This window comes from Silene latifolia, unplaced genomic scaffold (genome assembly GCF_048544455.1).
Source record: "Silene latifolia isolate original U9 population unplaced genomic scaffold, ASM4854445v1 scaffold_119, whole genome shotgun sequence".
Lineage (NCBI taxonomy): Eukaryota > Viridiplantae > Streptophyta > Magnoliopsida > Caryophyllales > Caryophyllaceae > Silene > Silene latifolia.
The window spans coordinates 68102-139543 of record NW_027413127.1 but is presented as its reverse complement, the minus strand read 5'-3'; the positions used below and the strand labels follow the sequence as shown (position 1 = coordinate 139543).

The 71442-nt window shown below is 40.8% G+C and overlaps 3 protein-coding genes and 7 non-coding genes across 13 annotated transcripts; 8 read left to right on the top strand and 2 right to left on the bottom strand.

Annotated features, from left to right (window-relative positions):
* Positions 1-38068: 38068 nt before the first annotated feature.
* LOC141637567 (large ribosomal subunit protein uL4c-like) lies at positions 38069-42198 on the top strand. The gene is made up of 2 exons (XM_074447069.1): positions 38069-39038; positions 41898-42198. The coding sequence occupies exons 1-2, from the start codon at positions 38171-38173 to the stop codon at positions 41921-41923; spliced, it is 894 nt and encodes a 297-aa protein (XP_074303170.1). The 5' UTR covers positions 38069-38170; the 3' UTR covers positions 41924-42198.
* Positions 42199-42795: 597 nt separating this feature from the next.
* TRNAL-UAG (transfer RNA leucine (anticodon UAG)) lies at positions 42796-42875 on the top strand. Its single transcript has one exon. It is a non-coding gene; the product is annotated as a tRNA-Leu (tRNA).
* Positions 42876-42950: 75 nt separating this feature from the next.
* TRNAP-UGG (transfer RNA proline (anticodon UGG)) lies at positions 42951-43022 on the top strand. Its single transcript has one exon. It is a non-coding gene; the product is annotated as a tRNA-Pro (tRNA).
* A 941-nt stretch (positions 43023-43963) lies between these two features.
* TRNAP-UGG (transfer RNA proline (anticodon UGG)) lies at positions 43964-44035 on the top strand. Its single transcript has one exon. It is a non-coding gene; the product is annotated as a tRNA-Pro (tRNA).
* A 202-nt stretch (positions 44036-44237) lies between these two features.
* Positions 44238-44309, top strand: TRNAP-UGG (transfer RNA proline (anticodon UGG)). Its single transcript has one exon. It is a non-coding gene; the product is annotated as a tRNA-Pro (tRNA).
* Positions 44310-44743: 434 nt separating this feature from the next.
* On the top strand, positions 44744-44823 carry TRNAL-UAG (transfer RNA leucine (anticodon UAG)). Its single transcript has one exon. It is a non-coding gene; the product is annotated as a tRNA-Leu (tRNA).
* A 73-nt stretch (positions 44824-44896) lies between these two features.
* TRNAP-UGG (transfer RNA proline (anticodon UGG)) lies at positions 44897-44968 on the top strand. Its single transcript has one exon. It is a non-coding gene; the product is annotated as a tRNA-Pro (tRNA).
* A 77-nt stretch (positions 44969-45045) lies between these two features.
* TRNAP-AGG (transfer RNA proline (anticodon AGG)) lies at positions 45046-45117 on the top strand. The gene has a single exon. It is a non-coding gene; the product is annotated as a tRNA-Pro (tRNA).
* A 488-nt stretch (positions 45118-45605) lies between these two features.
* LOC141637565 (phosphomethylpyrimidine synthase, chloroplastic-like) lies at positions 45606-52780 on the bottom strand. Of its 3 annotated transcripts, XR_012541810.1 has the most exons (7): positions 52571-52759; positions 50062-50380; positions 49163-49290; positions 48210-49036; positions 47174-47850; positions 46422-46520; positions 45606-46260 (listed from the first exon to the last, which is right to left on the bottom strand). XR_012541810.1 is itself a non-coding variant. In XM_074447066.1 (6 exons), the coding sequence occupies exons 2-6, from the start codon at positions 50370-50372 to the stop codon at positions 46517-46519; spliced, it is 1947 nt and encodes a 648-aa protein (XP_074303167.1). In that variant the 5' UTR covers positions 50373-50380; positions 52571-52780; the 3' UTR covers positions 46303-46516. The 3 variants fall into 3 exon arrangements, 2 of the variants coding, with proteins under 2 accessions (XP_074303167.1, XP_074303168.1); XM_074447066.1 differs by lacking the exon at positions 45606-46260 and having other exon boundaries at positions 46303-46520; positions 52571-52780; XM_074447067.1 differs by lacking the exons at positions 45606-46260; positions 46422-46520 and having other exon boundaries at positions 47169-47850; positions 52571-52682.
* Positions 52781-54227: 1447 nt separating this feature from the next.
* On the bottom strand, positions 54228-62739 carry LOC141637564 (ATP-dependent zinc metalloprotease FTSH 9, chloroplastic-like). Of its 2 annotated transcripts, none has more exons than XM_074447064.1 (13): positions 61832-62739; positions 60044-60109; positions 59801-59935; positions 59653-59718; positions 58817-59002; positions 58645-58731; positions 58449-58562; positions 58220-58344; positions 58011-58119; positions 57667-57792; positions 55893-56213; positions 55658-55781; positions 54228-54739 (listed from the first exon to the last, which is right to left on the bottom strand). In XM_074447064.1, the coding sequence occupies exons 1-13, from the start codon at positions 62642-62644 to the stop codon at positions 54594-54596; spliced, it is 2418 nt and encodes an 805-aa protein (XP_074303165.1). In that variant the 5' UTR covers positions 62645-62739; the 3' UTR covers positions 54228-54593. The 2 variants fall into 2 exon arrangements, with proteins under 2 accessions (XP_074303165.1, XP_074303166.1); XM_074447065.1 differs by having other exon boundaries at positions 59801-59932.
* Between the last annotated feature and the right edge of the window lie 8703 nt (positions 62740-71442).

The following is a 71442-nucleotide window of genomic DNA, read 5'->3' as shown; positions in this document are numbered from 1 at the left end:
TTTCTTTTTCTCCTCCTTTTTCAATCACGCGTCCCGGCTCATTTCAGAATCAACCTGTTCGATTTCGGAATCAACATGTTCGATTTCACCAAATAACGAGCTTTAACACATTTTTCACGATTATCCGAGTTTCAATGAATCTTTGGTTTGGCACACCGCACCCCAAATGTCTTACGTTGGTGCTCAAACTTTGCGTGACCGCTTTATCTGACCCGGGGAACTTTCTATGTGATTTCCGGAGAATTTTATTCCGGGTCGTCGGAATTCCGAAAAACCGTGTATTATTATACACTTTAATTTCAGACGTTCGGAAGGTCGTACCGGAACCTGTTTCTTTTTCTCCCTGTTTTTCAATCACGCGTCCGAGCTCATTTCTGGAATCAACTTGTTCGATTTCAGAAATCAACCTGTTCGATTTCAACCTCAAATAACGAGATTTAACACATTTTTCACCATAATCCGAGTTTCGGCGAATGCTGGTTTGTGGCACACCGGCACCCCCAAATATCTTCCGTTGGTGCTCAAACTTTGCGTGGCCGCTTTATCTGACCCGAGGAACTTTCTATATGATTTCCGGAGAATTTTATTCCGGGACCCCGCAATCCCGAAAAACCGTGTATTATACACTTTAATTTCAGCCGTTCGGAAGGTCGTACCGGAACCTGTTCTTTTTCTCCTTGTTTTTCAATCACGCGTCCGAGCTCATTTCAGGAATCAACCTGTTCGATTTCAGAAATCAACCTCTTCGATTTCATCCTCAAATAACGAGCTTTAACACATTTTTCACGATAATCCGAGTTTCGGCGAATGCTGGTTTGTGGCACACCGGCACCCCCAAATGTCTTCCGTTGGTGCTCAAACTTTGCATGGCCGCTTTATCTGACCCGGGGAACTTTCTATGTGATTTCCGAAGAATTTTATTCCGGGACCCCGGAATCCCGAAAAACCGTGTATTATAAACTTCAATTTCAGCCGTTCGGAAGGTCGTACCGGAACCTGTTTCTTTTTCTCCCTGTTTTTCAATCACGCGTCTGAGCTCATTTCAGGAATCAACCTGTTCGACTTCAGGTATCAACCCGTTCGATTTCAGCCCGAAATAACGAGCTTTAACACATTTTTCACGATAACCCGAGTTTCGGCGAATGCTGGTTTGTGGCACACCGACACCCCCAAATGTCTTACGTTGGTGCTAAAACTTTGCGTGGCCGCTTTATCTAATCCGAGGAACATTCTATGTGATTTCCGGAGAATTTTATTACGGAACCCCGGAATCCCGAAAAACCGTGTATTATACACATCAATTCCAGCCGTTTGGAAGGTCGTACCGGAACCTGTTTCTTTTTCTCCCTGTTTTTCAATCACGCGTCCGAGCTCATTTCAGGAATCAACCTGTTCGATTTCAGAAATCAACATGTTCGATTTCAGCCTCAAATAACGATCTTTAACACATTTTTCACGATAATCCGAGTTTCGGCGAATGTTGGTTTGTGGCACACCGGCACCCCCAAATATCTTCCGTTGGTGCTCAAACTTTGCGAGGCCGCTTTATCTGACCCGGGGAACTTTCTATGTGATTTCCGGAGAATTTTATTCCGGGACCTCGGAATCCCGAAAAACCGTATATTATACACTTCCATTTCAGCCGTTCGGAAGGTCGTACCGGAACCTGTTTCTTTTTCTCCCTGTTTTTCAATCACGCGTCCGAGCTTACTTCAGGAATCAACCTGTTCGATTTCAGAAATCAACCTCTTCGATTTCAGCCTCAAATAACGAGTTTTAACACATTTTTCACGATAATCCGAGTTTCGGCGAATGCTGGTTTGTGGCACACCGGCACCCCCAAATGTCTTCCGTTGGTGCTCAAACTTTGCGTGGCCGCTTTATCTGACCCGAGGAACTTTCTATATGATTTCCGGAGAATTTTATTCCGGGACCCCGGATTCCCGAAAAACCGTGTATTATACACTTCAATTTCAAAGTTCGGAAGGTCGTACCGGAACCTGTTCTTTTTCTCCTTGTTTTCAATCACGCGTCCGAGCTCATTTCAGGAATCAACCTGTTCGATTTTAGAAATCAACCTCTTCGATTTCAGCCTCAAATAACGAGCTTTAACACATTTTTCACGATAATCCGATTTTCGGCGAATGCTGGTTTGTGGCACACCGGCACCCCCAAATGTCTTACGTTGGTGCTCAAACTTTGCATGGCCGCTTTATCTGACCCGGGGAACTTTCTATGTGATTTCCGGAGAATTTTATTCCGGGTCTCCTAATCCCAAAACCGTGTATTATATATATAAACTTCAATTTCAGCCGTTCGGAAGGTCGTACCGGAACCTGTTTCTTTTTCTCCCTGTTTTTCAATCACGCGTCTGAGCTCATTTCAGGAATCAACCTGTTCGATTTCAGGTATCAACCCGTTCGATTTCAGCCTCAAATAACGAGCTTTAACACATTTTTCACGATAATCCGAGTTTCGGCGAATGCTGGTTTGTGGCACACCGGCACCCCCAAATGTCTTCCGTTGGTGCTCAAACTTTGCGTGGCCGCTTTATCTGACCCGGGAACTTTCTATGTGATTTCCGGAGAATTTTATTCCGGGACCTCGGAATCCCGAAAAACCGTATATTATATACTTCAATTACAGCCGTTCGGAAGGTCGTACCGGAACCTGTTTATTTTTCTCCATGTTTTTCAATCACGCGTCCGAGCTTATTTCAGAAATCAACCTGTTCGATTTCAGAAATCAACCTCTTCGATTTCAGCCTCAAATAACGAGTTTTAACACATTTTTCACGATAATCCGAGTTTCGGCGAATGCTGGTTTGTGGCACACTGGCAACCCCAAATTTCTTCCGTTGGTGCTCAAACTTTGCATGGCCGCTTTATCTGACCCGGGAAACTTTCTATGTGATTTCCGGAGAATTTTATTCCGGGACCCCGGAATCCCGAAAAACCGTGTATTATATAAACTTCAATTTCGGCCGTTCGGAAGGTCGTACTGAACCCATTTTTTTTTCTCCTGTTTTTCAATCACGCGTCGAGCTCATTTAAGGAATCAACCTGTTCGATTTCGGTATCAACCCGTTCGATTTCAGCCTCAAATAACGAGCTTTAACACATTTTTCACGATAATCCGAGTTTCGGCGAATGCTGGTTTGTGGCACACCGGCACCCCCAAATGTCTTCCGTTGGTGCTCAAACTTTGCATGGCCGCTTTATCTGACCCGGGGAACTTTCTATGTGATTTCCGGAGAATTTTATTCCGGGACCCCGGAATCCCGAAAAACCGTGTATTATATAAACTTCAATTTCAGCCGTTCGGAAGGTCGTACCGGAACCTGTTTCTTTTTCTCCCTGTTTTTCAATCACGCGTCTGAGCTCATTTAAGGAATCAACCTGTTCGATTTCAGGTATCACCCGTTCGATTTCAGCCTCAAATACCGAGTTTTAACACATTTTTCACGATAATCCGAGTTTCGGCGAATGCTGGTTTGTGGCACACCGGCACCCCCAAATGTCTTCCGTTGGTGCTCAAACTTTGCGTGGCCGCTTTATCTGACCCGATGAACTTTCTATATGATTTCCGGAGAATTTTATTCCGGGACCCCGGAATCCCGAAAAACCGTGTATTATACACTTCAATTTCAGCCGTTCGGAAGGTCGTACCGGAACCTGTTCTTTTTCTCCTTGTTTTTCAATCACGCGTCCGAGCTCATTTCAGGAATCAACCTGTTCGATTTCAGAAATCAACCTCTTCGATTTCAGCCTCAAATAACGAGCTTTAACACATTTTTCACGATAATCGGAGTTTCGGCGAATCTTTGGTTTGGGTACACACGCACCCCCAAATGTCTTCCGTTGGTGCTCAAACTTTGCATGGCCGCTTTATCTGACCCGGGAACGTTCTATGTGATTTCCGAGAATTTTATTCCGGGACCCTTAATCCCGAAAACCGTGTATTTATATAAACATCAAATTTCACCGTTCGGAAGGTCGTGCGAACTGCTTTTTCTCCCCTTTTTTCAATCACGCGTCTAAGCTCATTTAAGGAATCAACCTGTTCGATTTCGTATCAACCCGTTCGATTTCAAATCAAATAACGACCTTTAACACATTTTTCACGATAACCCGAGTTTCGCGAATGCTTTCAGTTTGTGGCACACCGCACCCCAAATGTCTTCCGTTGATGCTCAAACTTTGCGAGGCCGCTTTATCTGACCCGAGGAACTTTCTATGTGATTTCCGGAGAATTTTATTCCGGGACCCCGGAATCCCGAAAAACCGTATATTATACACTTCAATTTCAGCCGTTCGGAAGGTCGTACCGGAACCTGTTTCTTTTTCTCCCTGTTTTTCAATCACGCGTCCGAGCTTATTTCAGGAATCAACCTGTTCGATTTCAGAAATCAACCTCTTCGTTTTCATCCTCAAATAACGAGCTTTAACACATTTTTCACGATAATCCGAAGTTTGTGAATCTTGGTTTGTGGCACACCGGCACCCCCAAATGTCTTCCGTTGGTGCTCAAACTTTGCATGGCCGCTTTATCTGACCCGGGGAACTTTCTATGTGATTTCCGGAGAATTTTATTCCGGGACCCCGGAATCCCGAAAAACCGTGTATTATATAAACTTCAATTTCAGCCGTTCGGAAGGTCGTACCGGAACCTGTTTCTTTTTCTCCCTGTTTTTCAATCACGCGTCTGAGCTCATTTAAGGAATCAACCTGTTCGATTTCAGGTATCACTCGTTCGATTTCAGCCTCAAATAACGAGTTTTAACACATTTTTCACGATAATCCGAGTTTCGGCGAATGCTGGTTTGTGGCACACCGGCACCCCCAAATGTCTTCCGTTGGTGCTCAAACTTTGCGTGGCCGCTTTATCTGACCCGATGAACTTTCTATATGATTTCCGGAGAATTTTATTCCGGGACCCCTAATCCCGAAAACCGTGTATTATACACTTCAATTTCAAATGTTCGGAAGGTCGTGCACCGAACCTGTTCTTTTTCTCCTTGTTTTTCAATCACGCGTCCGAGCTCATTTCAGGAATCAACCTGTTCGATTTCAGGAATCAACCTCTTCGATTTCACCTCAAATAACGAGCTTTAACACATTTTTCACGATAATCCGAGTTTCGGCGAATCTTTGGTTTGGTACACACCGGCACCCCAAATGTCTTCCGTTGGTGCTCAAACTTTGCGTGGCCGCTTTATCTGACCCGGGAACTTTCTATGTGATTTCCGGAGAATTTTATTCCGGGACCCCGGAATCCCGAAAAACCGTGTATTATATAAACTTCAATTTCAGCCGTTCGGAAGGTCGTACCGGAACCTGTTTTTTTTTCCCCCTGTTTTTCAATCACGCGTCTGATCTCATTTAAGGAATCAACCTGTTCGATTTCAGGTATCAACCCGTTCGATTTCAGCCTCAAATAACGAGCTTTAACACATTTTTCACGATAACCCGAGTTTCGGCGAATGCTGGTTTGTGGCACACTGGCACCCCCAAATGTCTTCCGTTGGTGCTAAAACTTTGCGTGGACGATTTATCTGACCCGAGGAACTTTCTATATGATTTCCGGAGAATTTTATTCCGGGACCCCGGAATCCCGAAAAACCGTGTATTATACTGATACACTTCAATTTCAGCCGTTCGGAAGGTCGTACCGGAACCTGTTCTTTTTCTCCTTGTTTTTCAATCACGCGTCCGAGCTCATTTCAGGAATCAACCTGTTCGATTTCAGGAATCAACCTGTTCGATTTCAGCCTCAAATAACGAGCTTTAACACATTTTTCACGATAATCCGAGTTTCAGCGAATGCTGGTTTGTGGCACACTGGCATCCCCAAATGTCTTCCGTTGGTGCTCAAACTTTGCGTGGCCGCTTTATCTGACCCGAGGAACTTTCTATGTGATTTCCGGAGAATTTTATTCCGGGACCCCGGAATCCCGAAAAACCGTGTATCATACACATCAATTCCAGCCGTTTGAAAGGTCGTACCGGAACCTGTTTCTTTTTCTCCCTGTTTTTCAATCACGCGTCCGAGCTCATTTCAGGAATCAACCTGTTCGATTTCAGAAATCAACATGTTCGATTTCAGCCTCAAATAACGAGCTTTAACACATTTTTCACGATAACCCGAGTTTCGGCGAATGCTGGTTTGTGGCACACCGGCACCCCCAAATGTCTTCCGTTGGTGCTAAAACTTTGCGTGGCCGCTTTATCTAATCCGAGGAACATTCTATGTGATTTCCGGAGAATTTTATTCCGTAACCCCGGAATCCCGAAAAACCGTGTATTATACACATCAATTCCGGCCGTTTGGAAGGTCGTACCGGAACCTGTTTCTTTTTCTCCCTGTTTTTCAATCACGCGTCCGAGCTCATTTCAGGAATCAACCTGTTCGATTTCAGAAATCAACATGTTCGATTTCAGCCTCAAATAACGAGCTTTAACACATTTTTCACGATAATCCGAGTTTCGGCGAATGCTAGTTTGTGGCACACCGGCACCCCCAAATATCTTCCGTTGGTGCTCAAACTTTGCGAGGCCGCTTTATCTGACCCGGGGAACTTTCTATGTGATTTCCGGAGAATTTTATTCCGGGACCTCGGAATCCCGAAAAACCGTATATTATACACTTCCATTTCAGCCGTTCGGAAGGTCGTACCGGAACCTGTTTCTTTTTCTCCCTGTTTTTCAATCACGCGTCCGAGCTTATTTCAGGAATCAACCTGTTCGATTTCAGAAATCAACCTCTTCGATTTCAGCCTCAAATAACGAGTTTTAACAAATTTTTCACGATAATCCGAGTTTCGGCGAATGCTGGTATGTGGCACACCGGCACCCCCAAATGTCTTCCGTTGGTGCTCAAACTTTGCGTGGCCGCTTTATCTGACCCGAGGAACTTTCTATATGATTTCCGGAGAATTTTATTCCGGGACCCCGGAATCCCGAAAAACCGTGTATTATACACTTCAATTTCAGCCGTTCGGAAGGTCGTACCGGAACCTGTTCTTTTTCTCCTTGTTTTCAATCACGCGTCCGAGCTCATTTCAGGAATCAACCTGTTCGATTTTAGAAATCAACCTCTTCGATTTCAGCCTCAAATAACGAGCTTTAACACATTTTTCACGATAATCCGAGTTTCGGCGAATGCTGGTTTGTGGCACACCGGCACCCCCAAATGTCTTCCGTTGGTGCTCAAACTTTGCATGGCTGCTTTATCTGACCCGGGGAACATTCTATATGATTTCCGGAGAATTTTATTCCGGGACCCCGGAATCCCGAAAAACCGTGTATTATATAAACTTCAATTTCAGCCGTTCGGAAGGTCGTACCGGAACATGTTTCTTTTTCTTCCTGTTTTTCAATCACGCGTCTGAGTTCATTCAGGAATCAACCTGTTCGATTTCAGGTATCAACCCGTTCGATTTCAGCCTCAAATAACGAGCTTTAACACATTTTTCACGATAACCCGAATTTCGGCGAATGCTGGTTTGTGGCACACCGGCACCCCCAAATGTCTTCCGTTGGTGCTAAAACTTTGCGTGGCCGCTTTATCTAATCCGAGGAACATTCTATGTGATTTCCGGAGAATTTTATTCCGGAACCCCGGAATCCCGAAAAACCGTGTATTATACACATCAATTCCAGCCGTTTGGAAGGTCGTACCGGAACCTGTTTATTTTTCTCCCTGTTTTTCAATCACGCGTCCGAGCTCATTTCAGGAATCAACCTGTTCGATTTCAGAAATCAACATGTTCGATTTCAGCCTCGAATAACGAGCTTTAACACATTTTTCACGATAATCCGAGTTTCGGCGAATGCTGGTTTGTGGCACACCGGCACCCCCAAATATCTTCCGTTGGTGCTCAAACTTTGCGAGGCCGCTTTATCTCGACCGGGAACTTTCTATGTGATTTCCGAGAATTTTATTCCGGACCTCGGAATCCCAAAAACCGTATATTATATACTTCAATTTCAGCCGTTCGGAAGGTCGTACCGGAACTTGTTTCTTTATCTCTTTGTTTTTCAATCACGCGTCCGAGCTTATTTTATGAATCAACCTGTTCGATTTCAGCCTCAAATAACGAGCTTTAACACATTTTTCACGATAATCCGAGTTTCGGCGAATGCTGGTTTATGGCACACCGGCACCCCCATATGTCTTCTGTTGGTGATCAAACATTTCGTGGCCGCTTTATATGACCCGAGAACTTTCTATGTGAATTCCGGAGAATTTTATTCCGGGACCTCGGAATCCCGAAAAACCGTGTAGTATACACTTCAATTTCAACCGTTCGGAAGGTCGTACCGGAACCTGTTTCTTTTTCTCCCTGTTTTTCAATCACGCGTCTGAGCTCATTTCAGAAATCAACCTGTTCGATTTCAGAAATCAACCTCTTCGATTTCAGCCTCAAATAACGAGCTTTAACACATTTTTCACGATAATCCGAGTTTCGGCGAATGCTGGTTTGTGGCATATCGGCACCCCCAAATGTCTTCCGTTGGTGCTAAACCTTTGCGTGGCCGCTTTATCTGATCCGAGGAACATTCTATGTGATTTCCGGAGAATTTTATTCCGGAACCCCGGAATCCCGAAAAACCGTGTATTATACACTACAATTCCAGCCGTTCGAAAGGTCGTACCGGAACCTATTTCTTTTTCTCCCTGTTTTTCAATCACGCGTCCGAGCTCATTTCAGGAATCAACATGTTCGATTTCAGCCTCAAATAACGAGCTTTAACACATTTTTCACGATAATCCGAGTTTCGGCGAATGCTGGTTTGTGGCACACCGGCACCCCCAAATATCTTCCGTTGGTGCTCAAACTTTGCGAGGCCGCTTTATCTGACCCGGGGAAATTTCTATGTGATTTTCGGAGAATTTTTTTCCGGGACCTCGGAATCCCGAAAAACCGTGTATTATACACTTCAATTTCAGCCGTTCGGAAGGTCGTACCGGAACCTGTTTCTTTTTCTCCCTGTTTTTCAATCACGCGTCCGAGCTCATTTCAGGAATCAACCTGTTCGATTTCAGAAATCAACCTCTTCGATTTCAGCCTCAAATAACGAGCTTTAACAAATTTTTCACGATAATCCGAGTTTCGGCGAATGCTGGTTTGTGACACACCGGCACCCCCAAATGTCTTCCGTTGGTACTCAAACTTTGTGTGGCCGCTTTATCTGACCCGGGGAAGTTTCTATGTGATTTCCGGAGAATTTTATTCCGGGACTCCGCAATCCCGAAAAACCGTGTATAAACTTCAATTTTAGCCGTTCGTAAGGTCGTACCGAAACCTGTTTCTTTTTCTCCTTGTTTTTCAATCACGCGTCCGAGTTCATATCAGGAATCAACCTGTTCGATTTCAGGAATCAACCTCTTCGATTTCAGCCTCAAATAACGAGTTTTAACACATTTTTCACGATAATCCGAGTTTCGGCGAATGCTGGTTTGTGGCACACCGGCACCCCCAAATGTCTTCCGTTGGTGCTCAAACTTTGCGTGGCCGCTTTATCTGACCCGAGGAACTTTCTATATGATTTCCGGAGAATTTTATTCCGGGACCCCGGAATCCCGAAAAACCGTGTATTTATACACTTCAATTTCAGCCGTTCGGAAGGTCGTACCGGAACCTGTTCTTTTTCTCCTTGTTTTTCAATCACGCGTCCGAGCTCATTTCAGGAATCAACCTGTTCGATTTCAGAAATCAACCTCTTCGATTTCAGCCTCAAATAACGAGCTTTAACACATTTTTCACGATAATCGGAGTTTCGGCGAATGCTGGTTTGTGGCACACCGGCACCCCCAAATGTCTTCCGTTGGTGCTCAAACTTTGCATGGCCGCTTTGTCTGACCCGGGAAACTTTCTATGTGATTTCCGGAGAATTTATTCCGGGACCCCGGAATCCCGAAAAACCGTGTATTATATAAACTTCAATTTCAGCCGTTCGGAAGGTCGTACCGGAACCTGTTTCTTTTTCTCCCTGTTTTTCAATCACGCGTCTGAGCTCATTTAAGGAATCAACCTGTTCGATTTCAGGTATCAACCCGTTCGATTTCAGCCTCAAATAACGAGCTTTAACACATTTTTCACGATAACCCGAGTTTCGGCGAATGCTGGTTTGTGGCACACCGGCACCCCCAAATGTCTTCCGTTGGTGCTCAAACTTTGCGAGGCCGCTTTATCTGACCCGGGGAACTTTCTATATGATTTCCGGAGAATTTTATTCCGGGACCCCGGAATCCCGAAAAACCGTGTATTTATACACTTCAATTTCAGCCGTTCGGAAGGTCGTACCGGAACCTGTTCTTTTTCTCCTTGTTTTTCAATCACGCGTCCGAGCTCATTTCAGGAATCAACCTGTTCGATTTCAGAAATCAACCTCTTCGATTTCAGCCTCAAATAACGAGCTTTAACACATTTTTCACGATAATCGGAGTTTCGGCGAATGCTTGTTTGTGGCACACCGGCACCCCCAAATGTCTTCCGTTGGTGCTCAAACTTTGCATGGCCGCTTTATCTGACCCGGGGAACTTTCTATGTGATTTCCGGAGAATTTTATTCCGGGACCTCGGAATCCCGAAAAACCGTATATTATACACTTCAATTTCAACGTTCTCAAGGTCGTGCTTAACCTGTTTCTTTTTCTCCCTGTTTTTCAATCACGCGTCCGAGCTTATTTCAGGAATCAACCTGTTCGATTTCAGAAATCAACCTCTTCGCTTTCAGCCTCAAATAACGAGGTTTAACACATTTTTCACGATAATCCGAGTTTCGGCGAATGCTGGTTTGTGGCACACCGGCACCCCCAAATGTCTTCCGTTGGTGCTCAAACTTTGCGTGGCCTCTTTATCTCACTCGAGGAACTTTCTATGTGATTTCCGGAGAATTTTATTCCGGGACCCCGGAATCCCGAAAAACCGTGTATTATACACTTCAATTTCAGCCGTTCGGAAGGTCCTACCGGAACCTGTTTCTTTTTCTCATTGTTTTTCAATCACGCGTCCGAGCTCATTTCAGGAATCAACCTGTTCAATTTCAGAAATCAACCTGTTCGATTTCAGCGTCAATTAACGAGATTTAGCTCATTTTTCACGATAATCCGAGTTTCGGCGAACGCTGCTTTGTGGCACACCGGCACCCCCAAATGTCTAACTTTGGTGTTAAAACTTTGCGAGGCCGCTTTATCTGACCCGAGGAACTTTCTATGTGATTTTCAGAGAATTTTTTTCCGGGACCCCGGAATCCCGAAAAATCGTGTAATATACACTTCAATTTCAGCCGTTCAGAAGGTCGTACCGGAACCTGTTTCTTTTTCTCCCTATTTTTCAATCACGCGTTCGAGCTCATTTCAGGAATCAATCTGTTCGATTTCAGGAATCAACCTGTTCGATTTCAACCTCAAATAACGAGCTTTAACACATTTTTCACGATAATCCGAGTTTCGACGTATGGTGGTTTGTGGCACACCGGCACCCCCAAATATCTTCCGTTGGTGCTGAAACTTTGCGTGGCCGCTTTATCTGACCCGAGGAATTTTCTATGTGATTTATGGAGAAGTTTATTCCCGGACCCCGGAATCCCGAAAAACCGTGTATTATACACTTCAATTTCAGCCTTTCGGAACGTCGTACCGGAACCTGTTTCTTTTTCTCCCTGTTTTTCAATCACGCGTCCGAGCTCATTTCAGGAATAAACCTGTTCGATTTCAGGAATCAACCTGTTCGATTTCAGCCTCAAATAACGAGCTTTAACACATTTTTCACGATAATCCGAGTTTCGGCGAATGCTGGTTTGTGGCACACTGACACCCCAAATGTCTTCCGTTGGTGATCAAACATTGCGTGGCCGCTTTATCTGACCCGATGAACTTTCTATGTGATTTCCGGAGAATTTTATTCCGAGACCCCGAAATCCCGAAAAACCGTGTATTATACATTTCAATTTCAGCCGTTCGGAAGGTCGTACCGGAACCTATTTCTTTTTCTCCCTGTTTTTCAATCACGCGTCCGAGCTCATTTCAGGAATCAACATGTTCGATTTCAGGAATCAACCTGTTCGATTTCAGCCTCAAATAACGAGCTTTAACACATTTTTCACGATAATCCGAGTTTCGGCGAATGCTGGTTTAGGGCACACCGGCACCCACAAATGTCTTCCGTTGGTGCTCAAACTTTGCGTGGCCGCTTTATCTGACCCGAGGAACTTTCTATGTGATTTCCGGAGAATTTTATTCCGGGACCACGGAATCTCGAAAAACCGTGTATTATACACTTCAATTTCAGCCGTTCGGAAGGTCGTACCGGAAACTGTTTCTTTTTCTCATTGTTATTCAATCACGCGTCCGAGCTGATTTCAGGAATCCACCTGTTCGATTTCAGCCTCAAATAACGAGCTTTAACACATTTTTCACGATAATCCGAGTTTCGGCGAATGCTGGTTTGTGGCACACCGGCACCCCCAAATATCTTCCGTTGGTGTTAAAACTTTGCGTGGCCGGTTTATCTGACCCGAGGAACTTTCTATGTGATTTTCAGAGAATTTTATTCCGGGACCCCGGAATCCCAAAAAATCGTGTATTATACACTTCAATTTCAAATTGTTCAAGGTCGTGCATCGAACCTGTTTCTTTTTCTCATTGTTTTTCAATCACTCGTCGAGCTGATTTCGTGAATCAACTTTGTTCGATTTCAGGTATCAACCTGTTCGATGTCAGCCTCAAATAACGAGCTTTAACACATTTTTCACGATAATCCGAGTTTCGGCGAACGCTGCTTTGTGGCACACCGGCACCCCCAAATGTCTTCCGTTGGTGTTAAAACTTTGCGTGGCCGCTTTATCTGACCCGAGTAACTTTTTATGTGATTTTCAGAGAATTTTATTCCGGGACCCCGAAATCCCGAAAAACCGTGTATTATACATTTCAATTTCAGCCGTTCGGAAGGTCGTGCGAACCTATTTCTTTTTCTCCTGTTTTTCAATCACGCGTCCGAGCTCATTTCAGGAATCAACCTGTTCGATTTCACCTCAAATAACGAGCTTTAACACATTTTTCACGATAACCCGAGTTTCGGCGAATCTTTGGTTTGGGCACCGCACCCCCAAATGTCTTCCGTTGGTGCTAAAACTTTGCGTGGCCGCTTTATCTAATCCGAGGAACATTCTATGTGATTTCCGGAGAATTTTATTCCGGAACCCCGGAATCCCGAAAAACCGTGTATTATACACATCAATTCCAGCCGTTTGGAAGGTCGTACCGGAACCTTTTTCTTTTTCTCCCTGTTTTTCAATCACGCGTCCGAGCTCATTTCAGGAATCAACCTGTTCGATTTCAGAAATCAACATGTTCGATTTCAGCCTCGAATAACGAGCTTTAACACATTTTTCACGATAATCCGAGTTTCGGCGAATGCTGGTTTGTGGCACACCGGCACCCCCAAATATCTTCCGTTGGTGCTCAAACTTTGCGAGGCCGCTTTATCTGACCCGGGGAACTTTCTATGTGATTTCCGGAGAATTTTATTCCGGGACCTCGGAATCCCGAAAAACCGTATATTATATACTTCAATTTCAGCCGTTCGGAAGGTCGTACCGGAACTTGTTTCTTTATCTCTTTGTTTTTCAATCACGCGTCCGAGCTTATTTCAAGAATCAACCTGTTCGATTTCAGGAATCAACCTGTTCGATTTCAGCCTCAAATAACGAGCTTTAACACATTTTTCACGATAATCCGAGTTTCGGCGAATGCTGGTTTATGGCACACCGGCACCCCCATATGTCTTCCGTTGGTGATCAAACATTTCGTGGCCGCTTTATATGACCCGAGAACTTTCTATGTGAATTCCGGAGAATTTTATTCCGGAACCCCGGAATCCCGAAAAACCGTGTATTATACACATCAATTCCAGCCGTTTGGAAGGTCGTACCGGAACCTTTTTCTTTTTCTCCCTGTTTTTCAATCACGCGTCCGAGCTCATTTCAGGAATCAACCTGTTCGATTTCAGAAATCAACATGTTCGATTTCAGCCTCGAATAACGAGCTTTAACACATTTTTCACGATAATCCGAGTTTCGCCGTATGCGGGTTTGTGGCACACCGGCACCCCCAAATTTCTTCCGCTGGTGCTGAAACTTTGCGTGGCCGCTTTATCTGACCCGAGGAATTTTCTATGTGATTTCCGGAGAATTTTATTCCCGGACCCCGAAATCCCGAAAAACCGTGTATTATACACTTCAATTTCAGCCTTTCGGAAGGTCGTACCGGAACCTGTTTCTTTTTCTCCCTGTTTTTCAATCACGCGTCCGAGCTCATTTCTGGAATAAACCTGTTCGATTTCAGGAATCAACCTGTTCGATTTCAGCCTCAAATAACGAGTTTTAACACATTTTTCACGATAATCCGAGTTTCGGCGAATGCTGGTTTGTGGCACACCGGCACCGCAAATGTCTTCCGTTGGTGATCAAACATTGCGTGGCCGCTTTATCTGACCCGATGAACTTTCTATGTGATTTACGGATAATTTTATTCCGGGACCCCGAAATCCCGAAAAACCGTGTATTATACATTTCAATTTTAGCCGTTCGGAAGGTCGTACCGGAAGCTATTTCTTTTTCTCCCCGTTTTCAATCACGCGTGCGAGCTCATTTCAGAATCAACTTTGTTCGATTTCAGAGTCAACCTGTTCGATTTCACCTCAAATAACGAGCTTTAACACATTTTTCACGATAATCCGAGTTTCGGCGAATCTTTGGTTTGGGGCACACACCACACCCCAAAATCTCTTCCGTTGGTGCTCAAACTTTGCGTGGCCGCATTATCTGACCCGAGGAACTTTCTATGTGATTTCCGGAAAATTTTATTCCGGAACCACGGAATCCCGAAAAACCGTGTATTATACACTTGATTTGGCCAAATGTTCGGAAGGTCGTCTGGAACTGTTTCTTTTTCTCATTGTTTTTCAATCACTCGTCTGAGCTGATTTCAGGAATCAACTTTGTTCGATTTCGGGTATCAACCTTGTTCGATGTCGACCTCAAATAACGAGCTTTAACACATTTTTCACGATAATCCGAGTTTCGTGAACGCCGCTTTGTGGCACACCGCACCCCAAATATCTTCCGTTGGTGTTTAAACTTTGCGTGGCCGCTTTATCTGACCCGAGTAACTTATTATGTGATTTTCAGAGAATTTTATTCCGGGACCCAAATCCCAAAAACCGTGTATTATACATTTCAATTTCAAATAGTTCGGAAGGTCGTGCGGAACCTATTTCTTTTTCTCCTGTTTTCAATCACGCGTCCGAGCTCATTTCAGGAATCAACCTGTTCGATTTCACCTCAAATAACGAGCTTTAACACATTTTTCACGATAATCCGAGTTTCGGCGAATCTTTTGGTTTGTACACCGGCACCCCCAAATGTCTTCCGTTGGTGCTCAAACTTTGCGTGGCCGCTTTATCTCACCCGAGGAACTTTCTATTTGATTTCCGGATAATTTTTTTCGGGGACCCCGGAATCCCGAAAAACCGTGTATTATACACTTCAATTTCAGCCGTTCGGATAGTCGTACCGTAACCTGTTTCTTTTTCTCATTGTTTTTCAATCACGCGTCCGAGCTCATTTCAGGAATCAACCTGTTCAATTTCAGGTATCAACCATTCGATTTCAGCCTCAAATAACGAGCTTTAACACATTTTTCACGATAATCCGAGTTTCGGCGAACGCTGGTTTGTGGCACACCGTCACCCCCAGATGTCTTCCGTTGGTGCTCAAACTTTGCATGGCCGATTTATCTTACCCGAGGAACTTTTTATGTGATTTCCGGAGAATTTTATTCCGGGACCCCAGAATCCTGAAAAACCGTGTATTATACACTTCCTATTCAGCCGTTCGGAAGGTCGTACCGGAACCTATTTCTTTTTCTCCCTGTTTTTCAATCACGCGTCCGAGCTCAGTTCAGGAATCAACGTGTTCGATTTCAGGAATCAACCTGTCCGATTTCAGCCTCAAATAACGAGCTTTTAACACATTTTTCACGATAATCCGAGTTTCGGCGAATGCTGGTTTGTGGCAAACCAGCACCCCCAAATGTCTTCCATTGGTGCTCAAACTTTGCGTGGCCGCTTTATCTGACCCGAGGAACCTTTTATGTGATTTCCGGAGAATTTTATTCTGGGACCCCGGAATCCCGAAAAACCGTGTATTATATACTTGATTTCGACCGTTCGGAAGGTCGTCACGAACCTTTTTTTTTCCTCCTTTTTTCAATCACGCGTCCGAGCTCATTTCAGGAATCAACCTGTTCGATTTCAGGAATCAACCTGTTCGATTTCAGCCTCAAATAACGAGCTATAACACATTTTTCACGATAATCCGAGTTTCGGCGAATGCTGGTTTGTGGCACACCGGCACCCCCAAATGTCTTCCGTTGGTGCTCAAACTTTGCGTGGCCGCTTTATCTGACCCGAGGAATTTTCTATGTGATTTCCGGAGAATTTTATTCCCGAACCCCGGAATCCCGAAAAACCTTGTATTATATACACTTCAATTTCAGCCTTTCGGAAGGTCCTACCGGAACCGGTTTCTTTTTCTCCCTGTTTTTCAATCCCGCGTCCGAGCTCATTTCAGGAATAAACCTGTTAGATTTCAGGAATCAACCTGTTCCATTTCAGGCTCAAATAACGAGCTTTAACACATTTTTCACGATAATCCGAGTTTCGGCGAATGCTGGTTTGAGGCACATCGGCACTCCAAATGTCTTCCGGTTGTGATCAAACATTGCGTTGCCGCTTTATCTAACTCGATGAACTTTCTATGTGATTTCCGGAGAATTTTATTCTGGGACCCCGAAATTCCGAAAAACCGTGTATTATACATTTCAATTTCAGCCGTTCGGAAGGTCGTACCGGAACCTATTTCTTTTTCTCCCTGTTTTTCAATCACGCGTCCGAGCTCATTTCAGGAATCAACCTGTTCGATTTCAGCCTCAAATAACGAGCTTTAACACATTTTTCACGATAATCCGAGTTTCGGCGAATACTGGTTTGTGGCACACCGGCACCCCCAAATGTCTTCCGTTGGTGCTCAAACTTTGCGTGGCCGCTTTATCTGACCCGAGGAACTTTCTATGTGATTTCCGGATAATTTTATTCCGGGACCCCGGAATCCCGAAAAACCGTGTATTATACACTTCAATTTCAGCCGTTCGGAAGGTCGTACCGTAACCTGTTTCTTTTTCTCATTGTTTTTCAATCACGCGTCCGAGCTCATTTCAGGAATCAACCTGTTCAATTTCAGGTATCAACCTGTTCGATTTCAGCCTCAAATAACGAGCTTTAACACATTTTTCACGATAATCCGAGTTTCGGCTAACGCTGCTTTGTGGCACACCGGCACCCCCATATGTCTTCCGTTGGTGCTAAAACTTTGCGTGGCCGCTTTATCTGACCCGAGGAACTTTCTATGTGATTTTCAGAGAATTTTATTCTGAGACCCCGGAATCCCGAAAAATCGTGTATTATACACTACAATTTTAGTCGTTCGGAAGGTCGTACCGGAACCTGTTTCTTTTTCTATCTGCTTTTCAATCACGCGTCCGAGCTTATTTTAGGAATCAACCTGTTCGATTTCAGGAATCAACATGTTCGATTTCAGCCTCAAATAACGAGCTTTAACACATTTTTCACGATAATCCGAGTTTCGGCGAATGCTGGTTTGTGGCACACCGGCACCTCCAAATGTCTTCCGTTGGTGCTCAAACTTTGCGTGGCCGCTTTATCTGACCCGATGAACTTTCTATGTGATTTCCGGAGAATTTTATTCCGAGACCTCGGAATCCCGAAAAACCGTGTATTATACACTTCAATTTCAGCCGTTCGGAAGGTCGTACCGGAACCTGTTTCTTTTTCTCCCTGTTTTTCAATCACGCATCCGAGCTCATTTCAGGAATAAACCTGTTCGATTTCAGGAATCAACCTGTTCGATTTCAGCCTCAAATAACGAGCTTTAACACATTTTTCACGATAATCCGAGTTTCTGCGAATGCTGGTTTGTGGCACACCGGCACCCCAAATGTCTTCCGTTAGTGATCAAACTTTGCGTGGCCGCTTTATCTGACCCGATAAACTTTCTATGTGATTTCCGGAAAATTTTATTCTGGGACCCCGAAATCCCGAAAAACCGTGTATTACACATTTCAATTTCAGCCGTTCGGAAGGTCGTACCGGAACCTATTTCTTTTTCTCCCTGTTTTTCAATCACGCGTCCGAGCTCATTTTAGGAATCAACCTGTTCGATTTCAATCTCAAATAACGAGCTTTAACACATTTTTCACGATAATCCGAGTTTCGGCGAATACTGGTTTGTGGCACACCGGCACCCCCAAATGTCTTCCGTTGGTGCTAAAACTTTGCGTGGCCGCTTTATCTGACCCGAGGAACTTTCTATGTGATTTTCAGAGAATTTTATTCTGAGACCCCGGAATCCCGAAAAATCGTGTATTATACACTTTAATTTCAGTCGTTCGGAAGGTCGTACCGGAACCTGTTTCTTTTTCTCTCTGATTTTCAATCACGCGTCCGAGCTTATTTTAGGAATCAACCTGTTCGATTTCAGGAATCAACATGTTCGATTTCAGCCTCAAATAACGAGCTTTAACACATTTTTCACGATAATCCGAGTTTCGGCGAATGCTGGTTTGTGGCACACCGGCACCTCCAAATGTCTTCCGTTGGTGCTCAAACTTTGCGTGGCCGCTTTATCTGACCCGATGAACTTCAATTTCAGCCGTTCGGAAGGTCGTACCGGAACCTGTTTCTTTTTCTCCCTGTTTTTCAATCACGCGTCCGAGCTCATTTCAGGAATCAACCTGTTCGATTTCAGGAATCAACTTGTTCGATTTCAGCCTCAAATAACGAGTTTTAACACATTTTTCAAGATAAATCGAGTTTCGGCGAACGCTGGTTTTTGGCACACCGTCACCCCCAAATGTCTTCCGTTGGTGCTCAAACTTTGCATGGCCGCTTTATTTTACCCGAGGAACTTTTTATGTAATTTCCGGAGAATTTTATTCCGGGACCCCGGAATCTTGAAAAACCGTGTATTATAATACTTCAGTTTCAGCCGTTCGGAAGGTCGTACCGGAACCTGTTTCTTTTTCTCCCTATTTTTCAATCACGCGTCCGAGCTCATTTCACGAATAAACCTGTTCGATTTCAGGAATCAACCTGTTCCATTTCAGCCTCAAATAACGAGCTTTAACACATTTTTCACGATAATCCGAGTTTCGGCGAATGCTGGTTTGTGGCACACCGGCACCCCCAAATGTCTTCCGTTGGTGCTCAAACTTTGCGTGGCCGCTTTATCTGACCGAGGAAATTTCTATGTGATTTCCGGAGAATTTTATTCCCGTACCTCTGGAATCCCGAAAAATCTTGTATTATATACATTTCAATTTCAGCCTTTCGGAAGGTCGTACCGGAACCTGTTTCTTTTTCTCCTTGTTTTTCAATCCCGCGTCCGAGCTCATTTCAGGAATAAACCTGTTCGATTTCAGGAATCAACCTGTTCCATTTCAGCCTCAAATAACGAGCTTTAACACATTTTTCACGATAATCCGAGTTTCGGCGAATGCTGGTTTGTGGCACACCGGCATCCCAAATGTCTTCCGTAGGTGATCAAACATTGCGTGGCCGCTTTATCTGACCCGATGAACTTTCTATGTGATTTCCGTAGAATTTTATTCCGGGACCCCGAAATCCCGAAAAACCGTGTATTATACATTTCAATTTCAGTCGTTCGGAAGGTCGTACCGGAACCTATTTCTTTTTCTCCCTGTTTTTCAATCACGCGTCCGAGCTCATTTCAGGAATCAACCTGTTCGATTTCAGCCTCAAATAACGAGTTTTAACACATTTTTCACGATAATCCGAGTTTCGGCGAATCTTTGGTTTGTGCACACCGCACCCCAAAATGTCTTCCGTTGGTGTTAAAACTTTGCGTGGCCGGTTTATCTGACCCGAGGAACTTTCTATGTGATTTTCAGAGAATTTTATTCCGGGACCCCGGAATCCCGAAAAATCGTGTATTATACACTTCAATTTCAGCCGTTCGGAAGGTCGTACCGGAACCTGTTTCTTTTTCTCATTGTTTTTCAATCACTCGTCTTAGCTGATTTCAGGAATCAACCTGTTCGATTTCAGGTATCAACCTGTTCGATGTCAGCCTCAAATAACGAGCTTTAACACATTTTTCACGATAATCCGAGTTTCGGCGAACGCTGCTTTGTGGCACACCGGCACCCCCAAATATCTTCCGTTGGTGTTAAAACTTTGCGTGGCCGCTTTATCTGACCCGAGTAACTTATTATGTGATTTTCAGAGAATTTTATTCCGGGACCCCGAAATCCCGAAAAACCGTGTATTATACATTTCAATTTCAGCCGTTCGGAAGGTCGTCCCGGAACCTATTTCTTTTTCTCCCTGTTTTTCAATCACGCGTCCGAGCTCATTTCAGTAATCAACGTGTTCGATTTCAGCCTCAAATAACGAGCTTTAACACATTTTCACGATAATCCGAGTTTCGGCGAATACTGGTTTGTGGCACACCGGCACCCCCCAAATGTCTTCCGTTGGTGCTCAAACTTTGCGTGGCCGCTTTATCTGACCCGAGGAACTTTCTATGTGATTTCCGGATAATTTTATTCGGGGACCCCGGAATCCCGAAAAACCGTGTATTATACATTTCAATTTCGGCCCTTTCGGAAGGTCGTCATCGAACCTGTTTCTTTTTCTCTTTGTTTTTCAATCACGCGTCCGAGCTCATTTCAGAATCAACCTGTTCGATTTCAGGAATCAACCTGTTCGATTTCACCTCAAATAACGAGCTTTAACACATTTTTGACGATAATCCGAGGAGTTTCGTGACGCTTTGCTGGGGCACACCGGCACCCCCAAGTGTCTTCCGTTGGTGTTAAAACTTTGCGTGGCCGCTTTATCTGACCCGAGGAACTTTCTATGTGATTTTCAGAGAATTTTATTCCGGGACTCAAATCCAAAAAAATCGTGTATTATACACTTCAATTTCGTACCGTTCGGAAGGTCGTCACTCGAACTGTTTCTTTTTCTCCCTGTTTTTCAATCACGCGTCCGAGCTCATTTCAGAAATCAATCTGTTCGATTTCAGGAACCAACCTGTTCGATTTCAACCTCAAATAACGAGCTTTAACACATTTTTCACGATAATCCGAGTTTCGGCGTATGCCTGTTTGTGGCACACCGGCACCCCCAAATGCCTTCCGTTGGTGCTCAAACTTTGCGTGGCCGCTTTATCTCACCCGAGGAACTTTCTATGTGATTTCCGGATAATTTTTTTCGGGGACCCCGGAATCCCGAAAAACCGTGTATTATACACTTCAATTTCGGCTGTTCGGAAGGTCGTCTGCAGTAACTGTTTCTTTTTCTCTTTGTTTTTCAATCACGCGTCCGAGCTCATTTCAGGAATCAACCTGTTCAATTTCAGGTATCAACCTGTTCGATTTCAGCCTCAAATAACGAGCTTTAACACATTTTTCACGATAATCCGAGTTTCGGCGAACGCTGGTTTGTGGCACACCGTCACCCCCAGATGTCTTCCGTTGGTGCTCAAACTTTGCATGGCCGATTTATCTTACCCGAGGAACTTTTTATGTGATTTCCGGAGAATTTTATTCCGGGACCCCAGAATCCTGAAAAACCGTGTATTATATACACTTCCTATTCAAATTTCGGAAGGTCGTGCCGGAACCTATTTCTTTTTCTCCTGTTTTCAATCACGCGTCCGAGCTCGGTTCGGGAATCAACGTGTTCGATTTCAGAATCAACTGTCCGATTTGAGACTCAAATAACGAGCTTTTAACATATTTTTCACGATAATCCGAGTTTAGGCGAATCTTTGGTTTGTGGCAAACCAAAGACCCCAAATGTCTTCCGTTGGTGCTCAAACTTTGCGTGGCCGCTTTATCTGACCCGAGGAACTTTTTATGTGATTTCCGGAGAATTTTATTCTGGGACCCCGGAATCCCGAAAAACCGTGTATTATATACTTCAGTTTCAGCCGTTCGGAAGGTCGTACCGGAACCTGTTTCTTTTTCTCCCTGTTTTTCAATCACGCGTCCGAGCTCATTTCAGAATCAACTGTTCGATTTGAAAATCAACCTTTGTTCGATTTCACCTCAAATAACGAGCTATAACACATTTTTCACGATAATCCGAGTTTCGCGAATCTTTGGTTTGTGGCACACCGGCACCCCCAAATGTCTTCCGTTGGTGCTCAAACTTTGCGTGGCCGCTTTATCTGACCCGAGGAATTTTCTATGTGATTTCCGGAGAATTTTATTCCGGGACCCCGGAATCCCGAAAAACCGTGTATTATATACACTTCAATTTCAGCCGTTCGGAAGGTCGTACCGGAACCTGTTTCTTTTTCTCCCTGTTTTTCAATCACGCGTCCGAGCTCATTTCTGGAATAAACCTGTTCGATTTCAGGAATCAACCTATTCGATTTCAGCCTCAAATAACGAGTTTTAACACATTTTTCACGATAATCCGAGTTTCGGCGAATGCTGGTTTGTGGCACACCGGCACCGCAAATGTCTTCCGTTGGTGATCAAACATTGCGTGGCCGCTTTATCTGACCCGATGAACTTTCTATGTGATTTACGGATAATTTTATTCCGGGACCCCGAAATCCCGAAAAACCGTGTATTATACATTTCAATTTTAGCCGTTCGGAAGGTCGTACCGGAAGCTATTTCTTTTTCTCCCTGTTTTTCAATCACGCGTGCGAGCTCATTTCAGGAATCAACCTGTTCGATTTTAGGAGTCAACCTGTTCGATTTCAGCTTCAAATAACGAGCTTTAACACATTTTTCACGATAATCCGAGTTTCGGCGAATGCTGGTTTTGGGCACACCGGCACCCCCAAAATCTCTTCCGTTGGTGCTCAAACTTTGCGTGGCCGCTTTATCTGACCCGAGGAACTTTCTATGTGATTTCCGGAAAATTTTATTCCGGAACCACGGAATCCCGAAAAACCGTGTATTATACATTTCAATTTTAGCCGTTCGGAAGGTCGTACCGGAAGCTATTTCTTTTTCTCCCTGTTTTTCAATCACGCGTGCGAGCTCATTTCAGGAATCAACCTGTTCGATTTCAGGAGTCAACCTGTTCGATTTCAGCCTCAAATAACGAGCTTTAACACATTTTTCACGATAATCCGAGTTTCGGCGAATGCTGGTTTGGGGCACACCGGCACCCCCAAAATCTCTTCCGTTGGTGCTCAAACTTTGCGTGGCCGCTTTATCTGACCCGAGGAACTTTCTATGTGATTTCCGGAAAATTTTATTCCGGAACCACGGAATCCCAAAAAACCGTGTATTATACACTTCAGTTTCAGCCGTTCGGAAGGTCGTACCGGAACCTGTTTCTTTTTCTCATTGTTTTTCAATCACTCGTCTGAGCTGATTTCAGGAATCAACCTGTTCGATTTCAGGTATCAACCTGTTCGATGTCAGCCTCAAATAACGAGCTTTAACACATTTTTCACGATAATCCGAGTTTCGGCGAACGCTGCTTTGTGGCACACCGGCACCCCCAAATATCTTCCGTTGGTGTTAAAACTTTGCGTGGCCGCTTTATCTGACCCGAGTAACTTATTATGTGATTTTCAGAGAATTTTATTCCGGGACCCCGAAATCCCGAAAAACCGTGTATTATACATTTCAATTTCAGCCGTTCGGAAGGTCGTACCGGAACCTATTTCTTTTTCTCCCTGTTTTTCAATCACGCGTCCGAGCTCATTCCAGGAATCAACCTGTTCGATTTCAGCCTCAAATAACGAGCTTTAACACATTTTTCACGATAATCCGAGTTTCGGCGAATACTGGTTTGTGGCACACCGGCACCCCCAAATGTCTTCCGTTGGTGCTCAAACTTTGCGTGGCCGCTTTATCTCACCCGAGGAACTTTCTATGTGATTTCCGGATAATTTTTTTCGGGGACCCCGGAATCCCGAAAAACCGTTTATACACTTCAATTTCAGCCGTTCGGAAGGTCGTACCGTAACCTGTTTCTTTTTCTCATTGTTTTTCAATCACGCATCCGAGCTCATTTCAGGAATCAACCTGTTCAATTTCAGGTATCAACCTGTTCGATTTCAGCCTCAAATAACGAGCTTTAACACATTTTTCACGATAATCCGAGTTTCGGCGAACGCTGGTTTGTGGCACACCGTCACCCCCAGATGTCTTCCGTTGGTGCTCAAACTTTGCATGGCCGATTTATCTTACCCGAGGAACATTTTATGTGATTTCCGGAGAATTTTATTCCGGGACCCCAGAATCCTGAAAAACCGTGTATTATACACTTCCTATTCAAATAGTTCGGAAGGTCGTACCGGAACCTATTTCTTTTTCTCCCTGTTTTTCAATCACGCGTCCGAGCTCAGTTCAGGAATCAACGTGTTCGATTTCAGGAATCAACCTGTCCGATTTCAGACTCAAATAACGAGCTTTTAACACATTTTTCACGATAATCCGAGTTTCGGTGAATCTTTGGTTTGTGGCAAACCAAAGACCCCCAAATGTCTTCCATTGGTGCTCAATCTTTGCGTGGCGCTTTATCGACCCGAGGAACTTTTTATGTGATTTCCGAGAATTTTATTCGGGACCCCCGGAATCCCGAAAAACCGTGTATTATATACTTGATTGCGGCCGTTCGGAAGGTCGTGCTGAACCTGTTTCTTTTTTCCCTGTTTTTCAATCACGCGTCCGAGCTCATTTCAGAATCAACTTTGTTCGATTTCAGAATCAACTGTTCGATTTCACCTCAAATAACGAGCTATAACACATTTTTCACGATAATCCGAGTTTCGCGAATCTTTGGTTTGTGGCAACACCGCACCCCAAATGTCTTCCGTTGGTGCTCAAACTTTGCGTGGCCGCTTTTTCTGACCCGAGGAATTTTCTATGTGATTTCCGGAGAATTTTATTCCCGAACCCCTAATCCCAAAACCTTGTATTATATACACTTCAATTTCAGACCTTTCGGAAGGTCGTCGAACCGGTTTCTTTTTCTCCCCTGTTTTTCAATCCCGCGTCGAGCTCATTTCAGAATAAACCTGTTAGATTTCAGGAATCAACTTTGTTCCATTTCACCTCAAATAACGAGCTTTAACACATTTTTCACGATAATCCGAGTTTCGGCGAATGCTGGTTTGAGGCACACCGCCACTCCAAATGTCTTCCGGTTGTGATCAAACATTGCGTGGCCGCTTTATCTAACTCGATGAACTTTCAATGTGATTTCCGGAGAATTTTATTCGACCCCAAATTCAAAAAACGTGTATTATACATTTCAATTTCACCGTTTCGGAAGGTCGTCATTTAACCTATTTCTTTTTCTCCCTTTTTTTCAATCACGCGTCCGAGCTCATTTCAGGAATCAACCTGTTCGATGTCAGCCTCAAATAACGAGCTTTAACACATTTTTCACGATAATCCGAGTTTCGGCGAATACTGGTTTGTGGCACACCGGCAACCCCAAATGTCTTCCGTTGGTGCTCAAACTTTGCGTGGCCGCTTTATCGACCCGAGGAACTTTCTATGTGATTTCCGGATAATTTTATTCGGGACTCGGAATCCCGAAAACCGTGTATTATACACTTCAATTTCAGTTCGGAAGGTCGCAATCAGAACTGTTTTCTTTTTCTCATTGTTTTTCAATCACGCGTCCGAGCTCATTTCGGAATCAACTGTTCAATTTCAGGTATCAACTGTTCGATTTGACCTCAAATAACGAGCTTTAACACATTTTTCACGATAATCAGGAGTTTGCTAACGCCGCTTTGTGGCACACCGGGACCCCCATATGTCTTCCGTTGGTGCTAAAACTTTGCGTGGCCGCTTTATCGACACGAGGAACTTTCTATGTGATTTTCGTGAGAATTTTATTCGAGACCGGAATCCCGAAAAAACGTGTATTATACACTTCAATTTCGATCGTTCGGAAGGTCGTCATCGGAACTGTTTCTTTTTCTATCTGCTTTTCAATCACGCGTCCGAGCTTATTTTAGGAATCAACCTGTTCGATTTCAGGAATCAACATGTTCGATTTCACCTCAAATAACGAGCTTTAACACATTTTTCACGATAATCCGAGTTTCGGCGAATCTTGGTTTGTGGCACACCGGCTCCTCCAAATGTCTTCCGTTGGTGCTCAAACTTTGCGTGGCGCTTTATCCGACCCGATGAACTTTCTATGTGATTTCCGAGAATTTTATTCCGAGACCTCGGAATCCCGAAAAACCGTGTATTATACACTTCAATTTCAGCCGTTCGGAAGGTCGTATCGGAACCTGTTTCTTTTTCTCCCTGTTTTTCAATCACGCATCCGAGCTCATTTCAGGAATAAACCTGTTCGATTTCAGGAATCAACCTGTTCGATTTCAGCCTCAAATAACGAGCTTTAACACATTTTTCACGATAATCCGAAGTTTACGAATCTTTGGTTTGTGGCACACCGGCACCCCAAATGTCTTCCGTTAGTGATCAAACTTTGCGTGGCCGCTTTATCTGACCCGATAAACTTTCTATGTGATTTCCGGAAAATTTTATTCTGGGACCCCGAAATCCCGAAAAACCGTGTATTACACATTTCAATTTCAGCCGTTCGGAAGGTCGTACCGGAACCTATTTCTTTTTCTCCCTGTTTTTCAATCACGCGTCCGAGCTCATTTCAGGAATCAACCTGTTCGATTTCAATCTCAAATAACGAGCTTTAACACATTTTTCACGATAATCCGAGTTTCTGAAATCTTGGTTTGTAGCACCTCCACCCCCAAATGTCTTCCGTTGGTGCTAAAACTTTGCGTGGCCGCTTTATCTGACCCGAGGAACTTTCTATGTGATTTTCAGAGAATTTTATTCTGAGACCCCGGAATCCCGAAAAATCGTGTATTATACACTTTAATTTCAGTCGTTCGGAAGGTCGTACCGGAACCTGTTTCTTTTTCTCTCTGATTTTCAATCACGCGTCCGAGCTTATTTTAGGAATCAACCTGTTCGATTTCAGGAATAAACATGTTCGATTTCAGCCTCAAATAACGAGCTTTAACACATTTTTCACGATAATCCGAGTTTCGGCGAATGCTGGTTTGTGGCACACCGGCACCTCCAAATGTCTTCCGTTGGTGCTCAAACTTTGCGTGGCCGCTTTATCTGACCCGATGAACTTTCTATGTGATTTCCGGAGAATTTTATTCCGGGACCTCGGAATCCCGAAAAACCGTGTATTATACACTTCAATTTCAGCCGTTCGGAAGGTCGTATCGGAACCTGTTTCTTTTTCTCCCTATTTTTCAATCACGCGTCCGAGCTCATTTCAGGAATTAACCTGTTCGATTTCAGCCTCAGATAACTAGCTTTAACACATTTTTCATGATAATCCGAGTTTCGGCGAATGCTGGTTTGTGGCACACCGGCACCCCCAAATGTCTTCCGTTGGTGTACAAACTTTGCTTGGCCGCTTTATCTGACCCGAGGAACTTTCTCTGTGATTTTCGGAGAATTTTATTCCGGGACCTCAGAATCCCGAAAAACCGTGTAATATACACTTCAATTTCAGCCGTTCGGAAGGTCGTACCGGAACCTGTTTCTTTTTCTCCTTGTTTTTCAATCACGCGTCCGAGCTCATTTCAGGAATCAACCTGTTCGATTTCATGAATCAACCTGTTCGATTTCAGCCTCAAATAACGAGCTTTAACACATTTTTCACGATAATCCGTGTTTCGGCGAATGCTGGTTTGTGGCACCCTGGCACCCCCAAATGTCTTCCGTTGATGCTCAAACTTTGGGTGGCTGATTTATCTGACCCGATGAACTTTGTATGAGATATCGGGAGAATTTTATTCCGGGACCCCGGAATCCTGAAAAACCGTGTATTATATACTTCAATTTCAGCCGTTCGGAAGGTCGTACCGGAACCCGTTTCTTTTTCTCACTGTTTTTCAATCACGCGTCCGAGCTCATTTCAGGAATCAACCTGTTCGATTCCAGGAATCAACCTGTTCGATTTCAGCCTCAAATAACGAGTTTTAATACATTTTTCACGATAATCCGAGTTTCGGCGAACGCTTTTGTGGGTACACCGTCACCCCCCCCAAATGTCTTCCGTTGGTGCTCAAACTTTGCATGGCCGCTTTATCTTACCCGAGGAACTTTTTATGTGATTTCCGAGAATTTTATTCGGGACCCGAATCCTGAAACCCGTGTATTATACACTTCTTATTCAAATAGTTCGGAAGGTCGTCAAACCTATTTCTTTTTCTCCTGTTTTCAATCACGCGTCCGAGCTTAGTTCAGGAATCAACGTGTTCGATTTCAGGAATCAACCTGTCCGATTTCAGCCTCAAATAACGAGCTTTTAACACATTTTTCACGATAATCCGAGTTTCGGCGAAAGCTGGTTTGTGGCACACCAGCACCCCCAAATGTCTTCCGTTGGTGCTCAAACTTTGCGTGACCGCTTTATCTGACCCGAGGAACTTTTTATGTGATTTCCGGAGAATTTTATTCTGGGACCCCGGAATCCCGAAAAACCGTGTGTTATATACTTGATTTAGTGTTCGGAAGGTCGTCACTCGAACTGTTTCTTTTTCTCCTGTTTTCAATCACGCGTCCGAGCTCATTTAGGAATCAACCTGTTCGATTTCAGGAATCAACTGTTCGATTTCAGCCTCAAATAACGAGCTATAACACATTTTCACGATAATCCGAGTTTCTGCGAATCTTTGGTTTGTGGCACACCGGCACCCCCAAATGTCTTCCGTTGGTGCTCAAACTTTGCGTGGCAGCTTTATCTGACCCGAGGAATTTTCTATGTGATTTCCGGAGAATTTAATTCCCGGACCCCGGAATCCCGAAAAACCTTGTATTATATACACTTCAATTTCAGCCTTTCGGAAGGTCGTACCGGAACCGGTTTCTTTTTCTCCCTGTTTTTCAATCCCGCGTCCGAGCTCATTTCAGGAATAAACCTGTTCGATTTCAGGAATCAACCTGTTCCATTTCAGCCTCAAATAACGAGTTTTAACACATTTTGCACGATAATCCGAGTTTCGGCGAATGCTGGTTTGTGGCACACCGGCACCCCAAATGTCTTCCGTTGGTGATCAAACATTGCGTGGCCGCTTTATCTGACCCGATGAACTTTCTATGTGATTTCCGGAGAATTTTATTCCGGGACCCCGAAATCCCGAAAAACCGTGTATTATACATTTCAATTTCAGCCGTTCGGAAGGTCGTACCGGAACCTATTTCTTTTTCTCCCTGTTTTTCAATCACGCGTCCGAGCTCATTTCAGGAATCAACCTGTTCGATTTCAGCCTCAAATAACGAGCTTTAACACATTTTCACGATAATCCGAGTTTCGGCGAATGCTGGTTTGTGGCACACCGGCACCCCCAAATGTCTTTCGTTGGTGCTCAAACTTTGTGTGGCCGCTTTATCTGACCCGAGGAACTTTCTATGTGATTTCCGGAGAATTTTATTCGGGGACCCCGGAATTTCGAAAAACCGTGTATTATACACTTCAATTTCAGCCGTTCGGAAGGTCGTACCGTAACCTGTTTCTTTTTCACATTGTTTTTCAATCACGCGTCCGAGCTCATTTCAGGAATCAAGCCTGTTCGATTTCAGGTATCAACCTGTTCGATTTCAGCCTCAAATAACGAGCTTTAACACATTTTTCACGATAATCCGAGTTTCGGCTAACGCTGCTTTGTGGCACACCGGCACCCCCAAATGTCTTCCGTTGGTGCTAAAACTTTGCGTGGCCGCTTTATCTGACCCGAGGAACTTTCTATGTGATTTTCAGAGAATTTTATTCTGGGACCCCGGAATCCCGAAAAATCGTGTATTATACACTTCAATTTCAGCCGTTCGGAAGGTCGTACCGGAACCTGTTTCTTTTTCTCCCTGCTTTTCGATCACGTGTCTGAGCTCATTTTAGGAATCAACCTGTTCGATTTCAGGAATCAACATGTTCGATTTTAGCCTGAAATAACGAGTTTTAACACATTTTTCACGATAATCCGAGTTTCGGCGAATGCTGGTTTGTGGCACACCGGCACCCCCAAATGTCTTCCGTTGGTGCTCAAACTTTGTGTGGCCGCTTTATCTGACCCGAGGAACTTTCTATGTGATTTCCGGAGAATTTTATTCCGGGACCTCGGAATCCCGAAAAACCGTGTATTATACACTTCAATTTCAGCCGTTCGGAAGGTCGTACCGGAACCTGTTTCTTTTTCTCCTTGTTTTTCAATCCCGCGTCCGAGCTCATTTCAGGAATAAACCTGTTCGATTTCAGGAATCAACCTGTTCGATTTCAGCCTCAAATAACGAGCTTTAACACATTTTTCACGATAATCCGAGTTTCGGCGAATGCTGGTTTGTGGCACACCGGCACCCCAAATGTCTTCCGTTGGTGATCAAACATTGCGTGGCCGCTTTATCTGACCCGATGAACTTTCTATGTGATTTCCGGAAAATTTTATTCTGGGACCCCGAAATCCCGAAAAAACGTGTATTATAAATTTCAATTTCAGCCGTTCGGAAGGTCGTACCGGAACCTATTTCTTTTACTCTCTGTTTTTGAATCACGCGTCCGAGCTCATTTCAGGAATCAACCTGTTCGATTTCAGCCTCAAATAACGAGCTTTAACACATTTTTCACAATAATTCGAGTTTCGGCGAATGCTGGTTTGTGGCACACCGGCACCCCCATATGTCTTCCGTTGGTGCTCAAACTTTGCGTGGCCGCTTTATCTGACCCGAGAAACTTTCTATGTGATTTCCGGAGAATTTTATTCCGGGACCCCGGAATCCCGAAAAACCGTGTATTATACACTTCAATTTCTGCCGTTCGGAAGGTCGTACCGGAACCTGTTTCTTTTTCTCATTGTTTTTCAATCACGCGTCCGACCTCATTTCAGGAATCAACCTGTTCGATTTCAGGTATCAACCTGTTCGATTTCAGCCCAAATAACGAGCTTTAACTCATTATTCACGATAATCAGAGTTTCGGCGAACGCTGCTTTGTGGCACACCGGCACCCCCAAATGTCTTCCGTTGGTGCATAAACTTTGTGTGGCCGATTTATCTGACCCGGGGAACTTTCTATGTGATTTTCAAAGAATTTTATTCCGGGACCCCGGAATCCCGAAAAATCGTGTATTATATATATAAACTTCAATTTGAGCCGTTCGGAAGGTCGTACCGGAACTTGTTTCTTTATCTCTTTGTTTTTCAATCACGCGTCCGAGCTTATTTCATGAATCAACCTGTTCGATTTCAGCCTCAAATAACGAGCTTTAACACATTTTTCACGATAATCCGAGTTTCGGCGAATGCTGGTTTGTGGCACACCGGCACCCCCAAATGTCTTCCGTTGGTGCTCAAGCTTTGCGTGGCCAATTATCTGACCCAAGGAATTTTCTATGTGATTTCCGGAGAATTTTATTCCCGGACCCCGGAATCCCGAAAAACCGTGTATTATATAAACTTCAATTTCAGCCGTCCGGAAGGTCGTACCGGAACCTGTTTCTTTTTCTCCCTATTTTTTAATCACGCGTCCGAGCTCATTTCTGGAATCAACCTGTTCGATTTCAGCCTCAAATAACTAGCTTTAGCACATTTTTCACGATAATCCAAGTTTCGGCGAATCTTTGGTGTGCTTGGCACACCGCACCCCAAATGTCTTCCGTTGGTGCTCAAACTTTGCGTGGCGCTTTATCTGACCCGATGAACTTTCTATGTGATTTCCGGAGAATTTTATTCCGGATCTCGAATCCGAAAATCCGTGTATTATACACTTCAATTTCGGCCGTTCGGAAGGTCGTTCGGAACCTGTTTGTTTTTCTCTCTGTTTTTCAATCACGCGTCCGAGCTCATTTCAGAATCAACCTTGTTCGATTTTAGGAATCAACTTGTTCGATTTCGGCCTCAAATAACGAGCTTTAACACATTTTCACGATAATCAGAGTTTCGCGAATCTTTGGTTTGTGGCACACCGCACCCCAAATGTCTAACGTTGATGCTCAAACTTTGGGTGGCCGCTTTATCGACCGATGAACTTTGTATGTGATATCCGGAGAATTTTATTCGGACCGGAATCTGAAAAAACCGTGTATTATATACTTCACTTTACGCCGTTCGGAAGGTCGTCTGGAACCGTTTCTTTTTCTCCTTTGTTTTTTAAATCACGCGTCCGAGCTCATTTCAGGAATCAACCTGTTCGATTTCAGGAATCAACGTGTTCGATTTCAGCCTCAAATAACGAGTTTTAACACATTTTTCACGATATTCCGAGTTTCGGCGAACGCTGGTTTGTGGCACACCGTCACCCCCAAATGTCTTCCGTTGGTGCTCAAACTTTGCATGGCTGTTTTATCTGACCCGAGGAACTTTTTATGTGATTTCCGGAGAATTTTATTCCGGGACCCCGAAATCCTGAAAAACCGTGTATTATACACTTCATATTCAGCCGTTGAAAAATAGGCTCGGACGCGTGATTGAAAAATAGGGAGAAAAAGAAACAGAGTTCGGTACGACTTGCCGAACGGCTCAATTTGAAGTGTATAATACACGGTTTTTCGGGATTCCATGGTCCCGGAACAAAATTCTCCGTAAAGAACATAAAAAGTTCCTCGGGTCAGATAAAACGGCCACGCAAATTTTGAGTACCAACGGATGACATTTGGGGGTGCCGGTATGCCATAAGCCATCATTCATCGAACCTCGGATAATCGTGAAAAATCTATTAATGTTCGTTATTTGAGGCTGAAATCGAACAGGTTAACTCTTAAAATGAGCTCGGACGCGTGAATGAAAAACAGGGAGAAAAAGAAACAGGGTCCGGTATGACCTCCCGAACGGCTCAAATTGAAGTGTATAATACACGGTTTTTTGGTATTCCAGGTTCCCGGAATAAAATTCTCGGGAAATCGCATAGAAAGCTCCTCGGGTCAGATAAAGCGGCCACGCAAAATTTGAGCAGCAACGGAAGACATTTGGGGTGCCGGTATGCCATAAACCAGCATTCGTCGAATCTCGGATAATCGTGAAAAATCTATTTATGCTCGTTATTTAACGCTAAAATCGAATAGGTTAACTCCTTAAATGAGCTCGGATGCGTGATTGAAAAACAGGGAGAAAAAGAAACAGGGTCCGGTACGACCTCCCGAACGGCTCAAATTGAAGTGTATAATACATTGTTTTTCGGGACTCCAGGGTCCCGGAACAAAATTCTCCGGAAATCACATTGAAAGTTCCTAGGGTCAGATAAAGCGACCACGCAAATTTTGAGTACCAACGGAAGACATTTGGGGGTGGCGGTATGCCATAAACCATCATTCGTCGAACCTCGGATAATCGTGAAAAATCTATTAATGCTCGTTATTTGAGGTTGAAATCGAATAGGTTAACTCCTGAAATGAGCTCGGACGCGTGATTGAAAAACAGGGAGGAAAAAAACAGGGTCCGGTACGACCTCCAGAACGACTCAAATTGAAATGTATAATACACGGTTTTTCGGGATTCTAGGGTCTCGGAACAAAATTTTCCGGAAATCACATAGAAAGTTCCTCGGGTCAGATAATGCGACCACGCAAAATTTGAGTACCAACGGAAGAAATTTGGGGGTGCCGGTATGCCATAAACCAGCATTCGTCGAACCTCGGATAATCGTGAAAAATCTATTAATGCTCGTTATTTGAGGCTGAAATCGAATAGGTTAACTCCTGAAATAAGCACGGACGTGTCATTGAAAAATAGGGAGAAAAAGAAACTGGGTCTGGTACGACCTCCCGAACGGCTCAAATTGAAATGTATAATACACGGTTTTTCGGGATTCAAGGGTCTCGGAACAAAATTTTCCTGAAATCACATAGGAAGTTCCTCGGGTCAGATAAAGCGCCACGCAAAATTTGAGTACCAACGGAAGACACAATAAATGCCAATATGCCATAAACCAAAGGCATTCGTCGAACCTCGGATAATCGTGAAAAATCTGTTAATGCTCGTTATTTGAGGCTCAAATCGAATAGGTTAACTCTGAAATGAGCTCGGACGCGTGATTGAAAAACAGGGAGAAAAGAAAACGGGTCCGTACGATCTCCCGAACGGCTCAAATTGAAGTGTAATATACACGGTTTTCGGGGGTTACAGGGTCCCGAAACAAAAACGCCCGTAAATCACATAGAAAAGTCCTCGGGTCAGATACAGCGGCCACAGAAATTTTGTAGAGTAACATAGAACATTTGTGAGTGCCGGTATACAATTAACCAATCTAGAGTGAAAGTCGGATACACGTTAAAAATGGATTAATCTTTGTTATTTGGTGCTGAAATCGAATAAGACAACTCCTGAAGAGACGTTGGACACATGCAAGAAAAAACGGGAGAGAAAGAAACTTGACCCAACGCGATCTCCTGAACAGCTCAAATTGAATTGTACTTCCTCCATTCAACTCCACTCTACCTATTTGCATTTTGCACAAATATTAAGAAGGGTGGGGTTGGGTGGAAAATATTGTAAATAAATAATGAGGTATAATGTAATTAAGTGGGGTATGAGTGGAAAATGGTGGAGTTTGATGTAGAAGTAGTGGGGTATGAGTGGCAAATATTGTAAATAAGTAATGGGGTATGAGGACAAAATGGTCATTTGACATTCCTTTTTAGGAAATAGGTAGAGTGGAATTGAATGGATGAAAAAGGAAAGATGGTAGAGTGGAGTTGAATGGAGGAAGTATATAATACACGATTTTCAGGATTATAGGATTCCGGAACAAAAATGCCCTTAAATCACGCGGACGGTTCCTCGGGTTAGATAAAGCGTACACTGGAATTTTGGAGTGAAACAGAGGACATTTTAGGGTTCCAGTATGCAATAAACTAAACTCAGGCGAAAGTTGGAAACTCGTTAAAAATGGATTAATACTTGTTATTTGCAGCAAAAATCGATTAAGGCAACTTCTAAAGAGACCTAAGACACGTGTTAGAAAACCGGAAGAGAAAGAAACATGACCCGAAATGACCTCCCGAACGGGTGAAATTGAAGTGTATAATACACGGTTTTCGAGATTATAGGTCCCGGAACAAAATGCTCGTAAATCACACAGATGGTTCCTCATGTCAGATAAAGCGTCCACAAAAACTTTGGGGAGTAACAGAAGATATTTTAGGTTGCCGTTATACAATAAACGAATCTCGGTCTAAAGTTGGATACTCGTTAAAAATGTATTAATAATTGTTATTTGGAGCAAAAATCGAATAAGGCAACTTCTGAAGAGACCTCGGACACGTGCTAGAAGAACCGCGAGAGAAACAAACATGACCCGATTCGACCTCCCGAACGGCTGAAAATCAAGTGTAGTACACGATTTTCAGGATTACAGGGTCCTGGAACAAAAATTCCCGTAAATTACACGTACGGGCATACAGATTCTTTCCGGAACAACCAAAATCTGCAATGTGTTTAAAGAACCAACTCGCTTGATCATATCCGAGAAGCGATTCTTTCCTAAATACGGTGGATATACAGACAAGTACATAAGCTAACATTTGCGTATTTGAACTCGTGTTAATTTTCCAACTGGTATAGGTCAATAACGATTTAAACAAATAAATTCGTTTCATTATTATTAATATCAAATCAAAATTCAAAAACATTTAAAGCAGTCTAATTTCAAACAAAACGTAAAGAAATGACTCAACCAACTAAATAAGAAAAATGTAACGAAATAATCGGGACGATAGAAGTACCCTCCACTTCCTATAGGCGAGATTGAAACAGTACTTAAAAAACTATAGAAATGTATGTAAATTCGTATTTAAGACGGGCTTAGTATTTTCCTTTACTAGTATTTATATGATAAAAAATGAGCTAATGATTTTGTATCACACTAGTGCCGATAAATTATTTACCATTATCGGCGTTCTAAGTCAATGTTTTTGAGCCTTAAGAACAACAAATATCAAATCAATTACAACACTACAACAACATACAATGAACACCGCACTAAAATATATTATTACACTACTAAAAATTGTGCATTTAGTTTGTATGAGTCACCTCAAGCAGTAGGTTCATAAAAGCTACATTAGGTTACTACTTCTTAATTGATAATACTCGAAAAAATCACATAATTCTATACGAAAATTTTGATAATAAATACACAAAGTATCTAACTTCATAATGGGGATTCTAAACTTATTTCAAGAGGAAAAATATTTAGACTGTATCGGTCCGAAAGCTCGCTTTAAGCCCGGACGGGCCGGGTTTGGGCCAATAAAATAGGCCCGCGCTTGTAGCCCGGCTTGACCCGCACACTTGGGCTTAATTTAGTGCTTGGGCCAAGCCCAAACCCGGCCCGGCCCATGCTGCAACCGGAAGAGTGTGCCATCCCTTTCCTATAGGCTAGAGCAACCAGAATTCATCACCATACACAAAATTAGACACTAAGTCTTCCAACACAACGACTTGAACCATCTAACCTCGAACAATTTTTAACGTAAACAATGCAATCATCCAAGGCTTCCCTTGAATGTGCTTCTAATGGATCTGTCGGTACTGTGACTCTCCCTGCACACGGTTTTTGTTTCTTAGACGGATTAGTCCCTTTAGAGGAGGAGACTAGTCCATAAGCATTTCTGATGGTTTTCCCGAAATGCTTCAGAAATCGGATAGGTGAGGAACGACTCTTAGTTTTTGCAGATAAACACGTTTTCTGACTAGCATTCGGATTACCAGGCATCTCAACCGGAAATATGTACTCATATTTTCTCAACATCTGAACATACCCGAGAGAGCTAATCGCCTGATTTCGGATTTTTTTTTTTTTTTATATGAAGAATTTAGGCAATACAAGCTGGCATCCAGCACATAATTTACAAAATGCATTAGACATATACAGAAAACTATCTGAAGAAAATACACCCTTAAATGCTTAGTCAGTCAATTTTGGATCATATAGGCTCTGTCTCCTGATTTTACGTTAAAAATTCTCATATGAGACCGTCTCATGATGGTTCAGTAACTCTTTTAGTTAGGGGTTAAGTTTTACACGTGTCAGATTTATAGTTATATACTTATATTGGTTGGTCTAATGTCGTATTAACAAAAAAACCGTCTTTCAAGAGATTTATAGTTAAGTATAGATTGTGTACTTTGCTGCAGGCAAAGTTTGCATTTTCATAGTCCCTCCGTCTTAACCAATACACTAAAACCGCTTCAGTAAAATCTGCAACGTGTTTAAAGAACCAACTGGCTCATATCCGAGAAACAGATTCTTTCCGGAATACAGTGGACATACAGTGGAGTACATAAGCTAACATTTGCGTATTTAAACTCGTGTTAATTTTCCAACTGGTATAGGTCAATAACGATTTAAACAAACAAATTTGTGTCACTGTTATTAATATCAAGTTAAAATTCAAAAATATTCAAAGCAGTCTAAATTCAAACGAAGACATAAAGAAATGACTCAACCAACTAAACAAGAAAAATGTAACGAAATGATCTGGACGATAGAAGTACCCTTCACTTCCTATAGGCGAGATTGAAACCGTACTTAAAAAACTATAGAAATGTATATAAATTTGTATTTAAGACAGGCATATCGTCCTTTTTTTTATTAAAAAAAAATTAAACAAATAAATGGGAGAATATTTGGTCCAAGGATTAGCAAAAAAAAATTTGTCCTACCCCTCTAAATGGGATACTCGGCCGGCCTTCAGGTCACTTTTTACGCGATCTCCAGTGAGATAGTTTAACCATAATTTTCGAAATTTTACCATCAATTTTTACAATTATAAATATTACTCTGTAAATCGTAATTATCTATCAAATATTTACATAACAATTTGGAAAATCTTTAAAATACAAAAGAAAACAGTATTATAATTTAACCTGTTTTATATTTAAAACGAATAAATCCATTTCCGTCCCAATATATCCATTCTCAAGTCTCAAACGGATAAGCGTGAAGGGATAAAATAGAGAACACCACACCATTACTCTCACTCACTCTCTCTATCTTCAACTTCCGACCTTCAAAACCTTCAACAATGGCGACATCAACTTCAACACCATCTCTCTCCTTCTTCTCTTCTTCTCTCTTCACCACAACAAAACCCAATTCCTTCTCCTTCAAACCCAATTCTCTCTCCCTCAAAAAACCCCAAAATACCCTCACATTTTCCGTAAATTCCCAACTTACCCCTCTCCCAATCCTCGACTTTTCCGGCGAAAAAATCGGCGAAACTTTCCTCAACCTCAAGACCGCGCCGCCGGAAACCGCTCGCGCTGTTGTCCACCGTGCCGTCGTTCATCATTTACAAAACCGCCGTCGCGGAACCGCTTCGACGCTAACCCGTGCTGAGGTTCGCGGAGGGGGTGTTAAACCCTTTCCGCAGAAGAAAACGGGTAGGGCCCGCCGTGGGTCGCAGCGTACTCCGCTGCGACCCGGTGGTGGGGTTGTGTTTGGGCCAAAGCCCAAAGACTGGTCTATTAAAATGAATAAAAAGGAAAAAAGACTTGCATTGTCGACCGCGCTACAGAGCGCGGTCGAGAGCGCAGGGGCGGGGGTGGTAGTAGAGGGGTTAGGGTCGGGTTTTGAGAAGCCGAAAACGAGTGAATTTATTGGGGCGATGAAGCGGTGGGGATTGGATCCGAAAGAGAAAGCGGTTTTTTTTATGATGGAGGTTGAGGAGAATGTGGAGAAGAGTGGGAGGAATATTGGGACGGTTAGGATGCTTACGCCGAGAAGTTTGAATATTTATGATGTATTGAATTCGGATAAGTTGGTGTTTAGTAAGGATGCTGTTGATTATTTGAATGCTATGTATGGGGCGGATTACGAGGGTGAGGATGATGATGAGGAGGATGAAGATGAAGAGGGGTTTGAGGAGGTTGAGGGTGATGTTGGTGATGAAGGTATAAATTTAGTTTAGTTTAGTTGTTGCTTGATTTGATTTGATTTGATTTTGGTTGTGTTGCATTTGTTGATATTGTTGGTCTTTGATGATTTTGACTGGTTTGGAATTGAATTGTCGCGATTAGTAATTCTTATACAATTAGTCTCACTATAGACGGATAAATCCGTCTAAAGTGAAAGACGGGTCAAATATGCTTAAAGTGGTGACATTTTTGGGCTCCACCATGCAGCTTGTTGTTTGTTTTAGGCTTAAAGTGGGTGGATATTTGGCCCGTCTATAACTATAGACGGATATCTCCCGTCTATATTGAGAATTTGTGATTCTTATATGAGATGGTCTTTGGTGTGATTGTGTTAGTATGTTGGAGAATTTGAATGGATGGTTAGTTTTGATTGTTCCAAGGTAGCAATTTTCGCGAAATTTGAGTGGGGTAAGACGAGTTCGAAGTTTGAACCGAGTGTTAATTGTCACCACTCAAAAAACTTGCCATCTAGAGCTTTACCAATTGAGCTAGTGTTGCTAACCTACTAGGTTTCTATGGTAGTCGTGTGTTTTGATTTGACGAGTTTTGGTGCTGGCAAATTGTAGATAGAAGTATAATGAGTGATCGTAAAGATAGATTGTAGAGCTGAGGAATGGATTGAAAATGTGTGAAGTTGAGCTTGCATTTTAGGATACAAATAATTTATTGTTAATTTGATATGTTGTTATAAGAGTCTCGTATCCTGTAATGTTCATGTATAAAGGAGTTAAAGAGCGTTTATTTGATGCAAAGGTATAGTCTTTTGGATGTTTTCAGTGAAGGCATGAGCGCTATCAAAATGTTTAAGCCTGGATTGCTGTAGTTGTTTGGTGGAAGTAATGATAGTATTACCCAACAGAACTTTGCAGAGAAAAAGTTAGCGGCCATAAGTTTGAGGTTTATTGTTTTTGATTGGGTGATGGTAAGGAATTGTGGTGAGGAAAACATTGAGAGTGCATATTTGTTTAGCTCAAGTTTCGACTTTTTAAGTGATCAAATTGGTATATAAGTTTCTTCCTCATGCCCCTAGGACACTTCTTTAAAACTAATGAATGTGCTTGAATAAGAGGGGCAAGGAGTTGAAATATTTCCTGAAAATAGATGATTGATTATGTGACGAATGGTGTCCAAGTGTGTGCCTAAATGAGACACGATCATTTGTTTATTGGAAAGGTATTGACTTATGAGCACTTCAAATGCTTCCCCCGTGGGGTGGGTTTTGGAAATGGGTAAAATTTGTGTGGACGCGATCTTAGGAGGTAGAGTGGCGGTCTTATCAAGGATAAATGGATTTCTTTTGCTAAATTTCCATGCTTAGGCATGAACTTCTATTTGCATATTGCTTTGTCGACTTATCTCTCTGGAGAGGTGCATTGGGGGTTGTCTGGTAAAGATTTTGGACCGTAACGGCTTTAACTTGTCTAGATATATGATATGGTCTGTCTCTTGTGTGATTGTGTTGAAATGTTGGGAAATCTTACCATCATGAAACTGTAGACGGGTTTTGAACGCTCGTCTTAAGTACCACCACTCCAAGACTTACCATTGTTACCATTTTAGCTAGTGTTGCTAGTTTTCGATAGGAATCTTGTGTTTTTATTTTGATGAAGTTTTGGTGCTGGAAACTGTATATAAAATCATAGAAATAATGAGTGATAAAGATAGATTGTCAAGGTGAGGAATGGATTGAAAACGTATGCTGTTGAGCTTGAGTTTTGATTATGTGACAAAGTTCGGTATGACTTATGAGTAATCTGGTAGTATTATGCTGTGTAAGCAGAGCCCCGAGTCTTGTAATGGATGTCACATATAGAGGAATTTAAGAGCGTTTATTTGATGCAAAGGTATAATCTTTTGTGATCCATTCAGTTCTGGATTGATAGTATTACCTTAACTGAACTTTGCGTAGAAAAATTTAGCGGTCATAAGTTTGAGGTTCATCATTTGGTTTAGACTTTAGATTGGCTGGTGTTAAGGACTTAAGGTGAGGAAACATAGAAAGTGCATAATGTTTAGCTAAAGTTCCGATTTTTAAGTGAGAATGTTTTATATAAGCCTTTTTTTCCTGCCCAAAAGACGCCTCTTTAGAAAGAGAGCAAGGATTTGGAATTTCTGATGATTATGTGACGTATGATGTCCAAGTGCATACCTAAATGAGATATGATCTTTTGTCTATTGGAAAGGTATGAGCACTTTTAATGATTCCGCTATGGGTCGAGTTTTTAAAATTACAAAAAATTGCGTTGGCGTGATCTAGGGAAGTACAGTGTGGTCTTATCATTTTATCAACCCTAAATGAAATACTTCTTGCTAAATTTCCATGTAGAGGCATAAACTTCTATTTTCATATTGCTTTAGCAACGACTTATTTCTTCGGAGAGTTGGCTGTAACAGCTTTAATTTGTCTAGATATCTATTGAATGACTGCATTTTTTCCCTTGAACATTACTGATTGCAGCTCTGCCTTTTAGACGAGCAAATATCATGACTTGAATTCAAACACGTCAAATAGATTTAGCTCGTGGATCTCTTCACACCATAAAAACTGCTAATTGCTAAGATATGTATCAATTCTAGTTTGGCATATCTGACTGCACTGTCGTCGCAACTTTTTTTTTTTTTTTTTTTTTTTTGACAATCGTGTTATCGAGATCTACAGCTTAATAACACGCTTAGCTAACCTATGAGCGGCTTTATTACAAATTCTAGGAACATAAGCAAAAGAAATACAATGAAAATTTGCCGCTAGATCAGAGATGTTGTCAATAGTATTCCTAGTCCAATGTACTGTAGAACATTGAGTAATAGTTTTCTGACCTTTTGGTTCTTTGGCAGACGAGACCCCAGAAGCGGCTGCGTAGACAAGCAGGCTGAAAGATTTTTGGCTGAGCATTCCCTTGTTAACTGTAAGGAGATGACCAAGACCTCACATACTGATGCTGCCACGACCCGCTTACTAATGCTGCCATCTTTTTTGTACACCATTGTAATCTATGGCTTCTTGAGTAGGATTTTTTCATTGTAAAATTATCTTTATATTTAATCACCGAAATGTGTGTTTTCCTTGTTCTGTAGTATTCTATGAAGAATTGCTCCCTTTGTGGCTTCGTCCCAGTTATTTGGTTACCTTTTTTTTTTGTCAAGTGTATTTAATCAGAGATAATCATAACAAAAGTTTGAGACGAAGGAAGTATTTTACTTGACGTTTCTTCCAACTCGACACAATAGTTTGACAGTTTGTCATTTTATGTCGAATTTTGAAGCCTGTAGTCTACGAGCTCTTTATTTCAAGTTGACAATTGATTTCGTGTTGAAAGGTTTGGAGATTCCTTTTCATCCGTAACTACATGAACGTCAATAAACCTGGAAACTTGTGCTATCTAAATAGCGTATCAGAGAGTGTAACTTAGTTTTAATGTACCCTCTCCGACTAGCTTGACAGTTCATCTATGTACGTCAATTTTTGAAACCCGTAGTCTACAAGCTCCCTATTCTCCGTATGGACAATTGATTCTGAAAGGACTCGAGTTTTCTTTTCATTACTAACTGATGAACGTCACTAATCCGCGGAAACTTGTGCTATCTATTATAGTGTATCAAATTGTGTGACGTATAAGTAATATACTTTCTCCGAGACTCCGACTCAACAGATTCATAGGTCACTGGCATTGGTTTTTATTTTCTGCAATGTGTTTTGGGCTATATACAGTACGGATAGGAAATAACCAACAAAGACGGTTTGGCCGAGTGGTCTAAGGCGCCAGATTTAGGCTCTGGTCCGAAAGGGCGTGGGTTCAAATCCCACAGCCGTCACTTTTTTGTTTGCTAAATTGATTTTATTGTATTAACAAATAATTTTATTATAATTAGTAATATTAACAACAACAAGGGCGTTTGGTCTAGTGGTATGATTCTCGCTTTGGGTGCGAGAGGTCCCGAGTTCGATTCTCGGAACGCCCCTTTTTGTTTGTTCTATAACTTTGATGTAATTATAATAAGGAAAAATTACAACTTACCTCCTAATATTTAGCGTATTTTACAATTTACCACCCTGTGTTTCATTTATTACAACATACCACCTATATTTCATTTATTACAACATACCACCTATATTACATACTATATATCTCAATTACCACCGTATTTCATTTCAGATATCATTTCACTTAAATCCCGACTCGTTAAGTTAATAAAAAATTAAATCAATTAAAAATTATAACAATACCCAAGATGCCCATCAATCTCTCATCCCTCCCTCACAATTCAATTGCCACCCTCTCCTTCCTTCATCCCAGATCCACCATCGAAGAAGTCGTCTTCTTCACAGCCTTAATAGTTGGTGACTCTCATCTGTCACCCACCTAACACGACCACAACTACTACGAGTCACCACTCACCGCCTTTATACTCTAAAACTACCTTTTTCCCAACATGATCACGAACGAAGACATCAAATTGCGTAGATAGGAGGAGGAAAGGAACCAACCCACTTGTCCTGATCGGAACGATTGAAGAAAGAAAGAGAATGGTGGCCCCTTCCGTCCAGGGGACATCGTCGGAGAACAATGTCTGGGACAGGGTGAGAACCTTCCGTTGGTTACGCCCTTTAAGTGTTGGTATATCTAGTTTAGGTAGGGAGTGTTTGACTGTTTGTGGTGAATAGAAGTATTGGTATTTTGGTTATTTAAGTTTTTATTAAATTAACGAGTCGGGATTTAAGTGAAATGATATCGGAAATGAAATACGGCGGTAATTGGGATATATACTATGTAATGTAGGTGGTTTGTTGTAATAAACGAAATACATGGTGGTAAGTTGTAAAATACGCCAAATATAAGGTGGTAAGTTGTAATTTTCACTTATAATAAATATAAATAGATATACAAATTATAATTAAACAAGGGCGTTTGGTCTAGTGGTATGATTCTCGCTTTGGGTGCGAGAGGTCCCGAGTTCGATTCTCGGAACGCCCCGTTTTGTTTGCTATATAAAATTTTGAGGTAATTTAAACTAATAATGTGTAACTAATAATATTCACGTTGTAAAACGTGTCTCGGCAAGTGTGATAAACGAAATACATGGTGGTAAGTTGTAAAATACGCCAAATATAAGGTGGTAAGTTGTAATTTTCACTTATAATAAATATAAATAGATATACAAATTATAATTAAACAAGGGCGTTTGGTCTAGTGGTATGATTCTCGCTTTGGGTGCGAGAGGTCCCGAGTTCGATTCTCGGAACGCCCCGTTTTGTTTGCTATATAAAATTTTGAGGTAATTTAAACTAATAATGTGTAACTAATAATATTCACGTTGTAAAACGTGTCTCGGCAAGTGTGATAAAGCAACTGTTACCTTTGGTTTGAATGAGAGGGAGTATAATGTACCCTCTCCGACTAGCTTGACATTTCGTCTATGTACGTCAATTTTTGAAACCCGTAGTCTACAAGCTCCCTAATCCATATATGGACAATTGATTCTAAAAGGACTCGAGTTTTCTTTTCATAATCATAACTGAAGAACGTCCCTAAACCCCTGGAAACTTGTGCTATCTATTAGTGTATCAAATTGTGCGACTTATTCGTAATATACTTTCTCCGACTCAACAGATTCATTGCATTTTATTTTCCGCAAAGGTTTCTTGGCGATATATACAGTACGGATAGAAAATAATCAACAAAGACGGTTTGGCCGAGTGGTCTAAGGCGCCAGATTTAGGCTCTGGTCCGAAAGGGCGTGGGTTCAAATCCCACAGCCGTCATTTTTCCGTTTTTATGAATTACTTGTACAACTATAATCTTCTTATACCTAACTAGCAGTTTTAAGAACAACAAGGGCGTTTGGTCTAGTGGTATGATTCTCGCTTTGGGTGCGAGAGGTCCCGAGTTCGATTCTCGGAACGCCCCTTTTTGTTGTTTGCTGTATAAAATTTTAGTAATTTAAACAAATATATAAATAAATATAATTCATAGTACAACAAAAAGGGCATTTGGTCTAGTGGTATGATTCTCGCTTAGGGTGCGAGAGGTCCCGAGTTCAATTCTCGGAATGCCCCTTTTTTATAATTATTTTCTTTTTCTAAATCATGTTAGATAAAAAATTTCATGTTGTCTAACTATAATTTGGCTGTTCTTTTTCTTTCTAAAAAATTTTCATACTCGTGCTAATTAAGTATTATAACTATTATTACACGGTTATTTCGTCTATTTTTAAACGTTGCTGTACAATGTGGCTTTGCAACAGTGATTAGGTATATAAACCGCAACTGCTATATTACGCTGCACACTAAACTACAACTACAATGTGGCTCCGCAACAGTGATATATGTTTACAACCATACATCCGTGACCTTACAATGTACCTGCAAAGGAAGGATTCAAAAAGACCCGGTCTTTAATCAAAGATCTAATTTACTCAGACTTAACAACTGGAATCGAATGTAGCTAATGTGCACGCCAAATCGTATTTTGGACTAAAACGAAATGTTTTTACAGTTCTGTTTTGTCGACACATGCAGCAAATTTTATTTTTTTGGCAGCAAAATTGAAGTATTCATCTGTTTACCTTTTTTTATTGTATAAATAAATAATTGTTTGAAGTATATTTATTATCCGTTTATACATGAATTTCTGGCAGATATTCAACAAGGGACATTGTCCTTCAACAGAGCAAATAAACTTCTACCCCTTTTGTCCCATGAATAAACTTCATGATTTTTTTCGCTCAAATACAGCAAGACGGGGATGAAAATGCACGAAGTTGATAAGCGGTGTGGGATCAGAAATGAAATCATAACCAACCTAAATTATATTCCCTCAGTCCTAATCATTTGTTTACCTTTCATTAAATTACTAACAAAAAATAAAAGAAGTAAACAATTCATTGGGACGGAGGGAGTATCCACGGACAGGGATTAATACATTGCATAATGCTGTGTGCTTCGATGCAATCAACACAGAGGCGAGCATTCAACCGCAAACCCACCTATATGAGACACGAGCTCGGCCAGGACAAGATAATGGACGAACTCGCTAAAATCGATCAGCCATCCCTGTTTTTAGGAAAACAACACACCAAAAAAACAAAAAAGAAAACGCACGCTCCCTACGCAGGCATTATCCTGTTCAGGTTCAAAGGGACTTTCTCAGCCTGTCCCGCCAGCATTGTATAGTCAATGCTGAAGCGAAGACAGACACCCCTGGTGCCTTTCTTGTGTCAATAAACGTAAAAGAGGGAGAAATCGAAAAACAAAGCATATAATTAAGACCAAACAAGAGTTTAGAGTTCATTCATGTCATGGTTACAAACATTCTAAGGAAATCGAGTCCATCTTTTATTTGTCGAATCTACTACACTTACCACCTCAGGGGAGAAGTCCATGAAGATTAATCTGCATCCGCTGAGGCTTCAATGTTTGCCATGGCAATCAATGCCTCGGCTTCAACCAGGTTTTTCTACCTGCACAGCATAACCAAACATATTCAGATTGCTGTAATTATTTTTGCTGCATTAGTTTTTATGTGCTTTTAAGGCGTACTCCTGATAGAAATAACCCTTTTTGGTGCCGCACCATGTCTTCGTGTAGAATGGTCTTACCAAAAACTTACGGCATTGATTCATGCATAGCTGCATAGGCGTACTTCAACAGAAAACAATGTTACCCCACTGCCTCAAGAGCTACCGTAAATTGCAGGTAGGGGGATGAAAGGTCAACAACAACATCAGAGCCTTAATCCCAAAATGATTTGGGGTCGGCTGACATGAATCATCCTTTAGAACCGTCCATGGGTGGACGCACACCTCAAAATGCGGAAAAAAATAGAAAAGGGAAAAATGAAAAACAAAAGGGGGAGTGAAACATAATATAAAATTTAAATCGAAGTCCAGATTTCTTTTATAAAAACTTAAGATTTAAATCGAGAAAAAATTTAAATCGAGAAAAGGGGGACGAAAGGTCAATAAGAAAAAAAAATGTAGCCAGAGCCATTTTGTTTTATTCTTCCGTAACCCACAAAGAAAAAACAGTGAGTCCCTAGCTCCATTAGAAATGGAAGTTGTCGATTAAACATCCGGTACTATAACGACTAGCATGTAAGCAACTGATGCTTTACCTTTTCAATGATTCCATGTAACTTTGGGGCAAGTAGATCTCTCCGCCAGCTTCACCATGCTGTTCTCCGCTAATAGTTTTCTTAGCAGCAAGAAACTGAGCGCTCATTGCTTCCATTCCTTCCCTGATAGCTTCTTCGGCATTTCCATAACCATGCTCCTCAGCATACTTGCGCACATCCTCTGTTATCTTCATAGAGCAGAACTTTGGGCCGCACATGGAGCAGAAATGAGCTACCTTGGCCCCTTCCGAGGGTAAAGTCTCGTCATGGAAAGACATAGCAGTCATAGGATCAAGAGAAAGGGCAAACTGGTCCATCCACCGGAATTCAAATCTCGCTTTGCTCAATGCATCATCCCATGATTGAGCCTGTGGGTGACATTTGGCCAGATCAGCAGCATGAGCAGCAATTTTGTATGCTATTACACCTGCTTTTACATCATCTCGGTTTGGCAAACCAAGATGTTCCTTGGGAGTAACGTAACATAAAAGAGCAGTTCCAAGAGCTCCGATATTGGCAGCCCCGATAGCTGAGGTTATGTGATCGTAACCAGGGGCGATATCAGTAGTCAAAGGACCAAGTGTGTAGAAAGGTGCTTCATTACACCATTCTAGCTGTTTTTGCATGTTTTCGGGAATCTTGTGCAGCGGAATGTGTCCTGGCCCTTCATTCATCACCTGATGCCACAAACATAAATGAATCAAAATACAAAACTAATACTCCCTTTGTCCCGGTCAATTGTTGTCCTTTGGTTTTGGCACAAAGACCAAGAAAAGAGGAAGGAGCCAATTACTAGATGCCAAGTGGAACAAATTGAGTGTGAATGATCAAATTGTTCAATAATTTCATTCTTAAAATCGAAATGACAACAACTCACTGAAACACCCCAATATGTAAAAGGACAACAAATGACCGGGACAGAGGGAGTACTCCGTATAAGACAATGTCACCTGGGTTCAACCCGTTGGCATCAAAATCGCCCTTGTGGCTCCCTTTACATCAAAAAAAAAAAAAAAAACTTTTAAGAGTCATATACCTGCACATCCTTTTTCCAGGCTCGTCGAGTAAGTTCTCCTTGGGTCAAGAGCTCAGCAAACTGAGCAGTATCATTGGCATCATAGATCGAGCCAGGTCTGAGTCCATCTCCGATGGATAATGCTATGTCATATTGGTTGCAGATATCAAGAATATCATCCCAATGCTCATAAGCAAAATTCTCCCTATGATAAGCTAAGCACCACTTTGCATGGATGGATCCTCCACGAGAGACAATCCCGGTCATACGTTTAGCTGTAAGAGGGATGTACCTTAGTAGAACACCAGCATGAATAGTAAAGTAATCGACACCTTGCTCAGCTTGTTCGATCAAAGTTTCCCTGAAGACCTCCCAGTTGAGATCTTCAGCAATTCCATTCACCTTTTCAAGTGCTTGATAAATAGGCACTGTGCCAACTGGAACAGCTGAGTTACGGAGGATCCACTCACGGGTCTCGTGGATATGCCGACCTGTTGAAAGATCCATGATCGTGTCAGCTCCCCACATTGTTGCCCACTGAAGTTTGTGGACTTCCTCTTCAATTGAACTAACAACAGCTGAATTTCCAATGTTGGCATTGACTTTGACAAGAAAGTTTCTTCCGACTATCATCGGCTCCAACTCCAAATGCTTTTTGTTGGAAGGTATAATTGCACGTCCACGAGCAACCTCAGACCTCACAAACTCAGGATCAAGGTTCTCACGAGCAGCGCAATACAGCATCTCTTCAGTTATGATTCCTTGCTTTGCATAGAACATTTGAGTGTACCGAGGATATCCCATTTTCTCCCTCCTGTCAATCCAATCCTTGCGTAGCTTGGGAAGTCCTGTTTTTTTTTTTTTTTTTTTTTTTTTTTTTTGCGAATCAATAAAGGAAGTTATTCCACATATATAAGCACAAGACCTTTGTGTTGATGATTATGAGTAGAAAGGAAAGTAAGAGGAACACTTACCGATGCGTGGGCTAATATTTTGAGGGCCACTGGTGTCATAGGTATCAAAGTGAGGATCATCCCCAGATAGGTGGATGCGTCTAAAGGGTACCTTGAGTACGTGACCCGATTCTTCGTGGATCACTTCCCTGCAAGAGAATTAGACAAACGGTTACTTTGAAGATGAGGAAAACTAAAGCAATGATTTTTTTTACGGGCCACAGAATCATAAATAGAAAGTTTGATTAGAGATAAAATCTCAATGAAATGGCAACAAATTTTGGACTGGCAGAAGTACTCCAAACTCAAAGAATATGTTGAGTATAAAATCGATCTTGGGACTCCAACCATTAGGCATCAGCTTAAGCTTTTTTGGTTGAGATGGTTTCTTAACATGGTATCAGAGCCATGTGACTAAAAGGTCACGAGTTCAAATTTCACCGCCCCCCAATTTCTAAAGTGGAATATTAAACACCAGGTATGCAGAGGCGGCCTATAGTTGCATCCACACTTCAAGCCCAATGGGCATTCGTGTGAGGGGCTATGTTACTCCGACTCTTCTAATTCCCTCACGTACCCGTGTCCGACACTCGACACCCAGACATGGGTATGACACTTGGACACCTCATTTTTAACCAAAATATGCATATTTTTCATAGAAATAGCCGAGTACTTGGACACGTACCCGTGTCGGATACTTCTAAACGAGTCCGAGTAACATAGGTGAGGGGTGTGTTAGAGTATAAAATCGATCTTGGGACTCCAACCATCAACTTAAGCTTCTTTTGGTTGAGATAGTTTCTTAACAGAATGACATGTCTTAAACCCCCACTGGAAATGGACACTGTCCAACTAAATAAAGGCCGAATGTACGGAAAGACAGCAGTTAAAAAATGCTTCAGGAGAGTTGAGTGACACACCTGCATTCTTTTGTGCTTTTAGGGAAACATTGCTCAAAGGAAGGAAGAGGAAGAAAGTCAGGTGCAGAAGGATCAACTGTATGCTTCCGTTGTTTATCTTTGCCAGTGTTGGTAGTCGGTGGATCGAAGGTTAATGTGGCCTGAGGGACTGCACTTAAGGCAGCAGGATTAAATTCTTTGCTAAAAGCACCAGTAGCCTGCCCAAGCATATCAGTTCTTGGCAAGAAAGAAGTTTTCGGCAGTAGAGATTGTGCAGAATGGTTGTCATTCTTGCACCTTATGGTTGTCAAAGTAGCTTGAATTAACGCCATCGCTGTTCCTGAACAAAGTACACATTGAAACATGGTTATGCAACTGTGGACCGGTGTTGGATCAAAGAGCCAGATCCATTCATTACAGTAAGTTTATACATGTTCCGGACTAATTACTGTCACAACTCACAAAGGTTCTTATCATATTTTTATGCAAGTACTAAGACAAAACTCTGCTCGTATGCTTAGATGTAACTTAAACTCGACATTACTATAAATATGTCACTACAGTCAGTGGATGCCTGACACAACCGTTACAGATGCAAGTCATGAAGTCAAGTGTCAAAGTGTTGTATCAGTGAGGACAGTGGTCAGGTTGGGATAATAGAACAATCACAAATATTTGACCCATATTAAGGAACTGTCTGACACTTTCAACATGTGAGACAGTCGCGCGTAAGACTAATGGAGAATAGAGGGGCAGCAGCGCGTAGGTACAACTGTCGCCATTTTAATTAATCTTATCATAATCAAATTCACAATCTTTTCCATTACCTCAAGTAGAAATTAACTAGGCTTCTTTTAACTACTTAATCGGAGATTCCTTACTACTGTTGTAGTGTTGAGACTTGAGACCATCTCCCTCGGATATACAGAAGGCAAGTTAACGGGTAAACTCCTCACAAGTCACAAGTTTCGTTTATATCCAGAAAAGTCAAAAAGTACCCTCGATCACTTGTCTAAGAGATAATACCTCCAGTGGTGGAGCTAGGAGGGGGCTAGCAGGGGCTGGCGGTTGAGTTTTTCGAAGTTTTTAGTTTAATTTTTCAAAAAAAAATTGAGTGTGCCTTATAATATTACCCATTCACCCCCCTAAGTTTGAATCCTGGCTCCGTCACTGAATACCTCTTGCCACTCAAAGGGTCACACTAACTAATTTTTTTGGCATACACCCCTATATGAGTTCATATCACAATTCACAATATGGAAGAATATGTTGGGTAACAGGCGTAAATATTGAGCGGAAGCGTGGACCTATTACCCTCTTGCGGGAGTGTAATTATAAAATGGACAAGACGATAATAAATACGTCAACAAAATAGAGAATATGGACACCGATTTTCTACGTGGAAAACCCCTTTGAATAAGGGTAAAAACCACGGGACCCTTAGGCCGCTTAATATCTCCACTATAAGCAAAATAATGGGAACACAATGCCTTTCCTAGTACCCACTAGGAGATTACAAATATTATTCTGGCTACCCGAATAAACACTCGGACCCTCAGAAATAATATTCTAAATGTGTGGGACTCAGTTGGAGATTTTACGCCTTTCCAACTGGATACCGTACTGACAGGATTATTTGAGCAAGACACTACACTAACTCTCAAACTCTCTGTATTTTTCTCTCACACTCTTAGTAAGTGGCTCTTATTTCTCACTTACTAGTTTATGTGTTTCTTTGGGATTGATGTGGGATTGTTGTTTGTTTGAAGCTTGCCTTTTATAGTACTCACGGACATCGCACATTTTGCAATCGAGCACACGCACATTTTGCAACTGCACGCTGAGTTTGACAAACATGTACACTACACACTACTTTTTCAACAACTCCAGCACTCCCAACTTTCTTTCCTTTATTTAATGAATGTGGCCCCCACTTGGAGGGACCTTATTTTTCCAACAGAATAATCTAAAGTAAAATCCCATTTTAATTCTCAAACATGACGAACCACCACGATACAACAACATTATCTCAGTGCCTAAAGGGTCCCACAAAATGCGAGGTAAGGTCCTAAAAGGAGGTCAGCCTTTATCCTTTATGTTACTCCAACACAAAGAGACACCTTTTAAATGACCCAAAATGAAAATTGCATCCGAGAACTATTGTTACTTCAAAAAAAGCGCGGCCAGTTTATCGAGTCATTTTTTATGTCATCATAGACAACCATGATTTAAAAACAAAAAAAAAAATTACTATCTAGAAAAAAAAAACATGACCCAGAATTCAGAATAGTCTCAATTAAACAATTATCATTACAATTCATCAATTTAAAACTATCAAAATCACCATTTTCCTATACCTTAAAAATGACCAGGTTTACCTTAAAACTGATTATACAAGTAAAAATATACTCTATCCGTCTCAATCCTTTATTTACCTTTGATTAAAATACCGCTCACAAAAGATAAATAATAACGTAAACAAATGATCGAGACGAGGAGTAAACAATAAAGAGGAAATAATGAATCACACCTAGAGTAGAGAATTGTGAAGCAGAGGAAAAGGAGGAGAGTGAAGTGAGGAGTTGAATGATGAAGAGTTGTTTGGAGTTTCATATATATACAAAATAAAATAAAATAAAAAAGTGACAGAAATTATATTATTTTATTTGAAAAATAAAAAAAAAAGAAACAAATCAAGAATGAGTGAAGGACTTGGCTCACCAGAAAAGCAGCCTACAGTGAAGTGAATAGCCTATTGGCCTCATATAAATGTGGGCCATTTTTCAGATATTTTTCCCATTTCTCATGGATCCTATGATTACCTCCCTTTATTTGATTCAACTATTCAAGTCACTCAAATTTTGTTGGAATCACGAGGACCATTTTGATGTTGTCGGAATTTGAACTTATATCATAGAGTAATTTACACGTATTTATTTTTATATCATAGATGATTAGATATAATAAACGACTCAAACGGATTGAATACAAGTTGGATCAATTTGGATTGGGTCAATTTCGAGTCTAATTTGCAAGAATTCGGGTGAAATCGGGTCGTGTCGGGGTCATTTGGGTCATATTGTTAAGTTATTTTGAAATAAAGATTCGTGTACAAGAAAAATATTTGGCCAGGTCATATTGGACAGGTCAATTCAGATTTAACATATATGCTTAGATTAATTTGAGTTTTGATGTTAAAAAATTAAAATGTAACTTATATGTAGTGACATGTGACATGTAACATGTCATTATTAATATAAAATTATAAATGCATATTTAATCAATTAAATATCATTATATATTAAATAAATTATAAACTCTACAAACCTCAAAAAATTCACATAAACTCATTTAGTTACATATTAGGTTTGATGTATTACATTTGATATATGTTCCTTTATTATTTTTCTTTTAATATTATAAACTCGTAACATATACTTCTAATATACTTGCGACAACAAAAAAAATGTTGGTGATTATTAAACTAAACTAACACGATAACAAAAAATGATTTGATGATAACTTGGTTGCGCACACCATTTTAATTTGCAAGTAAAATATATATGGTGCATAAACAAGACCAAGAGGGCAAGATCCTATGTAAACCTTAAATATACCATTTTACACTTAAACTAATTCCACTATATGGGCAAGTTACAAGTGTAGATGCTTGAGTTTTTGAGTATATGCTTTTGTCACTAGCAATTTTGCTTAAGCATGTGATTTGATTTCGTCAAGGGCAGAAAATTTCAGTGAGAGCGAACGAGTAATGTTATATGATTGGAACGAAAGGAGTATATTAACACAAATACCCATTGGAGACGGACACTATCCGTCACAAGCTGAAGACGGATAGCAGCCGTCTTCAATGAGACGGACTGTTTAATCACGAGGTGGGAATAAAGACCTCAAAAACCATGACATCAGCGAGACTGCGATCTATCAACTAGGTGAGGGTTAACTGTTAAGTAGCCTTCAGGCCTGCACTCGTCCAGGCCCGCCACTTCCAGAATAGCTACAATATACTTGATGCTGACATAGATTTTTATAAATCATATAGGAAAATATCATGTACCACACAATCCCACAACATCAAAGTTCCACTGAGAAAAAAAAAAAAAAACAAAACAAAAAAGCAAGTAAAAGCCGAAAAAAGCTGAAAAGGATGGGAGTCATACTCATGAAACTGATTGAAAATATGAGAATGATATTTCCATACTTGTAACTATGTGAAGTATGTATATACAAATAAGCATAATCAACAATGGATCAGTTTTGTCGGCGAATAATGATATTACATGTACAAATAAAATTCAGAAGTTGTACAGAGGCGCGATCTTCTGCTTTCGCTTGCCATTTTCTACCCTTATGTTCAGGTTGTTCTCCTAGAATTACATTTCTAAAGGCGCAATTGAAAATTTTGCCCAGAATATGCCCTATAAAATTAGGGCAATGATGTGTGTAGAGCGAAATGGCGAATAAGATATCGTGCAGAAGTGTGTACAACCTGTTTTCATCGTTCAGTTACTGAAGGTGTAATGTCGGATAGAATGCTATAGTAGCTGTTCGGGTAATGGTTGTAGACTTGGTAGTGGAAGAAAAGAGCCTTGTTTGCCTTGAATAAAAAGAGAGAGTTCGGCCGGAGCAACCACCAATTTCAACCATTTCTGTAGCTCTTCACCTTCTACTTTCTCGTTCTCTACACAACAGGCAGGTTTCGATCATTAATTTGAAGCGCACATTCAAATTCCCACAGAGAACATATCTAGTTCAGAAGCAATAGACAGCAAGCACAATTTCACTACTTTGTATGAGGCTGTCTCAGTTCTCACCGTGAGACCAACTCAAATACTCGTATTTGATAGTAGTTCTCAAATCTAACAGTCTCACATATGAGAAGATGAGAGACGGTCTCATACAAGAAATTGTGTCACGACTGAAACAAAGTTTGCAATTTCTTCGTATTTAATTTGTACTCCTAGAGCTTTAGGAGCACTAGAAAAACAAAAAACAAGAGATAAAAAGATAACAGAGAAAATATGAATTTAGGAGGAAAAAGGAAAAAAAGCAGCAGTCACAACTTTCTTATTATAACAATAAATCAACAGCATTAACACTAGCAAATTGATGACGCCATAACCACCACCACTCAACCAGGGGAAGCCTTGAGACTGGCTTCATGTACGATTCCAATTGAACAAAAAGGAATGCAGAAACTCGGCGTAAATACATAAAAAATACTCCAATATTCCATTTATATTGTCCCATCTAACATTAGTGGACAACCCAAAGTTTAATCGATATTCTCTTGTGATATACATAGCCAATAGGTAAACTTTTCAAAAAAGATGCAATACATTCATATGAAAATTGTAGTTTTGATTTTTGATATTTCAAATGTACGTAACAAATTTACTTTCCAAATGTACAGATATTTGGACAAGTTAAAGGTCAAAATTGATATCAGTTAATATCAAAGCAAAATACGGACAATATTAAATGAAATGAAGGTAGTATCGTTATAGTACAACAGTATGCTTAGAAACGCCATTTAAAGTCCATGACAATCGAAAGACAAACAAACAAACCAAATATCAGCATATAATGGAGATATTACCTTCTAAATGGGCGCCCAGTCCTTCCAAAACAGTAGGATTAGCGCGAACAACACACAAAGCCACTTCAAGAGCTGATTGCAGGAGCAATTTTACCTCTCTTTGAACGAGATCAACAAGATGCCCCTATTAATGCAAATTTAAGCAAGTTGTTGACAACTTGACATACTATAAATTCCATAATTTGAAGAGGACAAGAGGTAAATGCACCAAACTGCAAACCAGTAAACTGCAAACCTGATCTCTTCCCCAGGGTGCAGACCCAGAGTCATCAATTCCACCGGCGGAAAGGGTTGCTACCGAAACGGGACCGATGGTTTGACTGAGGCCATACTCGGCTATAGCTTTGTACGCCATGTCAGTTGCTCTCCTTATATCATCAAATGCACCAGTCGAAACACGACCGGCATAAACAAATTCTTCTGCTGCACGTCCTCCAAGAAGTGTAACTAGTCGTCCTCGAAGCTCATCCACAAAAAGAAGGTATCTGTCCTCATTTGTGGGAGGGGTGTAAGTAAAGCCCAATGCACCTCCAGATCTGGGTAATATACTCAGCTTCTGGTAACCAAAAACAGCAAAAAAGCTAGAAATATGGTATCAAAGGGATTCTTCATAAGCTCTAATGAACAACCATATCAAAAAGAAAACAAAAGTGTTCAGACACAGGCATAGAGTAACAGGAGACCTCTGTGCTTTTGCCAAATTGGAAACTACAAACATTGGTACGTTGAGATCTTGAGCCCCAAATGTTGCTTCCCAACCCAAACCTTAGGATCCCTTTTCATAATTTGTTGGGACACTTCAGGTTTTCCGCTTTGAATATTTCTCAAGGATTACTCACAAAAAAATCAAAAAGGAAAAATCTCTCTTGTTAAATTATGCAGTGGCTGGCCAAATGGCCCTAATATATATAGGTGAGAAAGCTCTCTTGTTTTCTATTTTCATATAACTCCAATTAGGTCGCAATTACGAATGTCCAAAACTCCTAATTCCACCCATACCAAGATTCTCCCTAAAGTACCCAATAGGGAACGGGCACCAGCTGCACCACTAAGGCACTAATGGTATTCTGGGAGCTTAGTTTCTCTACAAAACACGCTTACCAATAAGGGAACCAGCCACTTGTAGTGTTCTGGGAACTTCTCTACGAAACCGGTACTAATAGACACGGCTGATTCTGGGCAGTACCCGGGTCGACCTGACCTGACACGTCTGTATTTATTAAAATATTAGTCTTGTCCCCGCACCCGTGTCAAAAATTTGGACAGGGTCCCCGTGTCTTCAAATTTTGATTTTGGAGAACGCAACACTCGGATCCGCACCAGGATCCGACACCCATACCCGAGTCAAAGCAACATAGTAACGAAACACAATGAATATATCAGGTCTAATTAATACCTTTCTCTAGCCCTAAATGATTCTAATATTAGTATACAACATCTATACTTACCGATAATTTCCATGGTCAATAACTACCATAAATAATATGGGTCTAACGCTATATCCAAGTGTGCTATTGCGACTCACTTGGGTCGAACATACGTAGCAAAATAACAAATATACTCAGGTCATAACTACTTTCTGGCAAAACATTTTGACAAACCAATTACTCTGACTTATATGATCTCTAAGTTATCCATGACTAATTAGCACATACAGAGTTACCTCAAAAAAAAGTAGCATATACAGAATTCCCTTCAAAAAAGTAGCATATACGGAATACGATTAAATAGTTTACTGCGCTATTGTTAAGGTACACTACTCCAACATTTCAAAGTTACGCTAGCTTGAATCTTTATGAATCTCAGACACGAGAGTCAGAAACTTGCATGAATAGAAACTAGAAATAAAAGTATGCACAGTTAGATTGATCATTCGAGGAAGAAATAAAAGTATGCACAGTAAGGGAACCGATCAGTAAATATGTGGGAAGAACATATCATTAAAAGGTAGCGTTTCTCATCAATCCTAAACCATAGAATGAAGAGGGACGAAGTGAAGATGTTGATACCTCGACTCGGGGTTGGCCGGGCAGTAAATTAGCAATTGCCGTCCCAACCACAGCATGCCCAGCCTCGTGACGTGCAACAACAGCCTTCTCGGTTCCCTTTAACTTGGCCGTCTTTTTCTCTATTCCCTGCACCAAGAGATCTAAATCAGTTTTAAAGCTCGTAGTGGAAAAAAAACGCACTGAAAAAAGCTCTTGAGGAGCCTTGTGAAACGTATATGAAGTATTATGATAGTGTGCATATTAACTCTTCCAATGCCATTGACAAACTGGTCTTTCCAACAAGTACAGGACCATGACACCGGTACTGCACAGACATAGAGAAACTAAGAGGAAGCACTTTGTACCGCTATTGACCGCTCCACTGCTTGAATAAAATCCATTTTCTCCACAATAAGTTTATTTTGTCTGCCAGCCATCAAAGCAGCTTCATTTACTAAATTAGCAAGGTCTGCCCTGAAAAGTTCACGAAACAGCATTAGAAAAAATAAGTAAATAAAAATGAAAAGATAAGAAGCCACAATAACAGATGAGATAGAGAAAAAAAAAAACATACCCTGTGAAACCAGTTGTCATGGTGGCAATATCACCGAGATTAACATCATCTGCTAGAGGAAGTTCTCTTTTGGAGGCATGCACTTTTAGTATGGATTCTCTCCCTATCCTATCTGGTGTTTCTACCTGAGAAGTACATATGTTTTGATATGCTGAATACTTGTAATTAAAAGATTTATATTTTATTGAGAATAAAACCAAACAGCAAGGTGAGAAGCGCCAAGACAGACCTGAACCACTCGGTCAAATCTTCCAGGTCTACGAAGAGCGGGGTCCAAGACGTCAGCACGATTAGTTGCTCCAAGAACAATTACAGCAGAGTTGCTGTCAAATCCATCCATTTCCTGCAAGACGGCAGACAACAATTAACCAACTGATAATGCAGAGACTTACAGAAACCGGTTAGAGAATCAGCAGAAGAATTACCGTGAGCAACTGGTTCAAAGTCTGCTCTCGCTCGTCATTGCTTACAATTCGAAATTTCCCATCACGGCTCTTGGCAACTGCATCTATCTGTACAGAGCAACAAGGTAGGAACTCGTCAGATTCCAAGAATAAGATGTCAACTTCCATCATGACAGCAGGTCATCAGTCTAACCTCATCAATAAAAATGATTGATGGAGCTTCTTTCTTTGCCCGAGCAAAAAGATCTCGCACTCGCGATGCACCCATGCCAACATACAGTTCAACAAATTCACTGGCCGAACAACTAATAAATGGAACTTCCGCTTCCCCAGCAACAGCCTTTGCCAGTAGAGTCTTACCTGTCCCAGGAAGACCCACCTGCAAGGATATACCAGTCACTCCTTTGTGATCAATGCTCAAAGACAATGACCAAACAGCCAAACATAACCTCATAGATAGCACAGAGAAAAGCAAGACTTCTTCAAGAATACTTGACAAAGATGACAAGATCTAGGAGAGAGAGATTAAGGTGTTAAAGAGCTCTCCAGGTACAGGATTATAAATTGGAAAAATGAAAACACAACACTAAAGCAAAGAAAAATAGTACAAATAATAGGACGCGCTGAGGTTAACTAAATATCCTAAACATTTCCCTCAAAAAAATATATCCTAAACAGAGTGTTTCTGAATACTATCAAAATAACTTTCACAATAGTGATTAAATAGGTAACTGCTTGGAACCATTTGTAAAAATGAACCATCAGATCATCCGATGACGGGAACTAATAATTGAAAATTGACATGTAATGTCAAATAATAATACTCTAAAAAAACGCCTAACGAATTTGTCCCACCATCCCTTAAATAAAGGAAAAAAAAAAAAAAAAAAAAAAAAAAAAAAAAAAAAGGTTTATACTAACAGAAAGAACATGCCGAGGGTTCGAGACCCAAAACTATCAGGATTAGTTCCTATTTAAATCTTACTTTCACAGAGTTCATGTAACCTAAAACATTGTAAATCAACTTACCAGTAACACACCGCGAGGAGGACGCGCTCCAAGTCGTATGTACCTGTCTGGGTTCCTAAGGAATTCCTGAACAGTACAAAAAAAAAAACTTATCATATCAGACTCACCCTAAGCAATGCACAACATTCTCCTTTTAGTTTACACATACCACAATTTCTTCTAATTCCTCTTTCGCCTCATCAACACCTGCAACATCTGCAAAGGTCACGGTTTCTCCCACCTCAGAGACTTTTGCACCACCAGAACTCCCTGGTTTGCGGGTCCTAAGGTTACCTGTTGTCTGCTGAACATATTATTACAGTACTCAGTTTTACCACAAATCTCTTTAAAAGATTTCAAGAAAAGGAAGCGCAGGGCGGAGCGGCGGACGGGGCAAAAAAAAAAAGCATACCTGTGAAAAGTTCACTGGAAATCGCTGAAGAAGTCCAACAAGGACAGCAACGTAAAATAAAGTTATCTGCAGGTGAGAGTTCAAATGAGAAGCAAGCAAATGCATTGAATTAAACCACAAAGCAAACTAAATAGCAACATAGTGTAAGTAAATAAACAAGATCTTCATTGATGAGGCATAAAATGAAGACGTGTCCAAAATACAATCACCAACGGAAAAGAGAGGCACAGAGGTAACACTCTTCTCCCGAGCACAAACAACGTTACAAAAATTACTTAAAGTCTCCTGCCTATGGTAGGTTAAGAAGGTCAAGTACCCATGTATAAGAACACGAGAAGATTGTTTAAAGATGACTCGAAATGAAAATAAAACATCTCCCAATGGGTGCATACCATGAAAAAACAGAGACAGAATTTAAATGAGTAAAAGTTTGCTTTATAAGGTAGAGAAAGAGTGCAGGGAGGCAGGAAGTCACCAGGTATTTTTCCACCATATGAGCCTCGTATGGTAATATCAACGATCCAACTGAAGCAAACTGACCCCTTATTATAAATCATGGTACAACCTTTAACAGGACACATGGCGAACACACATTTGGAGTTTGGGAAGAGGTTAAGGAAACAGCATCCAGTCAAAAGTCTATATTTACAAGCATAATAATTATATGTATGATATTAGCAATTGTAGTGACCAGAATTTTTCAGAAAAAAAGGACCATCTGTTGCTAGGAGAAGAAACTAAGGCCATGCCTCAAAATCTTTCATGAAATAATACCATTCATATAAATACAGAAAACCAAGTCCTACTCCTACCAATTTACATGGATTACATTAACTCCAAACTAAAACACCATTACCGAGGCAAACAAATCGATACTCAAAAGTCAGATAACACAAGAGAGAGAAAGATATTCAACATTTAGTAAGTTTAAATTCAAATCTTACATCAATCGCAATTTTAAATTTTCATCAAAGTTCAACAAACAAGGGTAGTAGACTAATAGTCATGCCCTGATTAGAAATTGTATGGAGATAAAAACACCATCCTAGCCGTATCTACTACAGGAGTGAAATAAATAATGTACTCGCATTTTTAAGTATCGGACAGAGGCCCTAGAAAGGTTCCAAAACAGTGAATTATTCCCTTGAGGTGATTGCAAATAACTCACATTACCAATTCTTTTGCAACTTCACCCAAAAGCACTCTACTATATCCTATTATCCTTTACAACATTACGTCATTTACGAGGCATGATCGCACCCAACATTTCTAACATCTAACATCTACTATTAAAAACATCTATACTATTAAAAGCCAAATCGAGAGCCAACAATTGATCATCATAGCAAAAGATGGGAAAATCACACTAATTTCTTTGTATAAATCATAGTCTCTCCCAAACAAACATAGTCAGATGAACAACAGACATGTCAGTTCGGAAACAATCTAATAAGGTAGACATTCAACAATTAATCAAACCATTAGTTACATACTTAAACCCACTTCAATGGTGAATGAAGTACAATGTCATATTACAAGCTTAGCATTTACAGCTTATTTAAACAAACTGTGAATCCGAGTGGCAGAGTGGGAAAGTCATTGGGGCTACCAAAAAATCGAATCTTTAGTTAATATTTTTTATTGTTTTACAACTCATTCTATGCTGCATTACTAATCCATCCTCTCCTACAGGCTTTGCCATTGACAATAATTTAGAGCAACCAATCATATAACTTGCAGAGTATCTAAATGACCATCATAACACAAACCTAAATCAAACCAACTTACCAAGACGGAATTAAAAAACCCGCCTGACCGCTTATCAGGAGACCCAAACTCAACCCGATTCTCAAGCATCTTCTCATAAGGTGCCTTAATATCAGCAGGTCTAGTAGTACTATACACTATCCTTTTCGTAGCCCCTACACTTCGTAACAACGACGTCGTTTCCGACTCCTCAACACCACTACTCACACCATTAATTTCACTCTCCACCTCATTCTTCAACTTAAACAAAATATGCACACCATCAACCTCCACCTTATGAACCTGATCACTATTAATCTTATGCAAGAATTCACTATACGGTACACTAACGAACGTCGTAGCAGGCCGTGGTTCGGACCCCGGTAACGGAATTCCAGGTCTAAGAAGGCGCATAACAAACATTACAATACCTAATTGAAGAAGTAATACACCAATTTCTTGAGCTTGTATCAATGGCTGCCACTTCCACTTCTTTCCGCCGCCGTTAAACCAACCTTTACCTTTACTCTCTTTCTCTCTTCTCGACGGCGGCGATGGCGTATTTTCCGGCGAGTTCCGCGGCGGAGGATCGGTGTTTTCCGGCGACGAACTCGCCGGAGAATCGCCATTAGCGCGAATTCGAACATTTCGATACTCTCTTCTGTTCCATAAGCTCAAAAAATCCCTAAAATTCGAAACCCTAGGTTGCCGAAAATACAGTAATAATCGAGAAGAAGAGGATAAATTATTCTTCGCGAATGAAATTGATGATGATTGAGTGTGATAATTAGGTTTATAGTAAGGATTTGAGTATAATCGAGTGTAAATTAACGGTCTATCTACAATTGCTTGCATGTCGGAAAAAATGAAACCCTAGAATTTGGGGATTTTAGGAAATCATAAACTATGACCAATTTTGTTGGAGGATTGTTTAGTGGATAATTCGAAGGATAAGAGTTTTGATTTTATTTTTATTTTTATTTTTATTTTTCTTATTGATTAGTTTAAAATGAAGGCCGTTCGATCTGATTTTTACAAGTTACTAGATAAAGTGTTGGACCGTTGATTTCGACAAATTACGAAAATTTTACGTGATGTTCCTCAGCTTTGTAACTTTGTAGCCTTGTAGGTGTGTTCAGTGTTCTACCGAGTATTTTTTTTTTTTTCCGTAATTGCTATTTTCTACACACTAATTTACTCAATCCTACATAAAAATACTGATTTTTACAAATATGCCCCTCTCATTTCACCCACACAAAAAGAGAAATCTAAACCTAACTCAAACCCAAATTCGATGCCTTAATCATACCTGAACAAATCTACTTCATCTCCGTCACTCTCCCAGGCCACCCGCTCTTCATCTTCCTCATTTCCCCCGTCAATTGCATTTGATCTGTATTCCGCTTTAAAATGGTAGTATTATTAATTAGTAATTAAATAATGTAATTTTTTCACCCATTTTATTCGTCTTCGGATTTTTCCTATTTCATACTCCGTGTAATAATGATTTGGTCAAATTAATGAACATTTAGGTCAAACACTTGTCCAATTTGTGTTTCTAATAATGTATTGCATCTAATTTGCTGCACATATGACGAGGTTTTGAAACGGGAGAGTTTGCAGTACAATGAATGGACGGAGTTCTTAATATCTAATTAACCGTTTGCGGTGGTCATTGCCGGTGACCATGGTGGGCCGGGGAAGGGGAGACGAGGCTGGGGGAGGGAGACGGGGTGGCCAATATTGAGGTTTGAGCTGGGTTTTAATCATTCTCTTTTGTATCTCTCCTGGTAGGGTGAGAAATGAAAGGGGTATATACAGAATAATGGGGGGAAATGTGCGGGATTTAGCAAGTCCTTTTTTTTTAAGTCGTAGTTTGAAAATGCAACCTTTTTGGAAAAAAGAATTGTCTTTTTTTTTTCAGCTAGTCTTGCTTGTGACGAGTTAATCCCGTCACAAGCTTGTGACCTCTCACAAAAAGGGAGAGGGGATAAGGTGGGGCACTCCCCCATGTGCTTGAGTGCTTCTCACTCACCTCTCAATGAATATTTTGTGAGAGAAAACGGTATCCGTCACAAGATTGTGACGGATATCGTCCGTCTTCAATGAGATTTTGTGTTTTTGGAACTCATATATACGGATCATGGTCATTTGAATGTTAAGTCATCATTTGAGCGACTTAGTATTGATACGAAATTTGCGCGGAAGCGGTTTCAAAGAATAATGAACAATAATTAAAAGGGATATTTGCTTCGAAATCTGTCTTGAAATCGAAACAATGGGATATTTGCGCGATCTAGACCTATAGATCGAACAATGGTGATTGAATCGCAAGACCTATTGCTATCAATCGGGTTAGAGTTTGAAACGCGTCAAACAATAACAGTTTCGGAACGAAAACGCGTCGATCCTATGTTTACAGAACTTGCAAACACGAAAAAAAAAGCTTCTGCTTCAATTTTTATTAATTCTCAATGTATCAAAAATAACATACAACGACCTCTTATTTATACTAGAAAATAAACGACCTAGTGCTTCCTTGCTTCACAAGTTAATATTTTCCTAAAACACGACTTACACAATTACCTTATTCTATTATTCTGAAATTAGGAAATAAATAAATTAGTAATAATCTAATTAGGAAATAAACTAGTTCTATGGTTTTTAGGAAACCTTTATTAAACTCCTAATTAAAATATCAGCAATAAAAATTATAGTATTTCACCTAAATCGAGCTAACCATTTTCGGATCAAGTATAAGGAAAAACTGAATAATCGACACATATTTTTATTTGAGACTGAAGGATTAGGTGAATTTAAAGGGGAATAATTTTTTTGATAATTCACTGGGTATTCGCCTAAAGACTTGGAGGTACAAGTCTGAGGAAGGGGAACTTTGGGTGTCGAAAATAGTGGATGAGAAGGATAAGAGTTGGGTTAGGGATAGTATATGACCCTCAGTGCTAATTAGAAACACAAATAAGGCGGTCGCATGCATGAGGTGCATAATCAAAGTGGACGCGGCTTGGTCCGCGAATTGAAAGGTGTCCTCAAGGTGGATCGTCTATGGGAGGTGTGCTAGACATAATGGTGGGTGGCAAGTTGGCAACTATGACAAGTCTTTCAGGATTGAAAATTTATGCAGCAAAGCTCTTTAATAAAAAAAATCAAAGGGAAATTAAACGAGAAATGAGACTCCAATTGCATCCTTTCGGAGCATTGCACAAAGTCAAGAGGTGGAATGCCAAAGATCATTGTATTTGTGGATCTTCTAAGACCCTCTGATTAGATATCGAGTTACTCAGCTTCCCGAAAACTGCGCTCGAGCTTCACCTTCCGCTGTCTATTACTAGTTAGATAGTTGCTAGGTAGAATCAGGGAACAAGGGAATTGATGCACAAAATATAGTCCTCATTGACGAGATTAACGGTCACCCCTTACATTCACCAATACAGCCCAAAACATTGTGTTTGAATACATGATTACTGTAGAAATGATTAACTAATCCCTAAACATAGATACTACCTAAAACAAGTCAAAGAATGCGGAACATATGATAGTCTTAGAGTAACTTGCGTATGAATACATGGTAATTGTAGAAATGGTTACCAATACAACCAAAACATTCATTTACGTGGGAAACACAAACGAGAATGAAGCTTACAAGCTCATGTACATCAGGGTGACAAACGAACTAACTAAGCCATTGAAAGAAAGCAATCGCAACAAAGACAGCCTTTTCATGTTTCAACGGTCGTCCGGAGCATTCAAATAATGGTAGCTGCATCCACAACCCAAGTTACTGCAAAATCAGTTGCCCACCGGGTTCATTTAGATCATTGCAAAAGATAAATGCATATAAAACCAAGATCTTGATATTGACAAAGATTTTAAACAGAAAATAACGGCATGTGTACAAACTTCATGTAGTTCTGAAAATATATATCTTCAAGCACTTTGGAAGTGAGTTCCATCACAAGTTCAGGATATTCATTCCTTAACAAAGTCAGGAGCTTTGAAGAACTTGCTGCAACCCTTAGCCTCACAGCCATACTTCCATCCATATTTTCCAGACTTAATTTTGTTAATAAAGGGATTTAGAGCTTCGGAAGTAACGAAAAGGCGGCATAGTGACGGGCACACTGACGGAAAAAACAAGCCGTCAGAAAACACGGGAAACTGACGGCTTTCTGACGGAATTTCCGTCGGTACACATTCCTGACGGATTTCCCGTCAGCTACAATTGGCGCGTTGACTAAGTCAATGGCACTAAAAAACATCTGGCGGAATTTCTGTCAGTATTTTCAAAATACTGACGGACATTCCGTCAGATGATTCTCACACACAGCAGTGCATACCAGCTGTTAAATAATTGGGACATCTGACGGAATGTCCGTCAGTAAAAGCATAATACTGACGGAATGTCCGTCAATATATTAGATATTTTAAATCCATTGTGCACAATATTTGTGTTTACTGACGGAAATTCCGTCAGGAAACGTATTTTAGTGACGAAAAATGTTGACGCCACATCCCGACGGAAATTTCGTCAGGAAATGACTTTTACTGACGGATTTTCCCTTTTACTAACGGATTTTGTCCGTCAGTTTCCCGCGTTTTCGTTGTAGTGGTAGCTGTATCAATCTTCACTTTTGCTGCCATGGACTCCAATGGATCCACGCTACATATCATGTCTTGCCAATGTGAATCAAGCAAACTTCTTCTCCCACTCTAATGCTTGATTAGAATCGTAAAAATTATTCCCCTCATCTCTCACGTGGAGGAAACCTTTCGGTAAACTGTTTCAATTATTCCGTAGTAACCAATACCATGAACTTCTAAGTTTTAAGTTTGATGTATGTAAAGCGTCAAACGTTCACTTCAAACATTTTTGGACCTGTCAATATGAGGTGCTAAGATACACTGTAGCACCCCCTTCTTACACGGCCAAAGCAATCAGGAGATGTCACCATCTTGATTTCCCGAGGTAGTGAATCAGAACTACAATTAAGCAACACTTTATATAAATATCATGTTTAGTGAATTACATAAATGAATGAATGAATATTACAAGTGATTTCTATACATTACCACTACTCCATCTACGCCAACCACAACACGACTAAGCAACTCGACTCTAACTCTATGTCTCGACATGTGATCCCACACGCTACCAAATCCAAACCTGTACTCAAATTGCACCCTGTATGTTCGGAAATATCATATGGATCAACACAGGCACCCCGGAAATATGTGACAGTTTACACATAACCAACACACGTCAGTTTCAGTAATATAAATATTCAAGACACGACTCATGTATATGATTACGCGACACACCAATTAAATGCACAAGACACAATCCACGATAACTCCGCAATCACCTCACCGGTACCAGGGACACACCAACGGTACCAGCAACCCAGTGACGACACCGCAACACGACCCACCAAACAGCCGAACCGCAGTCCGTAAAACCGGTACACGGGACACACCCGGGTACCGAGCCTGACCGCTAACCGGACCCCTGTCAGGCATCGTGACACCACACGAGCCTATCCATACTCAAGTCATTAACGTGCACGTCCCTCTTGAAGTGGAAAGCTCCAAGAGGCGACCCAAGTGTAAGACGACCTCCAAACCGTCTTACGTCTTCTTAAGTCTCAACAATCAAGTATCATAATCATAACTCCACCATATCCTCCAACATCCACAATGGTCACATATATCACAATATGCAATACAAACAATATGCCAACATGATGCCATGAACTCAAAGACCGACAGTCATTCCCATGATTTACTACACCATATCAAACTATCATGTTATAATGCAACTCTATCAATAATATGAGACCAATAATAATCACCCATTATCATTTGAGGAAGCGATTTTGATCCAACAATACCATAAGACCAATGTTAAATACCCAATAAATATAAGACTATAAAAAATTATGACACAAGCAACATCCATATTATTGAAACCGAGTAGAAAAATCTTACCTTTTAGCATACTCCACAAGCAACTCGAGACAAACACGATTCCGTCTCATAAAACCGTCTTATCCTACACAAATTACTTAAATACTATCACAACACATCCTATATACCTTTATATACAAAACCCTTTATTATAACCGTTTAATTACTCATAATACTAACAATAACTACTAATTAACACTACCCATGAAACCCCCAAATTTTAGGGTTTGGATCAACATAAAGATAATAAAGAAAAATGAAGGTCAACTTACAAATGGAAAAGATTAGAAGAGAATGAAGCTTGACATGGTCTTCAATGGATAAGGTGGTTGGAGGATTTTTAGAAGATTTAGGTGGTAGGGAAAGAGTAGGAGGTGTTTAAGGTTTCAATGGAGAAGAAAGCTGAAAATATGGTATATATAATAAAGCTGAATAACACGAGCCCAGCACGCGGAATCTGAGTCTGAGTCGAGGCACTCGATCGAGTGCACCTCCATTCGGTAGAGTGTACTAGCCACTCGGCCGAGTGGCGCCTAAACAAGACATGGGTTAAAACCCATAAGATACTCGGTCCACTCACTCAGTCGAGTGGTTGTCACTTGATCGAGTGAGTGTCACTCGATCGAGTACTCTGTTGTACTCGGTCGAGTGCACAACTAGAAAATCAGAGGTATTACATACATGTTTGAGGATACCAAACACACTAAGACATGTGTTGTCACCAAACAAGGGAAAGGATATATCATACCCAAAGCATGGCTATTAATTTTAGCCAAAGAAATCATGAATATAACCTCTTTTGGTTCTAAGTTTTCGGAGGATTTTTAGTCAACCTCAAAAAAAAAACCCCAATTCTTATTTCAGACCAAGGTATCCGTCTTATTAGACCAAGGTATCCGTCTTATTAATAAGACGGATACCATATTCTCTCACAAAATACCCATTTAGGGTGAGTGGAGAAGCACATGGGGGGTCCCACCTTTGTCCCCTCTACCCATTTCCTCTCACACAACGACCCGTCTTAAAATCCGACCCGTTTTAAGCAAGACTTACTCAAAAAAAAGGTTATAACTCTACAAGTCACCTTTATTTTCAAAGGATACAGAGTAATATAATGTTTACACAAGGCACCGCAAAGACCACGAGGAGAAAGAGTAATATAATATTTCTGAGAAAATAATATCGGCAATTAAAGAACTTATGATGTGACATTAATTTTTTTGGTGTAGCACTCTCCAAAATCAGGATTCGATTCATGATGTACAAGTTGGCATGTTCAAAAAACTAAAATTTAGTTCAGACAAAAGGCAAGATTGCAAATGGCTGTTCGAGACTATTTTCACCTTTAGTCCAAAAAACCAAAATAGTTAACAAATTTGGTTTCTAATTGGTCTGTTTATAATTTGCAAACAAGTTCAACATAAAAAAATGTCCACATTTCAAATAGACAAAATAAGGTAATTCTTTGAACATAATAAACTGAACGGTTCACATATAATATCAATATTTAATTTATTATTATACTGAACAGATCCGCAAGCATAAACAAAATGTCGCCTACTCACATGTCTTCGGTTTTGATCAACTGATTTCTTCGAACTTATTTTTCAATTGTACTTGGTACACCTTTTTCTCTAGGCACTGTCCTTGTCCAGGGACATATGCGATATAATGAATCAATCAAGTTGAGAATATACAACAAAAATAAAACGAATCCACACACTTTCATGCAAAAGACAACTTTAGATGCTTATCTCCTATAATAGAAAAGGCTACTCCAACTTGAGTAGGGTGTACTTAACATTTGACTATTAGTTTATTACACATTGAATAGTTTATGTTGTTCAACGGTTGTACATGTTTATCGATCTTTCATCATCTCCAATGGCACACAACATAATTAGATGTAATTGAAATACTTCAAAGCAATAAGGACTCTAATAATGTTTTCCACAAGCTCAAAAAAAAAAATAAAAAAAAATTCACATATCCTCAAGCAAGCCTGACTACCCTTTTCCTTCCCATGCGAACTGTCGTTTCTCTGTCTCCTCATATTAGGAAAACAATCCCACCTGGCATCCCTAACATACAACAATGGAAAATAATGTACCTCAAAATTATCCTTCAATTTAAAATATCACAGATAGATAACTAATTGAGATCGAAAATGTTAATCAAGCCATACAACCTAAAATGACATTTCAGTGTTCTTCAGAATTCTCGAAAAATATAGATAAAAAGAGTTCATTTTTGTCACTGAATCAATGGCATTCCGATGTTTGATATATCAACTTAGTTAGCCGAAGAGTGGTAAACCACCACTGCTACTCCTCCTCCTCCTACTACTACTACTACTACTTGGAATATGTGTCATCAACAATAGTGCGATCACATGTTTAAATCTCATATTAAGAATACGTAAGAGATGATTCAATTATATAGTCAATTGATCATCATTAATCGGTAATGATTGGCTAGTTAGAGTTTGACATTACTGTCGTTTGACGGTGGTGGTCAGTTGATCCCTTAAGGCCACACCTAAAGGACAATTCCCTTAATAGATATGTTCCGGGTGTAATTCCAGAGCAAGTATTGTTACCACCCCTGGCTTGTAGAATGATGTCTTGAGTTGAATCCTTCTTGTCCTTAAGGTGATCAAGATAAATTGATTAATTGTATGACGATACAAGGTGATCAATTCCTTAAAATTGAACAATTCATTTGTGAGAGAGAGTATTGATATCTTATTGTAATGAGATTAAATAAGATTCATTTTCGTAATTGAAATACTTTATTACTAAAATTGTTTATTGTTTGAGAAACAATTGAGATAAGAATGAATGGTTAATTATAATTATAAGATGTTGTGAATTATAATTACATGACCCATTTTATATATGTGATCAAGTATCACTAGTCAATTTGTTGTATGTAATTTAATTAATTTATAAAATGATATATATTTGATAAATATACATTTAATTAATTAATAACATGTAACATATTACATGTGACATATTGTGTGACAAATGACAAATTGACAAAATAAAATGGTAGTCCATTTTATGTAGGTTGGACCGAAATGGAGGGAGTATTGATGGATTATGGTTATTTTATTTTATTTGATAAAATAGCATGATGATGCCTAACTACAACTAGCCTTACACCTACTCTTACACATTTTACACATCCTTTCTTGTGAAGAAAAAAAGGAGAAAGTAAGATGCCCTATTTGGACTAGTCCAACCGTCCTCCCTCCTTCATGCTAAGAGAATTTTTTTCTCTTATTTTTCATTCTTACAACACACATGCAAAATACTCCTCTCCCACATCTCTCGAAAACAAGTTTTTAGAAATACAAGAAATTGTTCATCCATTCTAATATCAAAACAAGGTTACTAGTGTAGTAATAATAACCATATTAGAATACATTTTAAGGGTACTAGTGTATTAATCTAGTTAATTAGTATACTAGTTTAAGAGATTAGTCTTGGGTGCAATCTAAGGAGGATCTCTACTTTGGATTTTGGAGGATCATCCAACATATTAAGCTCAAAAACAAGTGAAGGAAGGCGACCTTACTTGTGCCCTATATTTTGAACCATCCTACAATGTAAGGGACATTATTTTTCTTATAAATCTCTTATTTTGTTATGCATGCACTAGAT

Coding starts and splice junctions, on each gene's coding strand:
- LOC141637564 (XM_074447064.1), bottom strand. CDS start 62,644: ATGCAAGCAATTGTAGATAGACCGTTAATTTACACTCGATTATACTCA. Junction 60,110..61,831: donor GGTTTTTTAATTCCGTCTTG/GTAAGTTGGTTT, acceptor TCTCACCTGCAG/ATAACTTTATTTTACGTTGC. Junction 58,120..58,219: donor ATGACAACTGGTTTCACAGG/GTATGTTTTTTT, acceptor TGAACTTTTCAG/GGCAGACCTTGCTAATTTAG.
- LOC141637567 (XM_074447069.1), top strand. CDS start 38,171: ATGGCGACATCAACTTCAACACCATCTCTCTCCTTCTTCTCTTCTTCT. Junction 39,039..41,897: donor GGGTGATGTTGGTGATGAAG/GTATAAATTTAG, acceptor GTTCTTTGGCAG/ACGAGACCCCAGAAGCGGCT.
- LOC141637565 (XM_074447066.1), bottom strand. CDS start 50,372: ATGGCGTTAATTCAAGCTACTTTGACAACCATAAGGTGCAAGAATGAC. Junction 49,037..49,162: donor AAATATTAGCCCACGCATCG/GTAAGTGTTCCT, acceptor AAAAAAAAACAG/GACTTCCCAAGCTACGCAAG. Junction 47,851..48,209: donor CCTGGAAAAAGGATGTGCAG/GTATATGACTCT, acceptor TTGTGGCATCAG/GTGATGAATGAAGGGCCAGG.